This window comes from Sander vitreus, chromosome 2 (genome assembly GCF_031162955.1).
Source record: "Sander vitreus isolate 19-12246 chromosome 2, sanVit1, whole genome shotgun sequence".
NCBI lineage: Eukaryota > Metazoa > Chordata > Actinopteri > Perciformes > Percidae > Sander > Sander vitreus.
Window position 1 is genome coordinate 9,898,644 of NC_135856.1, and position 60,948 is coordinate 9,959,591.

General features: G+C 40.4%; 1 protein-coding gene and 2 long non-coding RNA genes across 4 annotated transcripts; 2 read left to right on the plus strand and 1 right to left on the minus strand.

Annotated features, from left to right (window-relative positions):
- Positions 1-21,907: 21,907 nt before the first annotated feature.
- On the minus strand, positions 21,908-28,805 carry LOC144534543 (uncharacterized). The gene is made up of 2 exons (XR_013503569.1): positions 28,725-28,805; positions 21,908-24,060 (listed from the first exon to the last, which is right to left on the minus strand). It is a non-coding gene; the product is annotated as an uncharacterized LOC144534543 (long non-coding RNA).
- gna12a (guanine nucleotide binding protein (G protein) alpha 12a) lies at positions 26,375-50,339 on the plus strand. Of its 2 annotated transcripts, XM_078276514.1 has the most exons (6): positions 26,376-27,140; positions 32,371-32,589; positions 43,090-43,140; positions 43,233-43,433; positions 43,698-43,904; positions 44,967-50,339. In XM_078276514.1, the coding sequence occupies exons 1-6, from the start codon at positions 26,823-26,825 to the stop codon at positions 45,126-45,128; spliced, it is 1,158 nt and encodes a 385-aa protein (XP_078132640.1). In that variant the 5' UTR covers positions 26,376-26,822; the 3' UTR covers positions 45,129-50,339. The 2 variants fall into 2 exon arrangements, with proteins under 2 accessions (XP_078132646.1, XP_078132640.1); XM_078276520.1 differs by lacking the exon at positions 32,371-32,589 and having other exon boundaries at positions 26,375-27,140.
- Positions 50,340-56,054: 5,715 nt separating this feature from the next.
- Positions 56,055-57,681, plus strand: LOC144529338 (uncharacterized). Its single transcript, XR_013502979.1, has 2 exons — positions 56,055-56,601; positions 57,056-57,681. It is a non-coding gene; the product is annotated as an uncharacterized LOC144529338 (long non-coding RNA).
- The last annotated feature ends 3,267 nt before the right edge of the window (positions 57,682-60,948 follow it).

Genomic DNA, 60,948 nt, shown 5'->3' on the forward strand with positions numbered 1-60,948 from the left:
AACGGCTTCAATAATTAAGCTGCTGATCACAGAAAATTGAAAGAATAATCTCTCTGCTATTTACTGTTGACATCATTGTGAACATAAAAGCCAGGGCTCTCTCTCACACACACACACACACACACACACACACACACACACACACACACACACACACACACACACACACACACACACACACACACACACACACACATTTTCTTGTTTTTCTCTGTTTTATTCTGACTCATGAAGAATTCTGTCAGAAGTTGTCTTTGAAGAGTTTGGCTCAGTACCATGCTCTCTTGTCCTGTTTTTGTTGGTATTTTTCTTTCTAAATGTTAATTTCACGCTAGTGTGTGAGTGTACATTTGAATGTGTGTGTGTGTGTGTGTGTGTGTGTGTGTGTGTGTGTGTGTGTGTATGTGTGTGGAGTCCTCAGGGTGGTGTTTACAAATAAAGCCTGAAGCTGCCTGACAACAGTCATCATAATGTTCCAGCACTAATTAACTAATTAAAACATAAATAGAGAAAAACAGAAGTGTGGTGAGTAGACACACTGATAGATAAGACGGACAGTGAGCAAACAATGTATGCAAAGTAAACTCAAGGTGCTGTTTTTGAAGGCACTGACTACAGCCCCCTTTGAATGGCCTCCCCAACATACATAAGGAGGACCGGACATTATCATTCGTTCTCCATTGTTTTATTGTTTTTGTTTTTTTAAGGGAGAGTATACACAATAACATGGAATGTTCAGGAGGCACAGAGATAACTTACTCGATATTCTATGGTAACACAGGTGGTTAACAGAAGCAGATAGTTTGTATATTAAAGTAACTTTTACAGTCTAAGAATGCTAAGAAAAATGTCCAACCCAGTTGTGTCTTTTACAAACAACGTAATGATTTAACAGCTTCCAGTCTTTCACAACTCCCTTCAGCAAACGTATCATACCAGCAGCAGGGGTCCTCCTCTTAATATAATATCCTTTAGTTAGTTTGACTCTCCTGATAAAAAATGTTTGTTTACAATAACTTCTGAGTAGAAAACTCCTGTGTCCCGTACATACAATTTAAGGGTGCTTAACAAACGAGGATGAGGAACAACCAGATATACTCTTATGTCATTCATCTAAAATGCATGTTTGATGCTTTCATATCTCAACACTTTCACTAACATCAGGTTAGAGACCTAATTTACCTGTTCGGCCACAGAAAATCAATACGTTTACACGCACACCAATATTCCACTATTATTCCGGATATGACAATATTCCGAATTTGATACAGGTCATGTAAACAGCATATTCCGGTTGGATGTTCTGAATAAAGCCTTTTTCCGAATATAGCATTTTCCGATTAAGACATGTGGGATATTCCGGTATTATTCAGGTTTTAGAGGCATTCTTTGGACATGTATACAGCGTATTCATATGCGTCTCAATCTGGGTTTGTACCGCAGGCTTATGGTCGGCTCTGTGCGTTGCTATGGTTTCTGTACACAAACCAACCAGCCAACAGTTTGCGAGGCTGGACACCCGATTAGAAGGAGAAACACAGCTACTTTTAAACATTATCAAAGAGTTGGATATCAACAGGTTTTTACCGCTTTTTTTAGCGCACACATCGCTACACCAAATGAAAGATTGCACCCTGGGAGATTAAATTATAATTTCAGTGCCTACATAAAAATACAGGTGTAAACATGTCCAATAATCATGGAGTAATATCATATTTTGCCAACTCAAGAAACACAAAAGTGTGAATGTAGTGTTTATCGTTCATTTACATAAAGTACAAAGAAAAGAAAACAAATTCAGTGGGCAGTGGTCATAATAAAGAGTGATAATAAGAATTCATTCACCAGTAACACAAAAGGAAACATATAATGTGCCGACAAAGGCAAGGAAGGAAAAGACTGCTAGCAAGCAAACATGGATGTTAATATTGCATGATTTATGATAATCCGAAAAATCTGCTTCGTAAATGTTTTATGAGGAAGGAAATGTGCTCAACAAATTTGTTAGATTTCAAGGACACACACAAGGCACCTTTGTGAAAAACACTGTTTTTACGAACGAAAACTCCACAGGGAACCTTTATATTGCTTTCGTAGCATCGTTATCTGCTGCAGCAGGCAGCTTTTAGTGATTAGCTGTTAATGAATTTAGTTAAATGAAGTGAATATTGGACTTAAATTCGCCAGGTGGCCAGAACACACGATTTAAATGAGTGATGTTGCTCCTTAACTGCAAATACAACACGTTTGATCAACACCGTATCAGCTTAAAGTAACACTATGTAACTTTTAGCGCTAGCTGTAGTTCCAACGAGACAACCTGTAGGGGGACCGAAGCGGGAAAAGTTACAGTGTTGCTTTAAAAGGTGATGTGTCAATGCCATTTTCAAACCTGTTTCTGCTGCCCCCAAGAGACCAAAACAGGCCCAACGCCGGGGTAAAATGATTAAGGGGGCAGGTAAAAATTGCGAGGGTGTGATTTGTTTTTCATAAAGTAGGATAAAATTAACTAATTTACCCAGGCTTTACCTGCGCTGACGCAACAGGGTCAGCACTCGCAAATATGGCATTTCTTGAAGCAGTAAAGTCCATTTTTATCTATTTTTTAAATAATAAGTACGACTTGACAAAGTAACTATTCAAAAGTCAGTTCATGAGCTTTAGGCTTTCATTAATGTTACAGATTGAACACACATGCACACACACACACACACACACACACACACACACACACACACACACACACACACACACACACACACACACACACACACACACACACACACACACACACACACACACACACACACACACACACACACACACACACACACACACACACACACACACACACACACACACACACACACACGGCTGTGACTGTGCTCTCCCAGTGTGTGCTTCCGGTTGTAGACATTTCCGTCCAGTAATGGTTGAGCTGACACATAAGAATAAAATATTTATAAAAAGTTTAGCTAATTCAGTAACATTAAGCTAACGTTATAAACTGCTAACGTTACACGAGTTACGTCTAACTACGATGTGTAGGCTATCGCTCGACTGTAACTGAGTGCCCCGTCACATCAGGGTCTGAGGACGGCTGCGCTGCGATGATACGGGTAGGTGGACGCTTCTCGTCATCAGATGACGATTCCTCATCTGATGAAAATGACGGGTCATTGATCTCTCCATGATCCGATTCTCTCTGATAATGCAGCCACCTTGTCAAAAGACATGTAAACAATACGTGTTGCTAGGCTTCCGGAGGTGGTCTGAGCACAGCGGCACAGCACAGCGGTTTTTTCAAGGGGTAAAGTCATAGACTTATTAATGAAGTGAGAGGACGGCTGGAGTGGTCACTCTCTGTGTCAAATATCGACGCAGATGGGATTACATTGTTGTTAGTAGTTGAAAGCCCCCATGCGATATAGACGCCAAGTACAACTTGTAGCCTAATAATAATAATTGTGTTGTTGTGTTTGTACGTTTTATGGATGTATGATGTTGAAACAAGGAGGCAGAAAATATAAGTTTGCCCCCTTGTGGCGCAGGGTGTGGGCCAAAAACAAATAAGTTATTGCAGGTTTAAGTAAATTTGATGGGATATTTAAATAAGTGGAATTTATAGGTCACCCATAAGTGATGAATACTGGGCATACTTTCCTTGTATATATAGTATACATGTAATTAATAAATCATGTGTTATGTTTCATCACTAACTGTACATTTTTTACTTTCAGTAATAAAGATCTCCTGTGGTCAAATGTCACTATCAACATTTAATATACACACGGTCCATTCAGTAACTCTTGGTCACATCACATGATCTTCAACAGGTGGAGGAGTTCCCCAGGTGTCATCTGAACTAAACTGGAAATTTGACCATCTGCAATGGTCGACAGCAGCTGAGGAAGATCATGTGATATGATTGAAATCTCCAGAAAACCTACTGCATGTGGAAACTTTGGGTGACAAGAATGAACTAGGGCTGCAGCTATCGATTATTTTAGTAATCGAGTATTCTACCGATTATTCCATCGATTAATCGAGTAAGCGGATAAGAAATACTTAGTAAGAAATACTTAGTAAACAGCAATAGTAAATATTTATTATTGCTGTGTACTAAAAAAAAAGGAAACCTTGTATATATACAGTGGGGCAAAAAAGTATTTAGTCAGCCACCAATTGTGCAAGTTCTCCCACTTAAAAAGATGAGAGAGGCCTGTAATTTTCATCATAGGTACACTTCAATTATGAGAGACAAAATGAGAAGAAAAAAAATCCCAAAAATCACATTGTAGGATTTTTAATGAATTTATTTGCAAATTCCTCTGGAAAATAAGTATTTGGTCACCTACAAACAAACAAGATTTCTGGCTCTTACAGACCTGTAACTTCTTCTCTAAGAGGCTCCTCTGTCCTCCACTCGTTACCTGTATTAATGGCACCTGTTTGAACTTGTTATCAGTATAAAAGACACCTGTGCACAACCTCAAACAGTCACACTCCAAACTCCACTATGGTCAAGACCAAAGAGCTGTCAAAGGACACCAGAAACAAAATTGTAGACCCGCACCAGGCTGGGAAGACTGAATCTGCAATAGGTAAGCAGCTTGGTGTGAAGAAATCAACTGTGGGAGAAATTATAAGAAAATGGAACCACTAATAATCTCCCTCGATCTGGGGCTCCACGCAAGATCTCAACCCGTGGGGTCAAAATGATCACAAGAACGGTGAGCAAAAATCCCAGAACCACACGGGGGGACCTAGTGAATGACCTGCAGAGAGCTGGGACCAAAGTAACAAAGGCTACCATCAGTAACACACTACGCCGCCAGGGACTCAAATCCTACAGTGCCAGACGTGTCCCCCTGCTTAAGCCAATACATGTCCAGGCCCGTCTGGAGTTTGCTAGAGAGCATTTGGATGATCCAGAAGAGAATTGGCAGAATATCATATGGTCAGATGAAACCAAAATAGAACTTTTTGGTAAAAACTCAACTTGTCGTGTTTGGAGGGGAAAGAATGCTGAGTTGCATCCAAAGAACACCATACCTACTGGGGGTGGAAACATCATGCTTTGGGGGAAGATGAAACATGGTTGGGTCGTTCAGCATGACAATGATCCCAAACACACCGCAACGAAGGAGTGGCTTCGTAAGAAGCATTTCAAGGTCCTGGAGTGGCCTAGCCAGTCTCCAGATCTCAACCCCATAGAAATTCTTTGGAGGGAGTTGAAAGTCCGTGTTGCCCAGCAACAGCCCCAAAACATCACTGTTCTAGAGTAGATCTGCATGGAGGAATGGACCAAAATACCAGCAACAGTGTGTGAAAACCTTGTGAAGACTTACAGAAAACGTTTGACCTCTGTCATTGTCAACAAAGGGTATATAACAAAGTATTGAGATGAACTTTTGTTATTGACCAAATACTTATTTTCCACCATAATTTGCAAATAAATTCATTAAAAATCCTACAATGTGATTTTCTGGATTTTCTTTTCTCATTTTGTCTCTCATAGTTGAAGTGTACCTATGATGAAAATTACAGGCCTCTCTCATCTTTTTAAGTGGGAGAACTTGCACAATTGGTGGCTGACTAAATACTTTTTTGCCCCACTGTACAAAAGACTTTGAAATAGTTTTATTGCCAAATTCCAAGTACATTTTTGGTGGCCCAAACGTTAATATTTTTCACCCCCTTCCCCTTCTTGCATCTGGCTCTTTGCACTGGATATGCAAAAGAGCTGTTCACTAAGCCCAGGTAAATGTGACTGTACAAAGCTTACAGCAGGGCTATTCAACTACACTGCTCTGGGGGACACATTTTAAGAAGGCTAATACTGAATGAGGAGAAAGAATAAAGAATGCAGACATCACCGGCATGATGACATCATTCACGTGCATACTAAATTGCCATGCTGGTGGGAGGAGCCGGTTTGTCTCTGGCAGCAGCTAAGTTTCCAAAGATTAGTAGCAAACTAATAAACAGTTAGACTACAAACCGACAGCTCTCGTTTTAGCTAGTTGTGTAAAACAGCGCGGTGGACGAGAGCAGCAGACGTTAGTTAGCTACCTTGTGTCAGGTTCGCTCCATGGAATGGATGAGTAGACCGGATGTTTTCTACAAAGATGATGTAGTAGCATGTTTGCAGCTTAAAATGATCCCAAACTTTCTGTCGTTTTCTCTCGCCTGTCTCTTCTCTTAGACCCTCGCTATTTTTGTCTTCGTTCATTTGTAACCTGGGCCGTCAGTCTCGTGCATAGACAGTATATATACGGTCTTGTGTCCACAGAAGCGTCAACCTGTTGTGTGCGCTAGTAATTATCCTCCGTGCGGAAACACAGTGAGCCGTACAACCTTAATTACATTGATTTAACGAAGCTTCGAGGCAAAGAATTTTGCTTCGAGGATTTTTTGTAATCTAATTATTCGAGTTATTCGAGGAATCGTTTCAGCCCTAGAATGAACCTTGAAAACCTTAAATAAAACAAGATAACTAATTATTGGCAATGGGACTTGAGTGGTATATTATCATCTTTTTCAGTGTTCATGTTTGTTAACAAGTGACTGAAAAGTCAATTCAATTCAAACGACATTATTTATCCCTAAAGAGAAATTCAATTTTGCATTCAACCAGTCCCATTGATGTGCATGTTCCTTTGGGGAAATCAGTCTTTCACACTTAACATAAGAGGATATATTGCATGCAAGACAGCTGGTGTTCATAGCAATACCAACTCTCATAGCACAAGCTATATTTTACATTTCAACAAGTACAATTTGAATTGGGGGTGGTCATGAGAGGCTTGTCTATAGAATTGAGATTAACCGAGAAGATAATCATTTAAGACCAGCCTGCAATTGGGTCACTTGTGTGAGATTATCAGTAGGCAAATTGGGTTCAAGATCAACCTGATGATCCTGTGTGACAATAATGGTAGGTCAAGACACTTTACTCAAGAACAAACTGATTTCGATTAAGGATAAAAAAATGTATTGTGTAATGTATTTTACTTAGAATTAAATACATTTGATGATCAGTTAAAAAATAAATTCTGTCTAACAGTTCTCAAATTTGAAGTTTTCTATCACTGACATCACGATATTAGGTGCTCATACATATGAGTGTGTGTGTGTGTGTGTGTATGTGTGTGTGTGTGTGTGTGTGTGTGTGTGTGTGTGTAGTCTGTTTGGCAAAAGACACCAATAACAGACATGTGGGTCAGGGATGGGTGTGTTTTGGTTGTCGCGGGTTACTCAAACGCTTGATTGTGTGTGTTCGGTCATGCAGGAAAGCTGAAGCCTTTGCAGGCAGACAGGGTAAAAAAAGAGGTCATACATGTGTCTATATGTGGCACACAGTTCCACACAAACATGCGCAAACAATCACTGAATACTCCAACAATGCACACAATGAATGCTCTTAAAAGTGTTATTAAAGTGGAATACTAGGCTGTCAGAGAGGAAAAGTGAAAACTGATTTGTTCAGCTCTCTCAAAAATGAAAATGTCAGAGCTGTTGAAATGAAAACAAATATCACACTGCATCCATTCCATACAAATATACTGCCACATTACAGTATTTAGAGAGTAAAACAAACACATGCATATGCACATACAGCCTTAGCTGTCTGCCAGCTGCATTAGCTCTTCATTATTCTTTCTGTGCTGTGAGAACAACTTTCATGGCTAACAGTGGGGGCTAAATTAAAACTTGCATAAATTCTGTTATTTATGCAAAATGTCATTTGGAATAACATACACCGCATCTCTTTATGAAAAACTAGTATACACGTTGCCATGCCATTGGTATATTAAATGTCAGGTACTGTTCTCTGTAGAGCATCTTCCGTCTGGAATATGCAACTTAAGAGAGATCAAAAGTAGTATTTGACTGACTTATACAACCTTTACTGTAATAGGTTGCTGCAGCCTGGGGCTTTAATATAAAGATATTTTGTGTCTGATGCAGTGTCAGGGCGCTGGGCAGCGCCTCATCCCAGTGCTTCGAAGCACTGCCAGTGGGTTTTGTTTCAATGATGATGTAAACATTAGCTAGGTAGCTAACTGAACAGAGTATAGTAACTAAACAGCTAACAGCAAGCTTACAAGGCATATGGTTTTAAAAGCGCAACACTCACCAGCAACATTCAGAGTGGCTGATCGGCTCCTACAAATCTTTGCTGTCTTTGTAACCTCAAAAAGAAGTGACAGTGGCGACAGCAGCGCTTTTCTGAAAAGTTCAGAGATTTTAGACTAGAACCGTTCAGGGCAGCCACAGAAAAAGGTGGAGAGCTCAGAAAAATAGATGCTGGGTGGAGTACTTTGTCTCTAGAAAAGAATGCTATGTGGGCACTCAGCCTTACTTCTGACAATTTCTGGGAATTCCAACTTTCTTCTGCATGATTTAACTTTCTTCCTTTAAAGAACAGTCTTTAAAAAAAGGTATAATGTCGCTTTCAATTAGTCACACTATAGAGAAATGTATTTTGATGGGTTCTCTCAGCGTTCTGCACGGAGGCAACCGGGTACACATTGCTGCCACTGGTTTAATGTTATCTCGCTAATTGTCAGTTAGTGGCAGTAATGTGCAAAGAAGTGCAGTAATGCCTTAACAAAGGCAAGAAAGAGGCAGACTGCTAGCAAGTAAATATAAATTAAACAAGGCAGGATTGAAATAATTGAACAACAAACAAATAGTTTGATAAATTCCCCAAAAGGCACCTTTAGGTTTATATCAGTTTTAATTGTATCATTTTTATTTGTCCCTTTACTGGCAAAATCTCTCTGAAAAGTCCTTATCCCCCCCCCCCCAAGTCTAAATAGGTTGTTAATCGGTACCATTACAAAAACTACTCAAAGAAGCATCTGCTAACTCAAGGGTTAGGCATCTAAAACGTATTTGATTTAAAATATCTGAATGTACATTTATTATTTGATGTGGACCCCGCCCCAGGTGAACTAACTACTTCTTGGAAGCTAAATAAAAAATAAAGAATAAAAAGAGAGACTTGTGCACTGCAAAAGTTTTACACGCTCACTCATTCAAATATCAGACAAACACACACTCGCATACAGCATCTGATAGCCGAGTTGTAATCCAGGATTAGTCAGATTATGATCTATACCTCTGCCTATGTGTGTTAAACGATTAAAGCTAGACAGGCCTATTTACCGAGAAGAAAAGATGATCCAATCAACGGGCTCATCCTGGAGTGACAGCTGTAAGAGATAGAGTGTGGGGAGAAGCAATTATTTGTTCACCCGTTATAAGTCTCTTGTTCTTTGATGCAAAACCGGTGTTTGCTCTTCTCGTTGGGGGGGGGGATTGGAGACAGAAATGTAGGAGAAATAAAGAAAAAGATGGCAGAGAAGAGGGAAGAGTTTCCTGTGTGGCGACTGATAGAACCTGGATGAATGACAAAGAGTTGTAATTAATAAACTCAAAGGATAATCAGAAGCCAGCATGCACACGTACTTGGACATGCAGGCTTTGCTTGCTCTGTTTCACACACACACACACACACACACACACACACACACACACACACACACACACACACACACACAGAGTATATCGCTCCACACAGCTGAGGACCAGAGGCTGCCGTGGTGTGATGGAGGAGCTGAGAACAAATATAAAGTGAGGGAACGCCTAATGAAGATTTTAAATGAGGAAATTCCTGTAAAAATATGATAACACACCCTCCTCACAAATTGTGTCCCTCCCCTCTCCCTCCCTGAACTAATGCCAATACTTCTTCCTCCCCTGCTCTCCCTCCTCCTCTCTCTGTGTGTCCTGTGCACCATAAACACTGCGTTATTTTAATTAGGATTTGTACACTCCAACACTTTAATTTTCTCTGCCTTATTTCCTCCAGAAATCTCTGGTTTATTAATTATGATACCATTCCAGGCCAAACTCATGATTACACTCCGTCCCAGGGGGAAATGTGAGCAAGTGTGCAGGTGTTGGGGTTTATCTAAACTTGTGAGGACTTATGAGGAAACGTTACAGCACACAATCTTTTCTAATTCTCAAAAAAAAAAGTAGATTTTAGCGATGAAGACATACAGCTTGGGGTCAGTTTTACAGGGTAAAATGTAAGATTGTGGAATGGGTAATGAATGAATGTGAGGCAAAGTGTACCAAAACCAGTGTGTATGTGTGTGTGTGTGTGTGTGTGTGTGTGTGTGTGTGTGTGTGTGTGTGTGTGTGTGAAACGGTTTTTCCTCTTTATAAATGCATTGTTTGGCTAAATCTTAGAGGGAAGGTTTATGTTATTTACCTGTGGTAATTGGTTTTCCTAAATGGCAGTTTTCCTCATTACACCCACACACACACACACACACACACACACACACACACACACACACACACACACACACACACACACACACACACACACACACACACACACACACACACACACACACTCAGACATACACATTGATGCACATACACAGCAATGAAGGGTAAGACAACGAAGATGCCATTTCAGATAGCGGAGACACAAAGTCAACACACACCCACATCTACAAAGAGTATATATATATATATAATACGTGTGTGTGTGCAGGCACGGATTAATGCCCAGGCTTGCGTAGGCTGCAGCCTAGGGGTCCCATGTGTGCAGGGGCCCCAGATTGGCAGACCATTTTTTATTATTATTTTAAATTTGCTTCAGCGCGATCAAAACAAAAACAACAATAACACACACACACACACACACACACACACACACACACACACACACACACACACACACACACACACACACACACATCACATCTATCCAATCATAGGAGGGAGTCTGAGACAAAGGGGCTGGGTCAGAGACTCCAGCCACCCGAAGTGCCATGCTGCAGACACAGTTCACCTGCTCGTGGGTCAGCCACACCCCCACCTGTTGCTGCGGAGAAGAGGACACAAAAAAAGGCCGAAAAATCCTGCTACCTATAGCTCGGATCCTGCACGTTGGAATAAAATTGATGAATACATGAGGGCATATTGGATTAAAATGGGACCTTAAAGTTGCCAGAACAAAGACGCTAATGTTGCTGCAGCAGAAAGACAACATAAACACCAAAAGAGGTAGGCTACTTTTCTATTTAAAAAACGCAGCCAGTTGAATGGCTGTTTTATTCCCTCTCAAAAGGCATTGTGTAATGTCACACAAATTATTTGGGAACAGTGATGTTCAAGTGACAAGTGAAAAATGCAGCTGTGCGCCTAGCTGAACATGAGGGTTGCCGAGTGCCACAGTTACGGTGCTGATCCACATGGTCGTGCGACGCTTCTGTCTCCACTTTATTCCTATGGGTGACGTTAAGCAACTTTAACACGTCCGCAAAGCAGCGGCGCTGCATTTGAAAAAATGCTTCGCGTCAAAAAAGCTGGCCGATGCCCATCTTTATGCAAATGAATCCGTTGCAACGTGACTATCCAATAGAAGTAGACGAAAATATTTTCAAACTGACCTTTGTCGATCTGAAATGAAGACAGATTCAGCAACTGCATGGCCTATTTCTTATTTATATTATTAAAATGTTTTCAGAAACACGTTTCGGTGAACTATTTTCGTAAAATACGAGATCGTATTCTGAACGAGCCGCCATAATGGTCGTTTTGAAATTCGGGAGTAGCCAGACCCACGTGACGCATTCGTCCAATCAGCTGCCGGTCAAGGGTGTGGAACATCAACCATGGATATATGACGTCGCGACACCACGCTTCAGTCATGTCACAAAAATGGATTTGTACAGATAGGCAATGCTTGCGTCGTGTATGTTACACGCTGTGCTAACGGTGAGCAGGCAAATGAGTTGACAAGTTGACAATGAATACGAATATTGGACCGAGGTTTTAAAAAGGGTGGTTGCGGTGGTGAAAATCAAGAAAGAAAAAATTCTAAAGGTAAGATTATGCAACAATATGTATATGTATTATTTTGCTGCTGTTTCATTATTGCTGTTAATAACAGTGTTATTAAGTGCTGCTGCTGTTTTTTAAATTGTATTCACAGTTGAGTGTATTGCACGGTGGTTTGTGTCTCAGTAATGATCAGTGGTGGAATGTAACTAGTAACTCAAGTACTGTACAAATTTGAGGTACTTGTACTTTACTTAAGTCTTTTTTTTATATGCCACTTTCTACTTCTACTCCGCTACATTTTAGAGAAAAATATTGTACTTTTTACTCCACTACATTCATCTGACAGCTTTAGTTAGGATTTCTGCAGACAAAACACATGTAGGTCTAGTTTAAACAATACAATGTTTTATAATAAATTAAACTACCCAACAATACATTGGCCTACAAGTCCACCTGCGATGTTTAGCCGATTAAACACTTGATTGACAGAACTGTTTGGTTTGTTTAAAAAATGTGAGGATATTTCCACATTCAGTACGTTTAATACTTTTTAATACTTAAGTACATTTTTCTGATGATACTTACATACTTTTACTTAAGTAACATTTTCAATGCAGGACAGTATGGTATTAGTATTTTTACTGAAGTAAAAGATCTGAATACTTCTTCCATCACTGGTAATGATGTTGTGATTTTGCCTCAGTAAAACCGGGTGCACTGATGCAGATGCTGTACCCTACCTGTTGGTTTATAAAGCTAAAAGCGATTACCAGCTTGCTGTTGAACTGTGAATCCAGGAATTCTGCTACTTTGCTGTTTATAGTTACATTTCCATTGTAATTGTTTTGCGGCTGTGGTGGCAGAGGATAATATCTGGTATTCTTTCCACTTACAACTCTGTTGATGTTAGTTTTGGTTGTACTGCCAGTGTTTCTTGATCATAATTAAAGGGCTGCTTCTAAGCACTGGGCCTTATGCTTGTTTTTATTTGTGTTTTATTTGTAATGTTCAATTTCTCATTTTACCTATGTGGTGTGGTGGTAATTGTTGTGTGTGTGTGTGTGTGTGTGTGTGTGTGTGTGTGTGTGTGTCAGTTCACCTTATTTGCGTGTGGACCATGTATGGCACTAAATATATTTTTCCAGTGAAAGCACAATGATTAAGGGGGGGCCTCACACAAAGAGCAGCCTAGGGGCCCCTGACCACCTTAATCCGCCCCTGTGTGTGTGAGTGTGTGTGTGTGTGTGTGCGTGTGCCGAGCAGTGTTAGTGACACAGTGATGATCTCAGGGTAGAAAAGCGTAGCGAGAACTAATCAAACACACAGGCTCACCCACAGTGTCACAAATACATCCATTAAGCAAAAATCCTGATGTCTTTGCTTTGTGCTCAACATGATCTCAATTGAATATAACTGATGGAAAAATGGAAGAAAATGGGTTTTTTTTTATGTTTTTGAGGAACCAGCTGTTCCATCTCTTACTCTCTGAGGTGAAAATAAAACTATCATTTGCCCATCTCACCTTCTGTCTCGTCCTCATGTGTCTTTTCACCTACTTATCACCTCTTTATGTACCCGTATGTGATCCCTGTTCTCCTCTCTTTGTGTCTCTGTCCAGCTCTTCTTTTGAGGGTGTTAGCAGCAGCATCTTTCTTTTAACTATTCCTTTAAAAAAAATACCATAATGCAAGACTGAAATGTGACTGAAATCTCAGTTCAAATATAACGTTACCTTACACTCAAGTAACAGAAATACTCCAACAGCTAAATATCTTAAACTCTGGTAAATATAGCTAGTGAAACCCTGCATTAAATGTGTGCACACATTCACTTAAAAATATGTGGGCTCACACTTTAGTAAACAAAACCAAAAATCCAGCAATTCCATAATACAAGCAGTACTTTGGGCCACAAATATGAAGACCGCTCCTTGTAACCAGCCAACAGAACTAACATTAAGCAACTCACCCACCAACAGTCCTTAACGGCTGACAACAGCTGGATCCTTTACCTCCAGCAGTTGAGGAGGGAAATCTGTACTGGCAATTCAGCAGCTAGCTAAGTGTTAGCACCACTGCTAGCACAGCTCAAGCACTCCAACATCCGACACGGCTAGATTAGCGTTAGCTAATCTAACGCTAATCTAGGCTGTTAGATTAGCTGTTATTTTAGCTGAGAAATCCCGACACAAAACTCTAAACAGTCTGAAAAAACTGCGGTTCAATTTAAAATAGCGGTGCCTGCAACTCACAGTGTCAACAATGCGTATAACTCTTTTCCCAGACTAGCTAACTTGTTAACCCTCCATGCTGTCATCTTCCTCACACGAGGGACGGCGAGCAAGTAGCCCTTAGACTGTAAAAAAAAATTAAAAATAAAGTAGCCCTCACACCCAGAGTGATAGAGAAAGACTATTACTATTACTATCTCTATGGCTCTGCTCACACCGCATTTCTCTCAAGAGTCAATCTCCCGCTCCCAGCCAATCAGTAACTAAAGAACTTGACGTTGTGTCTGCATCTGACCAATCAAAAGTAATTTAAAAAAAGAACGTAAAACAGCAATTTTTGATGCATGACTAAAAACTAAATATGATGTAGGCTACCATTCATACAAAAGCTGCATTCAGAGCCATCAGTAAATTACAATACACTAATTGTAAACAGTTACATAAAGAGAAGTACATGCACATCCATTTAAAAATACTTAATTACAGCTCAAATAACTATATAAATAAGAAAGAATAGTAATTACTAGGGAGCATACTAAAATAACCCAAGGGGGTTACAAGACATTTTGACTGACACAGCAGTAAAAGCATAGGCGAAACACATTTTGATAATGATAGCTAAGCTCCATTAAGGGTCCCAGTAAGCAAAGCCAGTAGGCTAGTACTGTATGCACAATAACAGGCAGGACCCTTGAATATAATGTAGTTTCATCAATTACACCTTAGCTTCTCTTGCTATGACATGGCAAAATGTTTGCTGTGAAAAAAGGTCTATAACAGGAATCTGGAATTTAAACACATGAATGAAATGCAGACACAACATTAATGGTACTGGTTGACCAGTTTTTAAAGCCTGACGTGAAATAGGTCTATATGGGCCTTAGTGCGTCAAACAAAGTGCTTGTGAGATAGTTTTTTTTTTTTAAGATTACTTTTTGGGCATTTTTAGGCCTTTATTTCCAAAGGACAGATGAAGACATGAAAGGGGAGAGAGAGGGGGAATGACATGCAGCAAAGGGCCTCAGGTCCCTTGGCCGCTGCGTCGAGGAGTACCTCCTCGATATATGTGCACCTGCTCTACCAACTGAGCTAACCCGGCCATGCTTGTGAGATAGTTTAGTAGTGTCTGAAACTCCCTCTTTTCAATTGTGGAATCAAGGCTACAAAAAAAGAGGGACTGTCCAAAACGTGTGGGCCAGTATCCCCATCTGTATGATTCATCACATTTAGACTATAACACACATCATTTTTGGGGTAAGATTAAGGTAGTGAGATTCCACTAGGAGGAGTGTGTTCCTATCTTCTTGCATTGAGATTGATGATGGTGGACATTCACGCAACACGTGCAACAAAACTAACAAGAAAATCATGGAGATTTCAAACAACCCCAGTCCGTATATGTCTACAGTCCTAGAAAGGAATAGTCAGTCAAATTAAGTGGAAACACCTGTGTGGGTTTTCCATGGGTGAGTTGGGGCATTAAATCTAGCCCTATTGAAGTCTTTGCTTTCACTTGTTGTCCCCTATCTCCCACTGGTGTGTGCCATCGTAGGGAGTGGAGAAATTAGGCTTTTCTGCTTTCCTAAGCACCTTTTTAAGAGTTCAAGCCTTTAATCAATCCACTCCATCCAGTCTCTTCTTTCACTGACTCCCTAATGGTGGAAGAACTATCCTCCCCTACCAGTCAGATCTGCAAAGTGACTCTCCGGTGCCATTAATAGTAATTTCTTAAGTAACACTTGACATCACCATCTCCCCACCGAATCATGTTTTCTTTGTTCTCCTTTTTCATATACTTTCTTTAACAAATCTTCCATGTTTGTTCTCCTAGCACTTTACCCTTTACATGACTGCTGTAGACCGCAAAGAAAATGAGATGGTAACAGTACAAGGCTCTGACCTTGTTGGATTCCTGATTTTAACTTGCTTTTTATTTCAGTCATACAGGAACCGAAGCTCAGTCTACTGTTCCATCCAGGCTAATTCACTCTGAATAGTGCCAGCTAAATGCCTCAAGTGTAAAATGGAAAACGCTGGCCTGCAGACAGGGAAAAGCTGGTGGGTGGCGGGTGTTAAAATACATCGTTCGTTCACATGTATTAATGTGAGGAGTCAGCCAGAGCCTTGGCTCCACTATAAGCGATCAATGGACACACATCTTGAAAAGTATTCAAAGTGTAGTTTGGATGTTTGGATCATTATTCATAATATCAACAAACATGCATCATCAGTGCAGTGATCAACAACAGGCATGAATGAGCGAGATCTTGTAGTCACTGCCTAAAATTAAACCATATATGAATCAAATTACATCTGCAACTAATTATTATTTTTTATTATCGATTATTCCACTTTGCAAATTCATCAATTAATCATTTAATTTAAAAAAATGCAATGTCACCGCGCCAAAAGTGACATCTTCAAGTTGCTTGATTTATCCAATCAACAGTCCAAAACCCAAAGAGCTCAGTTTACAGTGAAATAAAACAGAGAAATGCAGGACATCCTCACATGAGAAGTTGGAACTAATGAATGTTTGGTATTTTTGCTTGATAAATAACTTTAACATTAAAACGCTTGTCAAAAAAGATACATTTTCTGTCGCCTGACTAACCAATTAATGGAGTAATCATTTCAGCACTGAATCAAACCTCTCTTACTCTCAGTTAGACATCATGACATTAGACATCTAAGGTTTTTTCCTAGTGGGTATGGGGGACAGGATAACTCAGTTTTATTACAATTTCGGTCTTTATTTTGTAGTTTTGCCCACTGTTTTGACTATCCAAACTAATTGCTGAGATTTGGGAACATGGTAACATTGCTACCACAAAGTTGGATGGGACAAGAAACACGCCGAAAGTCTTCCAAATTACACGACAAAATAAGTCATCCCATTTCAAAGTGACCGAAATTAGCATTTTTTTATATGGTGCCCCTAATAGAAAAACAACATTGTTTGTCATTGCCTTCCACAACTGATCTGCTGCAGCTTCATTTAATGTTCTTTTCAGGCACTGAAACTACTTTGTTTAGGTGAGGAAACAATTGTGGTAATGGTTAAAAAAAAAACAGAAAATATGACTCCACTCTGTAACAACATGAGGGTACTTCTGCCTGGTGGACAGAACTGTTTCTCTGTAACACTGATGTGTCGATAAGCAACTCTTTAACAAGAGTAACTATCTAACAAGTAACTAATGAAAAAGGTGATGATATGTCAATAACATTTAGTTATTACAGGTTTACTATAATGTTGATCTTTTCTTTGTTTCTTTCCACCATGAAAGGCAATGTAACTTATTTGACAGATAGTCTATACTTATATTGGTATTGGTGTGGTATCCAATTCTGTTCTCACTGTTTCACAGTTTGCTCCCAGTAAAGACTACAAAGGCCAATCCCTTGTCTTCAACCTTTATTGGAAATGTGTTTAGCTCCCTGCATAGCTCTGCACCTTCATGTGTAGTGAGGGCAGAAGAGTATGTGCACCAGAAATATAGTAATATACATTTCCTCAGTCAGTAAAGCTGCCTGAAAAACCAAAACAATGAGCTGAAAGACGCTAAATTGAGGGGACTACACTATGAGCGACCCATTTCACGTTACACGTAGTAACTATGTACTATGTAATGTAGCTCAGCGCAAATTCTTTCAGGAAGACCTAACAAATAATCAGTCTCTCCTAAAGCGAATCAGCGCTTGAGGCGCTCTCCTTCTGATAATCCAATCAGGAACGGCCAAAGATTCCATAGGCCAATCACAGCGTCACAACACTGTTTTAAAAGCGCTTTCTCTCCCTGTGCTATCAGCTGTCATTTCAGAAAGGCGTCGTGTTGTCAGTCGGACGGCTGTATGGCGCTCGTTCCCTTGCTGTTTTGTACTGTGCTCTGCTGTCTCGCTATGTCGGATTTCGAGTCTGATCCCCCATCGGGCCCAGGTCCGGATCTCTTCTCATTGCCAGCGGCAAATTCAGCTTCTTCGGACGGTGTCCGCAGGAGCTCTCGCCTGGCCTCTCTGCCCGTTCCCGTTTCGGCCGGCACGGCGTCGGAAAGGATCATGCTGCAGCTTCGGGATCGAGGTATCGCGGCGGCTCCGGGATTATCTTCTCCGGAGCTCTGCGAGCTGGCTGCTCAGGTCAGATACATCTCGCCGGTTCCCCCGCCTCCTGCTCCCGCGGCGGCTTGCGGTCTGAAGCAGTCTGCCGAAGAGGCGCGGTGCGGATTCCCATGCCGAGTGGGTCATCTGACACGGCTCTGATTCTCAGTTCTCTTCAATCCCTGGCCGGCTCTCTTCAGTCCATGGATGCAAGGCTGCAGTCCATTGAACGCTCGCCCGCTCTCCTCGGATCCTCAACCGCCGCCACCGCTGTGGCCTCCATGTCTCTGCCGGCGCACGGTTTTTCTCAGCCGGCCCCTACAGCCCCTGGAGAAGCTGACTTTTCCCTGGCCACCTCTGCTCCGGCCCCGTTCATAGGTAGGCCATATATTCCCACTGCTGCCAACATTTATGGGCGCTTGCAGGCGAAAATCCTGCAGGGCAAGGACGTAAACCTGGTGAGCCTAATTCTGCCAGAATGCGATAACCCATCCCCTCCATTAAATCTCCGTAATTTTGCAAATGAGTTGGCTTTTTTAACACACATTTTTTAACAATGTGGCTGATGCGCTGTCTCGTTTTCACTTTCAGACCTTTCGAAGCCTCTGCCCGTCAGCCAGCCCCGTCCCGGTAGAGCTTCCCTTTCTCCAAGAGCTAGCACTGCATTAAATCTAAACCCCTTGCAACATTATCTAGATTATTCTAGGATGTACATGAGGAAAGGTCTAGCGGCTTCCACTCTTAAAACCTATGATTTTGCCTGCCATACATTTTCTTTATTTTGTGTTTGTGTAATCATTTGTGTACCTTTCAGACCAGTTCTTGTTAAAAGCATTTGTGCCTTCATATGTTATTGTACCGATACTCGCAACTTCAAGGTGCAGTATACTCGTGGGTTGATTGCAGGTATCCAGTTTCACATAAAATGTTACGATCCATCGTTTCCAAGCCTCCTTTCTAATCAGTCTATAAAATTGCTGTTGAAAGGCGTCTCTAAAGCTCACCCTTCTTCCCCTGACCTCAGGCAGCCTATCACTCTCGGTATTCTACATAAACTAGTGTTGACACTCAGGATAGGGTTTTTTTCCCCTTACATAGACACACTTCTGGAGTCTGTTTTCCTGTTAGCTTTCTACGCATTTCTCAGATGCGGTTTAATTTGCTACTCCTTCAACCCCGATAGTGATGTCACTTTCTCTGATCTGGCCTTTCACGCTAATCATTACTGCTTACATCTTAAGCATTCTAAACGCGGAGGAGCTTGCTCAGTAGTTTCACCCGCACAGATAAACTATTTTGCCCATTTAAATCCATGTTAAATTATCTTACAGCAAGGCCTTCTACTAACTCCCTCGCGCCTCTGTTCATTATTTCGGGGGATTGTCCCTTGTCTAAAGGGTGGTTTAAGCAACATCTGGAAGCAGTTCTCCTCAAATCTGGCATTTCACCGCAGCATTCATTCAGGATAGGGGCTGCAACCACGGCGGCCAATCAAGGAATGTCTCGGATCTCGGCAAAGGCTGGGTCGGTGGTCTTCTTTGGCTTACTCTGCATACATTCGTCCTGACGTCGACGTCGTCCTCACTAATCAACGATCCCTAAAGCCGTAATCTGGTAAGCTTGGTATAACCTGTGGCGGTGTTTTTATTGGGCCACGGGTGGCATGTCTCACATCCATGAGCAATCCCGTTCATGTCGAACTAGAGATATAAGTGTAATGGTAAAAAGAAGATGGTTTATGTTTACTGCTACATTGCATAAACGGCGGAGATGCCTTGTTTTCCTTCATGTTTACCGGCCGAGTTGCCGTAACAGCATATAACCGGTGGTGGTGTAAAAATGATAACCTAAATCAATAGATTTAATTAAAATTATATGGGAGCTATGTGTCATTCATGTACCGGGCTGAGTTGCGTACCGGCGGAGATGCCGTGTTTGCCGGCCTGAATTGCTGTACCGGTGGAGATGCCGTGTTTTACCGGCCTGAGTCGCCGATGACCGAAATACGGGCAGTATTTCGCATGCTGTTTCGGTATGGATCACTGTTTTGCTTTTCTGTTTCAGATCCATGCCACACGGAGGTAAGCCACATATTTTATAAATAAAATCCTATTTCATTTTCGTGTGTACTATTTCCTTCATGTTCCAATTTCAGTCACGTTTTGGGGGTTACATCATGGTTCCCTACCCCTATATTAAATGTATTAATATATCAGCTGTATTAATACAAATGTATTAATATAATGATGGAGTTCAATCTCCAATACTATGTTCAAATTATGCTCTTGTTCAATAAAACATTTTGCATATCTGCAAACAGTCTCTCCTGATTGAAATGGTAATTTGATCTATTTTTATAATAAAAATGTTGATTATAGCCTCTTTAACTTGATGTATGCCAGTGATATTTTTAATGATGGCGATTATGGCTACTTTGAAAATAAGACCCAGGCTGTAATAAACCAGAATTGTCCTTTAATATTGCAAAAGCAGTCAAATTCAAACACAAACAAAAGTTGCAAATCCTCTAAACCGACTGGCACTCAGCCCACTGGGTCTCATTTTTCTGACATGCAGCAGTGAAAGTAGCACTGCCATTAGAGAGGGAAGAATAGAAGCATGTCACGCTGACTGGAGTGTTGGGCTGTCAATCATCGCCAACAGCTACATTTGGAATGCCAGTCAGGTACAAAAGGTGCATTTGGTGCCAAAATATCTCAAGTCAGACAGGCATCCAGACACTGTGCCTGAATAACAGTATTTCATCAGACTAAAGTGGGAATAACAGGGAAGAGGATGAGGGGGGCAGGTAAACAGGATCAGGATGGATCTGCATCTGTGTTGTTACGACTTTTAAGAAAGGCAGCATACGTAGATCTTCAAGGTTCTCCTCCACCATCTGTTCCCTGGCTGAAGTGACTACTGCCTTCTTCTCACACACACACACACACACACACACACACACACACACACACACACACACACACACACACACACACACACACACACACACACACACACAACAACCCCTTCCAGATTCATTAGCATATAAATAACTCACAAACACAAAACCACACACCAAGGCAATGGTGCCATCACACAGATGCCTCTTCCAGTAGTGTTAAGAGGTGAATGTAGAATATTAGTGGTTATAAGCAGACTCTGGTGGTGACCATTAGTGTGTGTGTGTGTGTGTGTGTGTGTGTGTGTGTGTGTGTGTGTGTGTGTGTGTGTGTGTGTTGTTCCAAGCCTGATGAAAAGGCTTTTAGGCTAATTACATGTTGCCATCTAGATGAATTTTAATCTTGCGCTTACATCTCTCGCCCTCTTTCTCAAACACGTAAATATGCATGCACTGGACTGGTTCAACAGACTGCCACTGCTGTTGGATTTTTAAATTAGGGGGTCATTTTAATAGAATAACTTATTCTTCTGTATGTATGGGTGTATTTGTGTATGGTGTCACGTCTTTCAGAACACTGTGATGGAGTCAATAAAGAACATGATGTTCTGAGCGTGACTTACACAGCCTCCTCTTGGTAAGTTGCTGATACCTTGCTTGCTGACCGTGCTAAGGGGTTAAAAGAAGAGATTTCTTTAGAAGGAGCATCTTGTTTTCTTATTTAACACCGCCCTCTGTTGAGAGAAAGTTAGAACTGCAACACAACACAATTTTTGATTTGACATAAAAAAAAAGTTGAATCCGGACAATTTCATTTATTTAGAACCCTTTTTTTATTTGTCTCAGAGGGCTTCACAATCTCATCCTCGATTTGATGAGGAAAAACTCACAAAACACACAAAAAAAATCTTTAACAAGAGAAAAAAAGAAACCACAAGATAACAAACAAAAGGGATTTCTCTCCAGACAATTATAAATAGTACATAACATAAAAATAAAGCAAAATGCATTTGGAGTGGATCAGAGAAGATGTTGAGCAACAAAACCTCCTACAAAGACCTTGAAAAAGGACTGGCAAAACACTAAACACTTAATTTTGTGTGACTGTCGTATTTGCTACATAAATGTACCTTTTGATGACACAATTTTGCTGTTCTGTGTAGAGTTATTTGAGCCTGGGCTCCCTTAAAATGGGACATCCGTAAATGAATTCCACATTCAATGTAATCATTTTGTGCTTCAGGTTTGATGATTAACGTTTTTTTGGTTGTTTTTTTTAGCATTCCAAGAATACATTAACAAATTCTTCATTTTTCGGCTTCTGTTTCTTTATAGTTTACCAGTTTAAGCACAAATGCATGAATACTTTTTGCTATTCCAATAATTCATTCTGAATGAATCATTTCTGAAATATCTTCCTCCCTGTGCTTTAAGAAAACACTTCATTCAATTCAGATCTCAATAAGACTGACTGAAGTTGTGAATTTAATATAAACTCTCAGAGATACAGTAAGCGTGTGACAGTTTGCTCCACACAGGGGTCAGAGTGCTTTTGTCATGTCACAGTAAAATAATGTGTAAATAATAAAAGGAATGATGCCTGAATTCCATTAAGAAGCTATTGGGGTCAAATTAGGGTTTTTAAAGGATGGAAACTGATATGGGGGGCATCATTTCCCATTTGTTTGACAAAAGTATCCATTTTATGAAGAAAATGTTTTTACATTGAATTTGTATTTGCCAAAAGGAATTTGTAATAAAAATCAGAATCAGGAATCAGAAATCCTCTAATTTAATGCTGTCATCTTTAATTACAGCAGGCTTGATTAGATAGTACCTAAAGCTATAGTGCGTAGTTTCTGTCTCCCCCATTAGGAATTCTAAGTAATGACAACAAATTGTCGGCACGTCCACATGATACAAGCACGAGGTAATTATCTTCACTTGAGTTTCCGCACGGGAAAGTCACCAGACGCCACAATCTTCTGAACATAGCCATAATGAGAAATACAGAGAGAGTTGTGTGGAGCTGATTAGCTTTGTACCAACTCATTTGGCAATGGCTTGAATGCAACGGACGTTCATTAATATCAAAAATGTACGCACTAAAGCTTTAATATGCCTTAGTTTGGGGAATTTTAAAACTTTTTCATACTTTGTCATCAACTTACTGTTGTGGGTGTAATAGTACAAGCTCTAAAGAAAATTATTGTGATAATTTAAGAAAGGAAGGGGAAAAAGGTGGAATATTCAACATAATCAGGGCGATGTTACACCAAAAACCCATCTGTACTCATTTGTAATGGCTAAATAATTTATATTCAGAGATTGTGTAACTTCTTTGATGACATCTGCCTTAGCAATGATTGAGCATCTTTTGGGATGTAATTCTTTCCTTCACATCTCTGCAAAAAGAAAGATTTAATATGAAATTACTAAATTGAGATGTTTTGCAAAAGAAAATGTCTAATGTGCTGATGTTTAAGTAGTGTTTATATGAGACCATGCCAATTATAATTAAAGTGGCAAACATTAAGTAAAATTGCAGCAAAAGCTGAAAACAGATGTACCGATTTCCTTTGATGTTAGTGGAACTGAAATGCAAATGAATTAGCATTGCTCAGCATCAACTCCAAATAGGTTCTATCTGGTGAATCTCACTGCACACAACTTTCCACCTGTGTGTCTGCTGCAGCTGGCCGTCTTGGTAACAGCAGATAGTTGGTGGAAGAAGGAGACTGCTGGAGTACTTGTGGTCTGCGGGCCCAACTGGCGCTTTGTGAGGCAGATTATTCTTGCAGTGAAACTGGCCCTGAAAAAAGCCTGGATCCTGTAGCTGATGAGTTTCTCTGGCAGGGAGGCCGTCAAGCAGAGGCTCTCCTGTTGCCTTGGCTGAGTGAGAAGCTTATGTTACCCAGGGACACGGGCTGGCATGGATACTTTGGCTGTCTGGCTGTTTAACAGGGAAAAAGAGAAAGTGTTGAGTTGGAAGTGTGATGATGAAAAGAGACACTGGTTGAGGAACCATCTTGGAGAGAAACCAACTTTCAGTTTAAGCCAACCGTGTAACTCTTTGACGTTTGTAAGTTTCACTGAGTAGCGCTCTCTCTTTCTGCAATGCCTTGTCCACATTCAGTTACACACATTCACTCCTGAAAAACTGCCAAGTACAGTACAACCCCAGTGTGACCTGCTGTCCTGTAATGAAGGTCCTTTTGATTACTTGTTGTAAATTGCATAGATTCTAGAGATTGGGTTGTCTGATACACATGACAAATAAATATCGTGGTATACTAATTATACATAATACTTAAACTGCTCAGCTTTTACTTTTCCTATATATTTTTGGCCTCTTTCTACAATAGTGTAGAAAGTAAAAGTAAAGGCTGAGACATCATTTCACTGCAAAATTAAATAGTTTTAGCAGTTCAAAAAGTTAACAAATAAAGATTAATGAATATAAAATGGAGAAAAAATTAAGTCCACACAGATTTTTTGAAACTTTTACAAGTTTCACATCTTTTATGAAAACGCAAAAGTGAGATATTCCTCAAATTGAATCCATATCTATGAAGTGCATTTTTCTGTCTGAGACATAACTGTGTGATTTAATTGACAGATAAACAAACAAAAAAACAAATTACAGCTAGCCTCCAACAAACTGCAGACCATGGCTGTACAGGGAATATATGATGAAACAGTTGAGCCTATCTTTCAGTTTTGGAACAATAGGTACGAGACACGAGGGAATTTCTTTAAAACTTTATCCTAGAACATGCCTGTCTGAAAAGAGAAAGAACTTTTTCACACTCCGTGCGGTAAAAATCATGGAATGACCTTCCAGAAAAAGTTGTGCGTTCCCCTTCTATTAATTCCTTTAAGAATAGGCTGGATGCATTTTGCTTGTCAAAAGGTGTAATGTATAAATATAAAAGCTTGTCAGTAATTTATGTAATTAATTTATGTAATTTATTTATGAACTTTTAGAAAACTTCAATTATGAAATTAATGTGTTTTTATAGATGTGCATGTATGTGTATATGTGTGTATGTATATGTATATGCATGTGTGTATGTATATGTATATATATATATATATATTTGTTTTGTGTCTTTTAGAGTCTGGGATAGAGGATTGTATATCCTGTACCAGAAATCTTTTCAATAAATTTCAATACATTTCAATAAATGGCTGAGGTAAAAGCTAATAAAACATTTAATCACACTAATTCAACCAAAACATCCAGTCTAAGGATTTCAAGATGAATCTGAGCGAGCTTTAGAGGTTCAGAGCTCGGAAATATATTGAGGTGCTATTTATAACAAAATTCCTTTAAGGTGATAAATACAACACTGCACATCTTCTTTCATCCAGGGTGTTTCCAGTTATGGTCAAATATGACTACTACAAGAACAACATTCATTCTGTCATCTAGACTTGCCAATTTTTTTTCTAGTGGATGTTGGAGTGAACAGTTTGTCTTCAGCAACCTACAGGCTGCAGCAGTTTTACACCACTGACAGATACGTCAGACCAGATACTCATTTAATATTTCTTTGCATAAAGGAACTTAATATAAGAAAAATGTTGCTGTTGCATATGTTTGCACAGAATAACACAACTCTTAAATGTACAATATGAAAATGATGAATGAACCTTTAAAAAGCAAAACTTTCTACATAATATCACTTTTGCTAAGGGGAAAACTAAACCATAGTCTTGAGCTTTGACCTTTTCTGTTACCTAAGTAGAGTCACTATTAAATGATCTTTTGATCGTTTGTTGGTGCACTGTCTGTCTTTATTTTGTTCGTATTATATGGGATGATTTGAGTAATTTATTGATACTATTGATAGTTTTGTGTTATTGATTTGGTTGTGTTGTACTACAATCAAGCAGCTGTGTTTTATTCATGTTTAAATGTGTCATTTGGACCTTGTTTTCATGATTGTATTAATGTGTTATAGCAACTGCTTTGACAGAAGCTAATGGGGATCTAATGAAGGCTAAACACACAAACAAAAAAGTAAAATTTCACCTCCACCCATCTGATCAGAGAGAAAAGGGTCGTATAGGCCTAGATCTCACTTTGCTGCTAACCCTAGTTAAGGTGCTGACCATCTATGGGTGCTTACAGGGCGCCGCAGCGTGTCACTCCTCTCTATTGTGTCCGCGGGCGTCCCCTGGCGGTGATCCCCGGTAGAGCACCGGCGCCCTCATCAGTCTGACCGTCCCACCACCGCCCTGAGCTGCTCTCACTCCGCTGCCCAAGTTCACAAACCGCTGCCTGTGAATAGAGAGTGTGGATAGGCTGTCCCCCCCCCCGTGTATGTGTGTCTTCTTAATGTTGTTTGGCTTCGAATGAACAGGCAGACTTCTGATCAACTTTAGATCTTTTTTTCAGTCCAGGACGTAGGCCTACTCAGAACTTTACACAATTTTCGGAACATTTGCAGGCTTTGTTTCTTCTCTATCCGGATTGATTTTTGTTGATGGCGCGGTCTAACCAAGATGGACACGGGTTGTCTGCCGGCTGGAGACTAGATAACAGCTTCATCTTTTAAATCTAAATGTAGACTATATTTCAGTATCCGCTGTAACCCTATTATTTATCAGGTGGATGTAAGAGGACTGGGTCATTTCCACCCCAGAGGTCACATCCTATAATGAACATTTTCCCACTGAAGTTTCGGTGAACTTTTCCCACGACTCGCCATGTCGGGAGTGGTCCGCACCCTGAGCCGCTGCCTGCTCCCGGCGGAGGCCAGCCGGGACCCGGGGAGCAGCAAGGAGGGGAGCCGGGAGAGGGACGCGGCGCAGGAGCGGGAGGCGCGGCGCAGGAGCAGGGAGATAGACGCGATGCTCGCCCGGGAGAGGAGAGCCGTTCGCCGGTTGGTGAAGATTCTCCTGCTCGGGGCCGGGGAGAGCGGAAAGTCCACATTCCTCAAACAGATGCGCATCATAAACGGACAACAGTTTGATAAAAAAGCACTTCTGGATTTCCGGGACACTATCTATGAGAATATACTGAAGGTAAGAATAGAAAATAAATAGCTCTGGGCCTTCAGCCAAACTTTACAGCCCTGAGTCCGAAGTTTAAACCACCACATGTATAATCGGTGTTGTCATCTACTACTTTTGTCTTTTTGTTTAAAATGTATAGATTATTTTAGTTTGTTGAGAGCTCTCCTTAAGTAGCCTATAAAATATATATATATATATATATATATATATATATATATATATATATATATATATATATATATATATCAAACCATGTTAAATAAGTAGTTAAACTCAAGGATGTGTGAGAAACTGACATTAGGAGACCAGAGCTGAAAGATTCCTCGATTAATCTGTCTTTAGAGATATATTGACTAGAGTTGAAACGAATAATCAATTAATTGATTATTCATCGTCATTTTCTTTTAGGAAACATCACCAAAACAATTACTAGTAGCCTACCATCTTCTCAAATATGAAGATTTGGTGCTTTTCCTAATCTTTTATGATGGGAAACTGAATGTATTTGATATACTTTGGACTCAAGCAGCAGTGGCTCTGGGACATTTTTCACTATTTCTGAAATTGTATAGACCAAACGATTGTTGATTAATCAAGAAAATAATCAGCAGGTTAATCAGTAGTATAAATAATCCTTATTTGCAGCCCTAATATTGACATTTTCATCCCACAATTGAGGCTCACACACACATACACACATACGGTACGCAAACACTCAGAGGTTTGTTGACATAGTACATATTTTTATCCTGAAGTGTGTGTGTGTGTGTGTGTGTTTGTTTGTGTGTGTGTGTGTGTGTGTGTGTGTGTGTGTGTGTGTGTGTGTGTGTGTGTGTGTGTGTGTGTGCTGTCCCTTTGTTAGCTGTCATGGCTGGGCCTCCTTCACCAGCTAACAATACCAGACTATTCCTGAGGGATGAGCACATCCGCCCTGAGTGCCACACACAGCCTATAGACAAGGATGATAAGAGCCAGTTACTTCCACCCAGCTGAGGCGGTATACAATACCCTCCCCTGAATACCAGCATACAGTGACGGCGCTGTCTCGGGCCACAGCATGAACAGGACCCCCCCAACCCACATATACACATTTCACCACCAGTTAACCTCCTGAAAAACACACAATGCATGATGTGTAGCAGGGCACGGGAGAAGCAAAAATTGCATGACTGGCGTCTTCTCCAATGCAGCATGATACTACATGCCTGTAATCCCGTGACCAACCCTGTCGCTATTCGTTGGACCTCTATTTTATGAAACAACAAAAGACTTAAATTAAAAGTACTTGTTGTGTCCCACCGACAGTCCAAAACCCCAAAGTATAAACAAGGAGAGAAAAGCAGCAAACAGCAATCACATGGTTATTTCCATTACTGATTAAGTGGTTGATTAGTGTTTTGACTAATCTGTACTTCTTTGGACTATTAAAATATCTGAACACAGTGAAAAGTGTCCATCACAATTTCCCAGTAAAGGTTTAAAAAATACTACATTTACCATTAGTGCATAATTCCCAGTATTTCATGACACCATAAACTGACATGATTCCCTTAGTAAAGCTGAGAAGCGTTGGTGTATTAAGTGGGATGTTACCTGATCAGTAGTGTGGCTCAGCCTCACTTGTCGGGTGTAGAGGACACCCTCCCTTCATGGGAACCTAATGAGAGAACAAAGCGTGAAGTTAAGGAGGGATAAAGCTGAAAGAGAACACACAGGTGTGTAGCGCAATTAGGCTTATAAAAATAAATAACATAGAGGTGGAGTTCAGGTGTGGTCCCGCTCTTTTAATCTCAGTAATTATACCTCCAGTAACGGATAAATCTCTGGGCTAATCATTGTCAAAGTGGATTACTTATTTCTCACAAATTAAAGTGAAACTCAAAAACAGCTGGTCCTAATGTAACTCTGTCACGCCTCATCAACAAGTGTAGGATTGCTGAACAACTCGAGTATCCACTAATTAGCTGTACCTCTTGGATAGAACACAACATAAACAACAACAATACAGAATTGTTAGTTTTCATCCACTTTCTAAATTGAGCACATGATGGTTTGGAGTTTTTCATGAAGCAGTTTTTATTTTATTTTATCTCAATTTCTCTGATTGTCTTTCATTACTCCTTAACCAAGTGCTTGCCCATACACTAATCAATCAAGGGAGGTACAGCAACGCAAGTTGACAGGTTTTTGAAGTTAAAGTGGCTTTAAGGTTGGAAGAAATTGTCTTATTCCACACTGTCAGTTTCACATGATACATTATTTATTAGCTTAGCCCATTGAATCCCCAAAACTCTGCATATTTGGCATCTTTGTAAACTTTGGGGTCACAACTAGAATATAAAATAAAGTTCTGTGGGTTTCAGCACTGTTTGTACTGATTGAATTGTATGGATTGAATAAATTACTTACAGTAATGCTTGTTTGTTAAAGGGCAGGGGGAAGAGGCACTGGCTCCCTGCCTTTAGCTGTATTTTGACAGTTTTTTATGTCTACTGTACAGCAGGGAGTGGATTGTTGGGGCGCAGCAGATAGCCGGAGAAGGGCAGTGCAGTTGATGGGGTGGAAAACATGAATGCAGGAAGGGAGCTACTTAATTACACAATAGTGATAAATGAAACAGAGCTTCTTTTTTTTTTAAGGCCCAGCCAGATTCCACTGTAGGCGACTGCTAATAATACCATTGACCACAGCATGGCTGTGAGGAAACTAGTTCCATGTGGTGGGATACTATTGAGGGCCACTGACACATAAGACCATTACCAAGAGCTGGTCTTTTGTCTCTTTAACTCTTTTTTCATCCTGGGCACAACTTTTTTTCATGTGAATAAACAACCAAACGCCATACTATAAATGACTCCCTCTTCCAATGACGGCCAACTTTTCACTTTGAATGTGGCCGTTTGGATCATGTATAAACACTTTATTTATACACTTTGTGGTCTGACAACAGGTCATACAAACTGCTTTTTTGTTGTTGTAGTACAACCAGACCTTTAAGCGTGATTTATGCTTCTATGTTAAATCTACGGCGTGGCTACGTAGGCCCTACGCCTTAGCCTGATGTGCACCTATCGAAAAATGTAACTACATGTCACGGTGACGCACGCCGCTCAGCCCTGGCTTGGTGGTGTTGCATTTCCCCCTACTTATTTCCTGGTTCTCCTTCTCCATAAACAACATAAAATCAAGGAGAGGGTTACGTTTTCTTGCTACAGATTTCCCACTGTGGTCAGACAACACAGGGGAGACACTTTGTTTCTCCCATATATCTCTAAAGCAGCATATCCAGAAAGAGAAAAGAAGAACAAGGACAGTTTATGTTCCGTTTTGTAGTTTTTTTTCTTCAGTCTGCAAGTTCAAATGACATAATTATTAGGGATTGATGACAACCTGAATGCAAATATCTACTGAACACAAAGTGGGCATGTGATATTTCCCGACTATACTAGGATCACCTGAAAGCATCAATAATAGAATGACCAGCTCACACAGTATGGGAAGGGTACTTTGGTATTGTCCTCCAAATTTGGGCAAAAGAAAACTGTATTTCTTGCTATCCATTTGGGGCCTTCGAAACAGGCCCGACCTGGTCAATATGTTATGGTTTTTCAAGATTTTTTTGTGTGTGTGTGTGTGTGTGTGTGTGTGTGTGTGTAGCATTTTCACCTTTATTATTATTTTTTTTATATATATTATACAGTGTAGAGGTAGAGACTGGAAATAGAGGAAAGAGAAGGTTATGACATGCAACAAAGGTCCCAAGACTGGAATTAAACCCGGTATGTTCTAACTTGTTGTGGTTGATATATTTGTTGTAGAAATGCAGACATGCTGAATTGAGACAAGGTAGATAAACATGCGGGCATACAGGAAGAGAGACAGACAAGACTGTATGGGATTATGCCACAAGTACACTGATTAGTATATTGATAATGTTCAGGTTGGCTTACAGACAGAAGAAAGTGGATGTGACTCAAAGCTCACTCACAGTGACTCTCCGCCAACATGCTGCTGTTCGATCCGCATGTCGTGTCAAATTACGGTTGCATGTGTGTCTTTGTGTTAAACACTAGTTTTGTCAGTCGTGCATGCATTCCTACTGTAAAAACAAAAAACGCCACACACCAGTTAGTCACAAAGCAGCATACTAGTCAAAATGCACACACACAACACACATAGTAGCTGCATTAGCGATGACTTCTACAAACTGTCACATCCTACTATATTTTTTTTGTTTTTGTACTTGCCTTTTTCACACCCACACCTCCTGTTGCACACCCATGTATCTTAGGAGGGGGTATCTCTCTTTGAACTTCCTTGTCTGAGATTTCTTCCAGATTTTTTCCTTTAGAGGATTTGAGCTGGGTTGGCAGCTGCTCTTGTTGTGGGCCTGTAAAGCCCCATTGAATGCAATATTAAGCTGTGCAAATAAACTTGAGTAGACTTGACTATTGCACAAGAGTTAAGTGGTGATGACTCATTGACACACACATATACTCACATCCCTTAACCCACTGTGACCTTTGAAACGCTTCGTAGTTCACTGATACTGTTTGCTGCCGATTCCTCTGTTGTTTCATTACATAAATCAAACAAACAGGCTTAAATAACACAGCAGATTCTGAACTTTAGGATGCTGGGAAATATGCTTCACATTGGAGTCAATGATTAAGCCATAAATATATAAGCAAAGAAAAAGATCTTATGAAGAAACAAGCAACAAAATGGACTAAATAAATGACGTTAAAAATAATCACAAAATAGACTTAACCACATTTATTGCAAAACACATCATGACATGCTGAATTGGAACAATTAAAAGTAGTTGATTAAAAAAAGTGTAATAAAAATATATGTAGAGAGAAAAGGAGACACAGATACAAAACATTGAGTCTCTGTGTGTTGGTTAGTTTGATCACTCAGCAGGAGACCTCCCACACAGATCAGTCCACATGGTTCTCTTCAGAAAACCACACATGCATATGTTTGAGTGTGTGTGTGTGTGTGTGTGTGTTAGACACATACGTTGCACTGTTAAAGTTACTCCATGTTTACCAGTAACCCTAGACTCTGTGTTGACGTTCTTGCCAGGAAGCAGCACATGCAGTATGAGTCTTTTTTTCTCTCTATGTGGTCAGGAAATATTTGTACAAAAATGCTGACATTAGAAAAATGCAGCTGTTACACTACTTCAACACATTCAGGCTCACGTATTTGCACTGATTGTGTGTTTGTGCAGGGCATGCGCGTACTGGTGGATGCCCGGGACAAGCTAGGCATCAGCTGGCAGAGCTGCGAGAACGAGAAGCAGGGCATGCTGGTGATGTCGTGGGAGGGACGCGTGGGCGGCTCGGGGGTCGAGCCCAGTGAGTTTCAGCTGTACGTGATGGCACTGAGTGCGCTCTGGGCAGACGCCGGCATACAGGAGGCCTACGCACGACGCTCTGAGTTCCAACTGGTGAGTAGATTGGCCATGTAACATGCACTTGGCCCCTTTTATTTCCCCTGAAGTAGCTTCAAGGTTGTAAGTCAGTTTGTTCCAAGTCTTTGTTGAGGCTATATGATGTTTACACTGCTGTGCTATTCCATCAAATGGAAATATTTTAGATGCCTTGCATCAATTTTACACACTTCCCCAAAATTCAGATTGACATATTTGGTATGTATAGACATTCCAGGATCCTACAGTAGTTTTTCTAACAAAATTCAGCAGGTTTGAACAATGTTTGGCTGCTTGTTAAGGATGGATTACTGTGACAGTATAAAGATATACCCTCAAAAATGATCTTTTTTGTATAATTCAGTCTCACATCCAGGAATGATAAATGACAAAACTTGCACTGACACTCCATTCCAAAAGTGAAGCGAAGCCATTTCTGATAACTAACAATACATCAAACAATCCTTAAAAACCTTAAAAAGTCCTTAAATTTCTCATGCAGCAGTCTGAAGTATCCGATCACTCTCCATAGCACATCCCAAACTCATGAAATATTAAGCTCTTACTCTTAATCCTCCCATTACTTTACATTATTACATGTCATTTAGCTAACACTTTTATCCAAAGCGACTTACAGTTGCTATATGTGCTATAGGTCAGAGGCCACACGCCTCTGGAGGAACTATGTGTTAAGTGTCTTGCTCAGGGATACATTGGTTCATGTATCGCTATGTGAATTGAACCCAGATCTCCCACACCAAGTGCATGCGTAATATCCATTACGCCATCACCACCCATTAGTGTCTGCATTCAAAACCAGCCTCGAGTTCATTCACTGACCAGGAGTCATGATCAGTCATAGATTACTCACTGGCTGACCTGATGCTTTACATGTAATTTGTCTCAGTAGTCAAAGATCATCCGATGACTAATCAGGAGTTATTCATCAGTGTGAAAATGTAATACGGCCTTTTCTTTGTCAATGTGGTGGCAACGTAGTAAAAAAGACAACCTTTTTTAGTTAGAGCACACAACGAATCACAACATCTGGGAACTGAATACAGCTCAGGATCTCTTGTTACCTATCATCCCTCGGCATCATTTCTGTCTCACTCTACTGTGAGCTGTCAATTTGAGGAATAATGCCAAAAGAATAGCCTTTAATAAAAAACCTTGCACTGTGTATGTTAACTGGTTTTGTACCCCCCCAGTTCCATAAATATTTCCATATCACTTCAGTGACATCAGCAGTCTAGAGTCGCAGATATCTGCACAGTAACTGATTTACCACAGCCAGGAGTAACAAAGCTAATAATTACTGACATGCTCAAAACTTCAGAGGAAGTAACTGGATAATATCAGAAATGCTTCTTACCTGTCAACTATAGAACAAAGTCACAGTGGAGGGGCACTGCACCGAGCAAAGCCTGTGGAAGTATTTATTGTTTTTCTGCGTAACTTACCTCGCCCATGTTTTTGTGTTTGGAGACTTTCCATTTTATTTTTCTCTTGACTGGAAATGGAGCCAGTGAAGTGGAGCCCTGTGGAGTTTCATCTGCCACGCTACACTGCGCTGAACACAATCTGAAACGGGTTGTAAATTGCAGTGTAATTCTTTTACCTTTTAACCCTAATATATTAAACACACGCTGATCAAAACTAGTGGGTTGCACACATCATTGATCCTCTTTTTACTGTATAACTAGTTACATTGAATAGATGGAAAATAAGGCAGTATTTGTTTTGCGTGAAAAAGCCACAAAGTATTTTTAAAGCAGGATTTGATAAAATGGCACCTATACTTACACAAATATCAGAGTGAGGTACAGTACATTTTCAGTTTTGATGACTTGAAAACCTCAAAATCATCATCAAAAGACATCATAAGGTGACATGATTTTCACTTTAGTTTTGCTGGACAACATTTGGGGCAATTTAATATTACATAGGATGATTATTATTTGATGTCAGTTGGGTGGATGAGAGTAAGTAAGTAAAGTTTATTTATATAGCACTTATCACAGACAGAGTCACAAAGTGCTTCACAGGCCAGATAAATAAATGCATTAAAACATATCGATGATCATAAAAAGCACAATAAATCACTGTAAATCATAATAAAACACAAAAGCATACATAGTGATACAGTCAACAATGTGGCTAAACAAACGGCTGACTTAAAAGATGCGATTTTAGCTGCTTTTTAAAGATATCAACAGAGGCCGCCACTCTTAAAACATTAGGCAAAGCTTTCCATAGAGCTTGCCTATGCTGTAGTGCCAGTTTGTCTATGTCCATGTATATGTACACATAGAGATTACTTAGGCCAATAAGACAAGCATATTTGACATTTAAATCTTCTGGTCTAATTTGGTCTAATCAATATTTTGTGATGGATCAAATGACTATGTGACAAACCCACAGAGAATTATCGGCTCATTGTTATGGTTTTACAGCTCGTAATGTTTACTGTTTTTGGTTCACTTTGACCATTAGGCTCCAAACTCAATGCACACTGTCTGCCGAGCACGAAACAGCAGACAGACAAAGGAAGCAACTATCTGTTGTACATAGTGGAGCATTTAGCAGCTAAAAAGTCAGATATTTCTCTCAGGAGTTGGTGGGAACCAAAAACAGATCTAAAAGAAGACTTAAATATTGGCCAGAAACAGTACTCCAAACGATAATATCAATGTTCAGTATGCAGCTTGTGGCCAAAAAACAAGCGATGCTGGTTTAAAGAAATATAGAAATGCTTAATTATTACATATAAAAAATGTCCATTTACGTCTAGAAAGAGTAACGTAGGCACCTGGCAGTTCTTTTGCTGGCGTCTTTACAACATCTCTTTGTCTGCTGCCTGAAAAGAACCAAACAAACTGAGACTTGTTTAAAGCTGCTACTTACTGTAGTTTAAAGATCAATTTGTTGAAAACAACAGAGCAGCGGGAGAACCACTTGGTTTTACAACTAACACTAGCAGTGTCTGCAAATCTGCGGCGAAGGGCCAGACAGACTGTTAATGACACATAATGTTTCAACAGAATGTCATGAATGATCATTAACCATATTGTCAACATAGCGAACGTCTCAGTGCGTCGGCATCACCAGCTGGTCTTGTTGTCAGTGCAGTTTGTATTGGCCATAGCAGCAAGTTTACTTTGTACTGTTTTGAAGTGACGCAGCAGCTCTATTTTCTGTTCAGAGCTATAACTGTTGACCTTTTACCTTGTTACACATTTATCAGTGACAACACTATCTGGAGTCAGACAGAAGCCACTTCCGTCTCCGTCTCACTTAACATACTGTAAGTGTGTGTGAGATGTCAGTGCACAGCTTTGGGTCGGACTGCCTTGTCTTATCTGGAGTCGCCGTATGATAAAGCCAGTGCTGTACAGCTGCACTGGCTGCTCGCAGACACCGTTCTGGCTTAATTGATAAGGCTGGTGATATTCTGTATTTTTGTTACGGTCAACATTCCATGAAAAGACTAAAACCAACAAGAGACTGAACAAGTATTGTCAAGTATTATAGTCTGTGTATGAAAAGCCTGATATATCTTATTCCTATGTGCTATAGATCTCCATTATTGTCCAAAAACTATTAAAAACATCATCAATGAGCCACACTGTTGCACTGGGTGACATTCGCCACAGACATTTACTTTGGGTCAATCCCAAATACACCATCCTGCTGTATTTAAGGAACATGTTTGTCTTTTTCAACCTGGGTCTTGTTTTCTAAATTATGGCATTATTGACTAGGAAGTCATGCTAATTTTGCTCTCACCACCTCTGTTGTAACAGCAAAACAAGGTATATCCGGATAAGCAGCAGCTCCTAACCAGCTGTTGCACTTAAAGGACAAATCCGGCACAAAATGAACCTAGGGGTTAATAACACATGTGTACCGAGTCAACCGTTCTCTGGGATATGTTTTCATGCTAATCGAATGTGACCAGTTTTATCGCAAACCGCTAATTAGCTTATAACGCTAGTCGTCGGGGCAAGGGTAAAGTAAAAAGAAATCGCTATTTCTATACCACACTAACAAGACTCAAAATAGCACCACACTTCCATGGTAGCATAATGAGGGTCCCTACCTGTAAACCAAAGCATTGAGAACTTTGTAAGTGTACAGACAGTTTATTAAAAAGATAGTTTATAAAGACAGTACCGTTCACGTATACAGGCAGGCGCCATCTTGGGAAACCAGTCATGACCAGCAGAACGACAAACGCCGTTCTTGAGCTATGTTACTGGTTACTGGTTGCACAGCGTTCGTCGTTCGACTGACTGTGTGGTGCTATTTTGAGCCTTGTTAGTGGTATAGAAATATACTTTTTGCTTTACCCTTTCCCTGACAACTAGCTTAGTCTCCATAAACAACATGAAATCAAGGAGAGGGTTAACTTTTCTTGCTACAGATTTCCGACCGTGGTCAGAGTGCACACAGGACCCACTTAGTCTCTCCCACTATGCCTCTGGAGTCGGTACTCGCTCCGAAGCTAATCCCCGTCACGCTTTCACTTGCTCTACACATACTCCCACATCGCGCAGACACATGCCGGCTCTGCTGTTCTCTTAAAGAGATCGACGCAGACACCAACACACAAGTATAAACTTCAGTCTACTCACGTAGGCTACGGCGAAAGCTCTGCGTGGAGCCTCCGCAGATGAACAGCATTCTCTATGCCCTGGTGACAGACTGACAGGCTGGAGGTTGTAGGGCGAGGCAAGGCAACTTTATTTCTACAGCACATTTCAGCAACAAGGCAATTCAAAGTGCTTTACATAAAACATTAAAATATTAATATTAACAAAGGTCATGAAAATAACCTCTATCTATTCTTAAATAGAATAAGATACTAATACATGAATAAAAGTTACAGTGCAGTGTAAGAAATTATTTTATTATTTGATTTAATAGGTTGTAGGAACAGGTTTGGGAGGGGAGAGGGAGATGTTTTATTTTGTGTGGTGTGTAAAATGTTCTAAATAAATAACAAAATGTTCTAAGGAAATAGGATAAATAGGTTTGTAATTATTTTTACAACTGAAATACATTTTTTGTTATTACAGGGGGAAAGTACCGGAAAAAATGTGAACGGTATCCAACCCTACCCGCCACTTTTAAATCATTGTGTGGTAGCATTTTGGATTCCCAATGGAAATGCCAGTTATTAGTTCTCAGGAGGTTAGTCATACAGGAGAGAAGCAATTTGAGTTTCATGTTGTGAGTTTCGATTGAATAAAAGACTAGTTTTCCAGTCATATTTATATATATATATATATATAAGTTTTCTTTAAAATAGTGTTAAAATTCGTTCTCGTGAACCCAATCTCGTGTATCGTCTTGTTTCGTGAGCTGTGTGTCTCGTCACACCCCTAGTATTGAGACATGCTAACGGATTGTTGGCATGGTCTTCTTGTTGGGATTTGTTGACAATAAGAGAAATATAGAATACCAGCAACCTTATCTTTTTCAAAGAAAGACAAATCAGAATGTCTACTGTGGAGTAAATGTGCTGAGTTAAACGCTTTCCACCTCCCCCCCTTCTCTCCACTCTCTGAGAGGTTTTCCCGGGGATACCACAGTCAGCTTTTCCCAGGCATGGCTGGAGCTGAGCCACAGGCTTACGGGGAGAGGGAGGAAAGAAAGAGAGAGAGAGAGAGAGAGAGAGAGAGAGATACTCTAATGAGAGGAAGAAATAGAGGGAGTGGAAAGTCAAGAAGAGCAGTGAAGGAGAAGTGGAGATAGTGAGAGAAAAACGAACACACATGCAAGGGTTTTGTTTACTTGTTCTGTGTTCCCACCACACCCAGATAACACACAGTTTGATATAGGACATAAACACAGAAACCTCTTCTGCTTGACAAAAAAACAAGGCTATATATCACACTGTGACGGTAAACTGTTGCTGTTGTCTCCAGCAGCATAGACATCCTGAATAAAGGAGGCATGAGTTAAGACAGTATCATATACTGTATAGGGAACTTTGAAGCCCCACAAAGATGTAAAGAGGCTATAAATGCTGAAACACATGCATGCACACACACACACACACACACACACACACACACACACACACACACACACACACACACACACACACACACACACACTCACACTCCATATGGTAGACTATATGGGATTTTAACCTGGAAGTCTCTGCTGCTGCTGTACTTCATCATGAGTTAACATTGTCTCTGTATGTACAATATGTAACTTCCTCTACAAGTGTTTACAGAATAGAAAAATATTTTTCTGGGTGTTGTGTTTCCCATTCTACCGTTCTTTTCTAGCATCCTCATGTGTGTGAGTGTGTGATTATGTGTGTAATGGACTGAACATTGTTCCCATAACAACCAAATATGAAATATCATATTATTAATAAACACTGGATTATAGGATATTTCTGGTTGGTCTGATATTACATCTTGAGTCTTATTTTCATAGTTTTCGCCATCATTTCTATCGGTTTTGACAACAATGTTCTCTGGCAACACAACATCAGCAGAACAAAGTGCATCTGGTCAAGAAACACATGCAGTTTTTGCCAGATAATCTAAACCGGTATAAAAACTGTGTGCATGCAGCAAGCACGGTAGGTCAAAGTTGAACCAGGAGGTCTGTCTGTAAACTGATAGATGTTTACAACAGACAGTTTGAGTCATAACTTTAACGTTCTCTTCTCTTAAACAGGAAGTAAAAGATTCTACAAGAGATTTGTTAGACTTTTTTGAGAATTGCAGACATGCAACTGCTATCAGAATCCAAACCACAGAGTACAGTATGCTCAGCACTTTTGATAATTCACCAAACAAAAACACAAAACATTTGCTTCTGATAGATTCAATTTGAATGTTGGACTGTTGGGTGGACAAACCAAGCAATTTGAATACATCACCTTAGACTCTGGGTTATTTTGATGGGCATTTGTCACTATTTTCTAACATTTTATAGTCTAAGTAATTAATCAGATTAATCGATAATGAAAAGAGTTGTTATTTACAGCCCGAGATGTTTACTTTTTTGAGTGAGTTAATATATATATATATATATATATATATATATATATATATATATATATATATATATATATATACAATGTGACAGGGCTTTTGTGACAAACATTGTGTCACACCCAGTCACAAACACAAGTGGCATACATATACTGTACCTGTCACCACACACACACACACACACACACACACACACACACACACACACACACACACACACACACACACTGCAGAATGTGAGCTTATTCAGGTCTTTGCTGTAATAAAGCCCTTAATCTGTCCATACAAGCCATGAATGGAGACATTCCTCCAGCCTTACTCAATCACACACACTCTCTCTCTCTCACACACACACACACACACACACACACACACACACACACACACACACACACACACACACACACACACACACACACACACACCTATATTTGTTATGTAATCTACGTTACACATGACTAAAACTTACCCTTGGTCTAATAAAATAAATTTATTTTAATATTTAGTTTGATGCATCTGCTGCATGAGGCTGGTTCATATCTGCTGATTGAATGAACTCTGCTGAGTTAAAGCGTCTGTTGAAATGATCTTTGTGTGTGTGTGTGTGTGTGTGTGTGTGTGTGTGTGCGTGCGTGTGTGTCTGTGTCTCTGTCTGGGTTTGCATATCCCTTCATCTCTGGGAATTCCCCTCTCCCTGCTTTTCCCTCCAACCAGTCCCTCCTCTTGTTCACGTCCAGCTGAACCAATCAGAATCCCCCGGCTTTGTGTTTCCTATTGCTGTGACACTGTGGGTCAGCGGCGGGGGTCACGGGGTCACATCTCACCCGTACGGGGGTTGCTTTTCCTGGTTGTTACGCGACATGTCAGGGATAGACAGAATTAATTTAACAGCCACATGAAGAGTTTTTACTGATTCTGTTCAATCCCTGTGACAGAAACAAATCTGCAAAGTTTGGTTTTTAAAGAGGAATACTTGTAAATTGTAGTTTGGCCCAAGTGTGTGTGTGTGTGTGTGTGTGTGTGTGTGTGTGTGTGTTTGTGATGTGCTAAAAAGACTTTGTAACTGGGTTCTGTCTGATTCGCTAATCCCTCCCTCCCCCATGTCTCTCCCCACTGTTTTCACACACACAGCTGTTTCCTGTTGAATGTGTGTGTGTCTAAGAGAGAGCGAGAGAGAGGAAGAGAGAGATTCAGTTGTAAAACTAATGTTGCCCATTAGTGTTAGCCCTCAGTGTTAGCCCATTTACTATAAACCACACACACACACTTAACATCACAGAAAAACATTTTGCAAATCATGCGGCTGTGCTTTAGAAAACTGACTGTATCTTTGCTGTTTTGTTTTAGGCGTCCACTGGTTTCCATACATTTTTGAACAGTATGAAAATCAATTAGCTCAACAACAGCAAAGCAGTGATAGAAAAGATTGCGGACTTGATGTGATGCGACTAAATCTGCTAATTGATTTTCAACTGCTGCCTGAAAAATCTAAATTGTACAGCGTCAATTCAAAATGAATGATTTATAGGTATTTGCTGGTACGTTCCACCAAATAAAAAAAGATTATTGTAAACATGTTTGATTTTCATGACTGGAATCAGGATTGTCTTTATCGTGTCCTAGAAGTAAAGTTCTTGTAAAGTCAAAAAAATGAATGTTCTTAAGGGATTTCAATGGCAACTTAAATTATGGTATACCTCATCCAGTGTGTTGTACACTTCTCGTTCAATATGTGCTAGTTTCTGACTTACAAGACTTGAAATGATCTGTATACGTTGGTGGAAATATTTGTTATAGTATAGTATAGTATAGTATTATAGATGTATAGTCTTTGTGGGTTTCACAACTACTTAACAGGGGTACCAGAACAAAACATTGACGTATTTTCACCTTATAAAAGTTGCAAACAGTTGCCTATTTACACATCAAGCAGACACGGAGCAACACTAGCATTCCTTTGGAGTCATGTTTCTGCCCACTTGATTAATTTATGTCAAATATTAACTCTGCTTTTACTTCTGTTTTGGTCTGCACCAACTCCTGAGGGAAATGTCTGGCCCTTTAGCTACTAAATGCTCCACTATGTATACCAGCTAGTCGCTAACTTCGTCTGCCTGCTATTTAGTGCTTGACACGCAGGGTACAGCGGGTTTATCATAGCTGTTTTTCATTAAAACAAACGCAGCTGCTGGAAACAAGCTTGATGAAAGTTTGTGGGCCAGAAAAACAAAATAATGTACTAAAAGACAGAAAATGCTCTGTAGATCTGAGGGGAGTTACAGAGTTGCGTCTGAGTTAGTAACTACAAGAGACCCCTTTCAAATTACTTATCGCCAATTGATCCATTATTAATATAGAAATATTGATTAGTGCAGCTTTAATGTCAGTTTAAAGGACTTCGTAGTTCTTTGTGGCAATGCGAACAAGCACACTAAATGTGATTATAAGACAACACACTGATAAAACCATGGGTCAAATAATACAATGATCCAGTTATAATCCAGATATGTCACTTGAGTCAATTTAGATCACAATTCTTTGCTGTGGGTCAAGCCTGTGCATAACAGTAGCTTCACAAATAGAATGTTACAAAAAATGATAATGAGACTGATATGATTATGGTTGGTCACATTGTCCTTTGTAGCTGATTGGGGAGAAGGCATCGATTGATGTATTATTAAATGTAATGTAATAACCACAGTATGACAGCTTCCATGGAAAGTGAATTAAATAAAGAAGAAATACAAGAAATGCAAGTGTTCTAATTATCTCATGTGCACAGACTAAAACCGGTACAGTTAACATTTTGAGTTCCACATGTATCTACAGCGATTCATTGTTCTTCAAATAGGCTACTTATCCTCAAATAGCGGCCAGGTTAGCTCAGTTGGTAGAGCAGGTGCACATATATGGAGGTTTACTCCTCAACGCAGCGGCTGCAAGTTCAACTCTGACCTGTGGCCCTTTGCTGCATGTCATTCCCCCTCTCTCTCCCCTTTCATGTCTTATCTGTCCTGTGGAATTGAAGGCCTAATCTTTAAAAAAAAGACGCATATTGCATATTATGCATATGCGACTTGTGATATTTAGCTGACCTAAACCTCACAAGTGGGACTAACAACTCTCCAAAATTACACAAAATAAACAGTGCTAAACAGGTACGAAGACCATAAACTACAACGGGAATGTTACTCTATCAGCTACACACAGCTACGAGATGGATAAAAGCTGCCACTAAATACAAATTTGCTGGTAAATTGTTACACAAACAGCTGGTAAACATAGACATTACTGAATAAATTGCCAACAGTAACCAATATCTTTACAATACAAATATAGTCCTTGCATGTGGTCATAGATGCACACAAACACCAACTGAAACAGCGGGTTAAACCTCACTGTCCATACTTCCTCACATTACTTATGCCTTTGGATCAGACTCGGTTGCATTTTGTGTCTGTAAAGGATTTTTTTCTTTTCTTCCCTCCTGCAGAGTGAGTCGGTCAAATACTTCCTGGATAACTTGGATCGTATTGGTCAACTGGTGAGTCACAGTGACTCATTAAATCCCAAGTGGACTTCGTATTTCTTCACCTCTTTCAACTTGTGAGAAAATGTTTTATCTCTCTTTTTCAGAACTTTATCCCAAGCAAGCAGGACATTTTGTTTGCGAGGAAGGCAACGAAAGGCATAGTCGAGCACGACTTTGTCATCAAAAAGATTCCTTTCAAAATGGTGGACGTCGGAGGGCAGAGGTCCCAGAGGCAGAAGTGGTTTCAGTGTTTTGACGGGATCACATCGATACTCTTCATGGTTTCATCGTCAGAGTACGATCAGGTAACACATTTCTGACCATGTAACGCTGATGTTGGCTTTGCTTGACTTTTAGAAATACAAAATTGAAAAGAAACATCAGAGAGACACAACATTTGAGATTTACACAAAGGTCTCTTTGTGTTACGCTGAGGAAACTTGATTGTTCCCTCAGACGTGGCTCCGGTTCAAATCAACAGTCATATGATGATGACTGAATCCCTAATTGGTGCTCAGATAAAACCTGAAAAAAAAACCCAAAGGATAATTGTGTGTGTGTGATTCCAGGTTTTGATGGAGGATCGGAGGACAAACCGTTTGGTGGAGAGCATGAATATATTTGAGACGATCGTCAACAACAAGCTTTTCCTCAATGTGTCAATCATCCTCTTCCTCAACAAAACAGACCTGCTGGTGGAAAAGATTCGCACGGTGGACATCCGTAAGAACTTTCCAGAGTTCAGAGGAGACCAACGCAGGCTAGAGGACGTACAGGTACACACACGCACACGCACACGCACACACACACACACACACACACAATGGGAATGAGTATGTACACTTTACACACACACACACACACACACACACACACACACACACACACACACACACACACACACACACACACACACACACAAGCTCTCATTGAGTGTGTTCACATTGGGTGCTCAACCTGAAAAATACAAATCAGCTAAAAAGTAGTGCACCATTGAAGCAATCAATCTCTGTAATCAATCCCTTCTTTGGGAAAGATATTTTTCAAGGCCAATGAAAAGAAAGGAAGACGGTGGACCAAGATGTTTTTGATTGACAGGCTCAACACTCAACGCTCTCCTTAGTTAAGCCTTTCTCATAATGATTTGAATCTTGATGCACAATACTGTACAGCTGTCGTATTCTTGTATTCATGTTCTCTATACTAGATTATACATTGCTATAGTTACTAAGCCTGACTCTCTGTTTTCTGTCCCTTTACGTGCCCCTTGTGGCTGTCTGAGAGTTTACACACCTGGTCCGTTGTACACACCTGTGTTGAATTAGTCATTGCCTTGATTGTCTTGTATATAAGTGACTTGCAGTTAATGCTACTTTAAAAAAAACTTTACATGCACCATGCTTTAGTAACCTGTCACTGTAAATATGCGTATACACTTAGCAGGTCATTACATTGCTTGGGATCCACTTCTTACTGATTCTAAATGTAGTAGTGATACGATACAAGGCTTCCTGACTTTTATAGGGAGTGTGTTTAAGAAGGGTTGACAGTGCAGTGAGAGGAGAAATGACAGACTCTGAATTGAGGGAGTGCACGGCTTTTCCTGTCAACGCAAATGGTCTGAATTTTACAAATATGCTGTGATATTCTCTGTCTAAAGTGTTTGTCATGCTCATGCGCACATGTAGAAAATGTCATGCTCATGCGCACATGTAGAAAACCAGGTTATCAGGCCAAGAAATGGACTCTCTTATATACATGATGTTTAAGAAATCAGCTTACAGTAGAAAGCTGACTGTAACCTTGTTACTTAAGTGTCCATGCTCTGCTTCTTCCAGGCATTCCTGGTGCAGTCGTTCAGCCGTAAGAGGAGAAACCGTGGCAAGCCACTCTTCCACCACTTCACCACTGCAGTAGACACAGAGAATATCCGCTTTGTCTTTCACGCCGTCAAGGACACCATCCTGCAGGAAAACCTCAAAGATATCATGCTGCAGTGACCTTCACGCTGCAGACGACGACGTCTCTGACTGTAAACTGTGAAACCAGCCATGAATCCACGCCTGGAGGACACTACTGCCCACGAGTGCATATTAACACTGACCTGCGGAGCAGTAAGTGGATTTTACTGAACTCTGAACCTGTGGAGCCCTGATGTTACTCTGGACCCGTTTGCCTACATCGGCCCCTGTGGAACCTGTGAGGGTCGCAGAGGACTAGACCCTGCATTTAACCTGTATAAATGTGTGTGCGCTGGAAAGACAGTCGCCTTCTTGTAGCTCTTAAGTGTTCTTGCCTTCATAAACAGGTGAGAAATTGTTTTTAAAAAAGAAAAAGAAGAAAAATAGAGAAAAGCACCAACTACATGACATGAGCACTGAAAGTGTTTTTTTCTCAGATGTGTGTGTGTGTATATATATATATATATATATATATGACAACCCTGACACTAAACATAAAAGTCAGCCGGCTGCCAGCTGAAATGAAAGGGGGAGTGAGAGAGGAAAGACAGAAAGATTTTAGAGAGAATGTTTAGAGCTGAAGAATGCCTCGTCCCAATGTCCATGTGACAGAGGGAGAGGGTGAGGGTTTGGGCTCATACTGGTCATATGCCGTGTTACGTGATAAGGTTGCACAAGTGTTCCTGTCAATGAACTTTAACAGAGGAAAGAGACGAGTCTCTCTTGTGCGCCCTCTTTTCTCCTGTGCTTCCTTTTCTCTCTATCTTTACCTCTCCTCCCCTGCTTGTTTATTCTCCTGCTCTCACCATCATACAAGAGAACAGCTGCAGATAGCAAGTCTTATCCCGTAACTCTCCTCTCCGGCACAATAGATAGATTGTTCGTCTCCTCCCTCTCCAGCAGAAACGGTAGACGGTCAAATTCTCTTAGTTTAAAACACACAGCTCCTGGTCTTGCATGAATTATGGTTCATCTCTATCCCTATGCTTTTCTACTATTTCCCACCAACTTCCCAGGAGAAGTACCACAATAGCCTAGACTCAACTATAATAAGCATCCCCTTTACAAGAAGAAGTCTTTCATATGCGGTTACACTACTCACTCCTTTTTCCTGTGAACGTGAAGGGAACATCAGAGGATGACAGGGTTGAACTGTAAATGACCTTATTCCCATGTTGCCGGTGGCCATTTTGGACTTCTGTAGCAGTCAGGGTGGGAAGTCCTAGAAGATTGGCACAAAACAAGTGAAACAAATCAGATTGAACAAAAACACTCATACTTAAACTCTTATATATGATACACAATGAGTTTCTTTCCTCCACCGAGTCTGGTATATTTTTTTTTTATCAAGACAGGACTCTATTATCACACTAATACCAAGTTACAGTTTTTCTTGATTGCTTTGACACAGCAGTCAACTCAAACTCCACCTTTTTCAAAACAGTTAACACACAGGCCGAAACAGTGGCACTCATGGTCAAAATGACACATTTTGTTTGCAAAAGGCTCTAACCGTGCCAAAACATTTAAAATATGCAACAAAAGAAAATTTTGCATTCAAAACAACACAACTTGCAAACAAGTGTATGAGCTCTTCCAATCAACCATTACACAGTGGACAACAAAATACTAAATACAGCTCTCAGTGTGAATCAGTGCACCATTGCTTGTCACTGTAGCCTATTACTGTGCGTAGCTTTCATGCCAGTGACATTTGTTGACAAATTTGCCTTCTTGCAAAGAATTGGATCCAGAATCAGAAATGCTTTGATGCAAATTGTATTGATTCCATTGATTCTTATTTCAAACTGTGGCTGAAAACTGAAATACTGTAAATATTACACAAAATACATGTAAACCAAAATAAAATCTATTACAGTAAAGTATAAACATCTATTACTGTAGAGTATAAGAAATAGCCACTATTGAAACTCAGTCTCTTCTGTCTTTGACCTCTTCCATCCATGTTGGCAAAGAACAACACAGACGCTGCACCTTTAAGGCCTGCAGACTGATTGCTAATTGAAGATTTGTGTGAAGGAGCGTCAAACAGGTGCTTCAGTGAGTTCATACTGATGTAGGTAGTTTCTAATAGTTAGGAACAGATGGTTTCTGTTTGGTTACCATAGCTAAAACGATGGAGTTTGGACTGCTTGAATGACATCCGTGTTAACTGTTCTGCAAAAGGGTGGGGAAAATGTGTCAATCCAATGAGAAAGGGTTAACACATTTGCAAGAGGTGTCTTCTGCTCTGCGGAGACAGTGATGATGAAAACCGAGTGGATCCCAGTTTCTTTAATCAGGTCAAAGCAATCAAGAAAAACTGTAATACCATAGAAACACATCGTCATCCATTTTTATGAAGTTTTATAGTCAGTTAAACCATTGGTTAGGTCTAGGGCTGCAACAGTTAGTTCATTAATCGATTGACAAATGTCAAAAGTCAAATGTCGATCAATTGCTTTTATTGCTGGTTCCAGCTTCTCAAATGTGACGGTTTGCTGTTTTTTTTCCTGTGTTATATCATTGTGAATTGAATGTGTTTGAATTTCGGACTATTTGTTGGGCAAAGCAACTCATTTAAAGACTTAGAGACTAAGAAATTGTGTTCACTATTTTCTGACATTTTGAAGCTGCACTAGTAAATATGTTTTGGATGGAGAAATGTGAAAGTGGTCGTTCGTAGTGATGAACCCACAGGGAATTATTACTACTTACCCCCTCAGCTGTACAGCGCATTTCAGCTCATTGTTTTGGTGTTATGGCCAGCAACTTGGTTCACTCAAACCGCTGGCAGCTGCTTTCAGCAAAAACGCTCTAATAAACCCACTTCACACTACCTGCTCAGCAACAAACAGCAGACAGACACAGTTATCAGTCATCTGGTGACCATAGTGGAGCATTTAGCAGCTAAAGAGTTCAAATCAATTTTGCGACGGTGGTTCACAACTAGTTCAATCAACCCAGGGTTTCCCAATCCAGTGCCGCGCGCGTTCACATAAAAGAGCCGGTGTTTTGCACATCGTGAGCAATCGCAAACATCTACCAGAGCTGCTTATTTTACATAAGAAGAGCAAACTATAATACTACATAAATATGAAGAACACAGACATGATTTTACAGGCAAAACGCAATACAGTCGCTGCTTCCTAAAACAGGAAGGAAAGCTGGCAAAAAAAGCCAACGCTGTTATGCGTGAAATACAACGCTTATCAATATCACTTCCATCAGTCAGGCACAAGATCTGACCATAATTACACTTGTGCTTTCCATAAATGGACGTTGCTTTAGCCTATTATTTCAGTTGCAACCCTGGCAGTGGTAAGCGATCTTGAGAGCAAATAAAAAATATAAAAACATAATTCATACCGATGTGCGCATTGGCAACGCACGGCTCAAGAAGCTGACAAATAGCCTATACGTAATTCCCTCCGCTTAAAATTTATATCTTTCATAAAAATACCCATCAGAGAATGTTAACAGGGTTGTTGGTCTCTAAATGTTTTAACTAGTGCTGTCAGTTAAACGCGTTATTAACGGCGTTAACACAAACCCATTGTTTATTTGTTTATCTCGAGATTAACGTTCTTTTTGGCCTAGCAAACTTTGTAGTTTTTTTCACATGCTGTTGCAACAACTAGTTACGTTAGAAACACTACAACACCACACCGGATCTAGCTAGACCGGAAACAAAACAACAGGCCGTACACACTTGTTTGGGCTTGCGAGCCGGCCAAAGAGTAGTAGGCTAAAGTTACGTTTTGAGTGGATGGCGAGCACGAGACGCCGAAATGGATGCCAATAAGATTCTGAATGGAAAGTTTACTTTTAAAAAGTTGCCAAATGGTTCCATTGACAAGACCAAAGTGATCTGTGTGTTTTGTCATTGTGAACTGAGCTATCATCGCAGCACGTCCAGTCTGAAATACCACTTGATGGCCAAGCACACAGCTGATGCAAATTAGACATTTAGAATAGATAAAAATGTGCGATTAATTGCGAGTTGACTAAGACATTAATGCGATTAATCGCGATTAAATATTTTAATCGTTTGACAGCACTAGTTTTAACTTTTATGAGCGCACGTCTCACCGGATCTTCTAAGAATGGTGACCGCGTTATCAATCGAGTGTTGATTGGTCAGTAGGTTGATCTCTAATCTCCAACATAACCTGCTCCCGAGTAGTTTAGGTTCAGCATAAGTTACCACAACGATTTAACCCGGTAACAAGTGATCCACCGTCGTGATGCACAAAATCCTGGGTTGAACCGGAAGTTACCTCGTTAACGCCAAATCTTGCTTCGTGGTACAGGCCTCAAAGTGGCCAAAAAACAATAACCAAGAGGTAAATCAGTAATGAAAATAATCACTAGTTGCAGCCCTATTTCACCACTGAGAGTTAGCTGGTAATGTAGCATAAAAAGAAAAAGTACTCTTGCTATGGTTTATTATATCTTGCGCACTGATTTATATATAATGTTGGTTAAAGTGTTGACCAGAACTCTGTCTGAGATGTCCTGTTATGTGATTAATGGATACCTGACAGCGAACCAGAAACATGTATCTTCGAAATCCTTTCAACCCATATCCTTGTTTGGATTGTTTCAAATCATTGTCTTTCTAACATGTTTTCAAGTGGAGAATCTATTAAATGAAAATGTTGATTTGATTCCCAACATTTGCATGATTTGGTACGCAGCAGTAGGAAACAGCTGGGCTGCTCCCACCCTGAATATAATGTCCAAATGGCCTCGAGGGAAATGAGGCGAGTCATGAGCACTTCCACACGCCTTATTATAATACTGTATTAAACTGTGTAATTTGTATGTATTTGTGTGTGTTTGCATAGTGACTTATGGCCCTGTTTTGTGCATGTTCATATGTCTTGTACATAGAATACTGTAAGTATTTGACTGACACTGTGTGTAATGTGGTAACCTTACAATACAAACACCACTCTGTCTAACAGTATCACTGTAACTGTAATGTTGCTGTAACATTTGTCGTTAACTAACCTACCTTTTCCACTCACGCAAGTTTTTTTGTAAGTGTCGTCATTGCACTGGATGCGTCCGAGAGAAAACAACCAGAAAGGAAAACGTCTGGGAAAATGAAACAAATACAAAAAACTTTTTAAGGCGAGCAGGATGGAGGCAGAGAATGAGAAGAGGGAGGTCTTCTGCTTTTGTTTTTTGTTTCCCAGTGCCTTGGCTCTGTGCTCTGTGGTGAAATACACTGCCGTTTGCTGACATGCTGTTTCTTTATTTTCTCAGTGTGGGCGCCTGTGTGTGTTTGTATATGGCAAAGCAAGAGGTCAAGGCATTCTGCGTTGGAAAGTGAAAAGTGGTAGAAAGATTACCAGAGCTGGGTAACAGAGGGAGAAGGCAGAGGATTTTCATAAATGTTTTGAGTTCATGAAGGAGAGAAAACATGTTTTTTTAAAAAAGTCTTGGGGCAGTGTAGTTGAGGTCATACTGATGTATAGCCCGGAGGCTAACTGTAGGCTTTCACCACATAATGTAATATGAAGCTCATCAGCTAGAGCTATCAGACCGCTGGGTATAAGAGTGAAGCTGAAGTCGGGCGATATCTTCGTTACCCAGCAGAGTCTGACCTTTGCTTTGGCTTTTAATCAGAGGAGCTCTGATACATAACAGACTGCAAGTCTCAAGAGAGAGGGAGGGAGCCCAGAAACAACTAGACCAAAGTTTTAGCGTTGTTTCAGAAATCACATAGTTAACATAGATTTTATTTACACAGGAAGTGAGTAGAATGTAATTCAAGGTCCACACACACACACACACACACACACACACACACACACACACCAGCGTATACCGGATCTCTGCAACCAAAAAAAGCCAGAAATGACCCTGTGAATGGGAAGGCACAGACTGGGGGAGGGACAGACAAAGGGAGGAAGAGAGAATACAAGAAAAAGTAAGAGGATAGAGGGAGGGAGGGAAGGAGGGAGGAGGGAGAGAGGTCATGTTTCCTCTGTTGAGCCCACTTCCTGTCCTGATCCCAAAATGGAGAGACTGTATGAACGACATCCCTCTGCCTGTTTCAGTCTCCACACACACACACACACACACACACACACACACACACACAGAAACCCAAACCAGCCTCCTGCGGTATCCTACAAAGGAGATGAGAGGAAAAAGCAGGGAGCAGAAAAATATATCCCCAGTGGTCTCTGAAACATAAGAAAGCCTTCGTTTATAGAGGCAGAGAGACGCTGAACATTTTGTCCTCAAGTTGCACCACACCATGTGTGTTACGTGTGGCCTGTGTGTGTGTGTGTGTGTGTGTGTGTGTGTGTGTGCAGTAAATTGAGTTTATCTACAGTATATGCCATATGGTCATTAACAATAGGATAACTCAGTGTTCTTTCCTGACACACAATGATTTTGATCTAACAATTTTTTGAAGTGAATATTTTTTTTAGGTTATGGCAAAATGTACAGTAAATGTAACCACAATTGACTGAAATCAACTATTTGAATACTTCAATTTAATAACGTCATGTGGATGGATGAAAAGTTATATCTGCGTAATGTAGTTATATATTCTTTTGCTAACATTAGATATATACAAAACCACAAGTTTGCTGCTGAGACAGAAGCAGGTCTAAAACAAAGTAAATTTTCTCCTGATTTTTCCATCTGAAAAACACCATATAAGTGTCAGAATGATCGGGAGGTATGTGGCTTGTGAAAAATGGCTCCAACATTCACTTTGGTAACTATGGGGCGAAAGAATCGGTCATAATCTGTTTTCACATTCCCTTCTCCCATTGGAATCAATACACTCATGACCTATTGCTGTTGTCCTAATGAGACGTGGCTGTGGCGAAACCCACGTGACACAGATACAGGAAATTACTCTGAGTTGGGGTCTCTCGGTTCTAAATCGTCTCTGGTTGAACCCAGGCCACTGCGGTAAGGACTGAGCCTTAGTATGTGGGGCGCACGCTCAACCAAATGAGCTACCAGGGCACTCCAGTTAACATTTTTACTTGTCCACAAATCAAGTATCAAAATAATAACTCTTCATAATAACAATTTGGCCGATAGCCGATACCGGTTTTGTTGTTTCCCCTTTTGTGACAGGGAAATGATCAATCTTCATTATAAAAAATAACTGAACTGTTTGAAAGTCATTCATCCCTTCATTACACTATCTTCGAATGAAGCAACCTTCTTTCACATGAAAAATAACTGCTTTTTAAAAGCCCTTTAAGCCTGTTATACAACTAACGTAACCTCCATAATGACAGTAATCTTTCAGTACAGCTACATAGCCCAACAAAAACATTTTGTTTGACATTTAAATTAAATGTAAAAGCCATTAAAAAAGCAATACAATATTAATATGTTATCCTTGGAGTGTAACACTGCTTTTATCAAGTTAAAACCTTTGTCAACCCACTGTGCTGTGAGGCTAAGCATAGTCATACAAGCCATTAGCTCATTAATGTGTGGCTACGACGTTGTAGATTTTAGGGAGACAGACGCCAGCGAAATGACAACAACTGGGCTGTGTGTGTGTGTGTGTGTGTGTGTGTGTGTGTGTGTGTGTGTGTAGGCTTCGAAACGGCGAGTCATCTAATGCGATCACCTTGTTAAGTAATCCCTTTATCATTGGCGCTGCACTGGGGGAATGTTTTCTCAAATGCTGTGGTTTATCAATAACGGAGTCTTGCTGGTGGCGGTTTATGTTGATCGCTCTCTGAAACGGTGTAATACTCCCACACGGCCAACCTTACTGTAAACAAACCACACGTGGGCATGGCACCCTTTGACCTCCTCCTTTATGCCAGCGTTGGGTCCAGTCAGTGGCTTCTTCTCTATAAAAACAAAAAAAAATTAAATAAAAAAGGCTTCTTGGGTGACTAGCAGCCATGTGGCAACCACCTAGCAATGATCTACCAACTATTAAGCAAGACCTCACTTTAATAATAGCCGAAACAGGTTGCTCAGTTAGCAAGCTCACACATTTAGAATATGTAGCCTTTCTGTATTTGTAATCTACAGTTTAATACTGTAGGTAATTTATTGCAAATATTATATTGGAGGAATCGGAAATAGATGTATTAGAGAAATAAGAAACGTATGTTGATTAGTCTAGTATACACAGACCTGAGTGCCACCACACTACACCTTATCTGTATTACTGTGTGTGTGTGTGTGTGTTAGGGTTTGAGTGTGTACACGGCCTCATGTGTGCGGATGAATTTGGTCTCATGACTTTGGTTAGGCTGATGTTTCCCTAAGGCTGTTTTGATTGGACCTACAGCTGAACTCTGATATTTAATAGTGGGCCAAGTACTCCCTCAGTTTCTGCCACACACACACACACACACACACACACACACACACACACACACACACACACACACACACACACACACACACACACACACACCCCTTTGGTTCATTAGCTGATGATTTGGCCATGATACATCACTGGACCCCAGGCCATCATCGTGTCATTAAACCACTTCTGTTTTAGTTAACGCTGATAGTGATGCCTGACATCTTATCTGCTCTGCAGGATGTTTTTTTCTCTTTAGCTGCAGAGCCTTGAGGGCAGACTGTTTGTTAATCAGGGCGATGAGCACACCAGAAAGATGAGGATAAATAAAACTACACATGCATACTTACATAATCCTAAAACTTTTACTCTATGCCTCTTACAACAACTAAGTTAAACTTATGTAAACAATTTATTAAATAGTTATAGCCTGTTTGTCCATCTCCCCCTCCATACTTTAATACTTTACAAGAAAGGTAGATGTCTCCCTCTGCTGGTATAAAAGGAGTAATGCAACATTTCAATTTACTGTGGTGCTACACAGCCAGTCTGTAAGTTAAAGGAACACGCTGACTTATTGGGACTTTAGCTTATTCACCGTAACCCCCAGAGTTAGATAAGTCCTTACATACCCTTCTCATCTCCGTGCGTGTTGTAACTCTTTCCGACGGCTCCACCGGTAGCTTAGCCTAGCACGGATCCTGAAGGTAACCGGTTCCAACTAGCCTACTGCTCCAAATAAGTGACAAAATAACGCCAACATGTTCCTGTTTACATGTTGTGATATGAGACACAGCCTTTCTGAGAATATAGTTCCCAGTTTATATACGGTTAGAAGACGGCTGTGTCTCATGTGACCTTGTTATTTGTACACACTGTGACTATATAAATCACAACATGTAAATAGGAACATGTTGGCGTTATTTTGTCACTTATTTGGAGCAGTAGGCTAGTTGGAACCGATTACCTTTAGGATCCGTGCTAGGCTAAGCTACCGGTGGAGCCGTCGGAAAGAGTTACAACACGCACGGAGATGAGAAGGGTATGTATGGACTTATCTAACTCTGGGGGTTATGGTGAATAAGCTAAAGTCCCTTTAAGACTTTCATCTTTGATCTTGTAACTTAAACTCTTGTGACATGCGAGCTTTTAATAATTATCGCATATTTTATTCACATATGCACACAAATAGCACATTCACACTCAACAAATACTAATATTTTGTACTTTGGTTGAAATTTGAATCATGAATGCAAGGTGTACTAGACGTGTGGGCGTCTCCATGCACACCTTCTATTTTGGTACATGTATGTGCAGCAGTGCAACATGCAAAAGGGTTGGGTAAAGGTGACTATAGATGAGCGGGTGTGACGATTAATAAATACTCTCTCAGCCAGTCACATCCCTGGTCTCATACTGTAGCTCTGAAGCAGCTGTGCCAATCACAGTTAAACGTGATAACAAAAACAATTACAAACAAGCCAGAGCATTTTCCCCCCTAAGCGGTGAAGCCAGATCAGCCAGTGCTGCAGAGAAAGGCCGGGCAATGCGAGACTATTTGGAGCCTAACAGTGTGCAGACCTGCTTTGTGCCCTGCAGTGATTGCAGCATTTTTGCCTGCATGTGTGCACACTTGGTCCCGTTTCTACAATGTGTTAGTAACATAATAATCCACTACAGACTTTACCAGTGTGTTAACAGATGCATGTTCTACCTGACATAGATTTCGGCACATTTTGGAGAGGATCAGATTCACATCGCGTTGCCAGACAAGAGAGGAAAAATCTGTTTCACAACACAATTCTATGCTATGTTTTCTTCCCTGGTTTTGCCCACCATGTTAAGCTACTAAGCTAATCATGTTTTGCATTTTAATGAATATCACAATGCAAGCTATAAAATAACAACATGCCCTTAGTTTATTAAGTGGCAGAGCCTGAAAAACTTCACAGCTATTTCTGAACTATTTCATGTTGTTTATTTAGCATGAGGCCATGCACTGCACTGTGTTAGGAAGGATTTTCTTAAATTCATCAGTTCGTCAGTTGATCTTTCAAAATATGAATATGAATCATCAGTTAACTTCTTCAGTTCCTTTTTGAATGCAAGTTTTGCCGATCTGATGTGCTGTGACATTTCCTCTGTGTCTGTGCATGATGCTCTCTCCTCCTCGGTCTCCATCCACCATCCTCTCTCCTCCTCGGTCTCCATCCACCATCCTCTATCCTCCTTGGTCTCCATCCACGGTCCTCTTCTCCTTCCATCATGCACCTTTCCTCTCCAGGTTTTCCTGGTCAAGAGCAGAGTAATGGCCTGCCACTAATACCATGTGGATATGATTATGAATGGTAGTGTTAGATGGGAAGTAGGCCTGGTCTTCTTCATGGGGTTTGCACAGGCCATGCACGCACAGGTATGTGAACAGATATTGCATTAAAGGGGTGATAAACCGATAAAACCGATTTTACCTTGTCATAGTTGAAAAATGACAGTTTGGTGGGTAAATAGGACATACATAGAACCTCAAAATCCCATTGACACTGCTTTCCTCTGCAAATCTCACAATTTGAAACTGCCTCTGAAAACGGGCAAATACCTCATCATTTGGCTCTAGTCTCTAGTCTTTGTCACGCCCCAACATTTACATAAGTTACACCACTGATCTGAGATCAGGTAGTCTTTTGAATCTAGGTCGCGCAGATCTCTGATATTCCATTACTAAATTCACTTCTGAGACTTTTTTATGCGAGAAGTCAACTATGTGAAGCTCAAATATGGGCCATTTTACGAAAATTGATGGCTAATTGCAAATTTGGTAAGACAGTGTCGGACTTCACAAGCTCCACAATCTGGCGGGACAGGTGGCGGCTGTTGGCCGGGTTTGCTGCCTTCCCTGTCGGCCTCTCCCCCTTCACAGACCCGCTAAGCTGAAGGATCTCACACACGAGCTGCGCTGTGTACCTTACAAAGAAGAAAGTGTATTTATATTTAGGATATTGAAAATGAACCACGGTCGTAAATGCAGTGTTTCATACGGTACAACGGAATAGCCTACTGGCCCAGAGAAAACTGTTTAGAACGAGTATATCGTACGAGAGGGAGTTGTGGATCTAACGCAGCGCCGCAGAGGCACTGGCAGAGGACATGTTTGCAGGGGTTCAGTCTCCGCTCCCCGCGCTTACTAGTTACAAGGTGAGTTGTGATTCTTTGGTGGACGTTTTTTAATGTCCCAAGGGTAGCGTTACAACAACACTAGTTGTTATTTTGGCCGCGTCTTGCGGCCGGGCATGTCTGGGCATGTAACAGACAGTATGTCTGTGTGTGCGCAGCTCTATATGTATGTGTGTGTGTGTGTGTGTGTGTGTGTGTGTGTGTGTGTGTGTGTGTGTCTGAAATATGACACCTGCTGTATCGTCTCCAATGTATGTGTGAGTGGTTCCTCAACCAGACAGCGCACAGCTCATCTAAATATTCATGAGCATACCATATTTGGAAGAAAAGCTGTCCTTCCAAATAGAGCCATTACACAGGGGTAACAAAATAGCACCTGGGACATTTTCAGCCCAACCAATGTTACATACCCTATTGGGAGACCTTAAGGAACAGTGTGAAATACCCTATATAATCATTCTATCACCCCTTTAAGGTTTTTTTTTTCCAGAAATGCGACAGACTTCCATCCATCCATCCATCTTCGTCTGCTTATCCGGGGTCGGGTCGTGGGGACAGCAGCTCCAGCAGGGGACCCCAAACTTCCCTTTCCCGGTGAAACCACATTAACTAGCTCCGACTGGGGGATCCTGAGGTGGATGGAGATATAATCCCTCCAACTAGTCCTGGGTCTTCCCCGAGGCTTCCTCCCAGCTGGATGACCCTGGAACACCTCCCTAGGGAGGTGCCCAGGGGGTATCCTTACCAGATTCCCAAACCACCTCAACTGGCTCCTTTCGACGCAAAGGAGCAGCGGCTCTACTCCAAGTTCTTCACGGATGACTGAGCTTCTCACCCTATCTCTAAGGGAGACGCCAGCCACCCTCCTGAGGAAACCCATTTTGTCCGCTTGTACCCTGACAGAGTTATTATTCCTTTTTCCTACTATCTCCTAGATTTTGTCTCTTACATTAGGATGGATATGTCTTGAACTCAACATCCTGAGCCAATGGTGTGGTTATGGTGAACTTCTGCTAGTGGAATTTTGACATGTATAAATGTATTAAAATCCAAATCAAACTCACTGCTTCACACGCCAAATAAACAGTTCTGCTTGACGGACCAATTTCTTGCATTTCTGGACATAGAATCTCTTTTTGGTAGGCCTATACATGTTCCAGAGAATGTTCCTGCTAGGCAAGATGATGAATGATTGGTGCAGCCGCACAAACTAACTGTAAATTTGCAAAATATGTAAAAACCTACCCATAAACCTGTAGATTCAAGTCTCTGATTTGACATCAAAGTATTTAAATTCAAAAGGTCATTATTTAATAGCCTTATTATATCTATTATATTGTTAGCCAATATAGCCTACCTTAACTGTAGCCTAGGTTTTCCACAAGGTGCTTTGCCATGTTGACAGGTCAGAATGACTCTCTAACACAAGTTTGCTTAAGTCTTTCAAGTGGTCAGACCACGGCTACGTTCAGCCCCGACAAAACGTAGCAACACATTCAGAACTGAACCGGTGGTGCATTGAACCTCCTGTTGTGTGCGCAAGCCTGCCTTTTTCTTTTTACATGTGAGTTTACATACCTGTCTCTGCTGATTGGGTATTACCTGTGACACGGCCACTATCTAGTTTTAAATGAATTGAATTGAATGCCTTTATTGTCATTGCATTTAAGTACAATGAAATTGTAGAGCCACTCTAGTAAGGTGAATCATCATTGTAACACATAAAACTTATCTCACCCCACAGTCATTGCAAACACACACACACACACACACACACACACACACACGTACCGAATACATCTCACCCATCATTCATAGCAAACAGTCTCTCATCTTTCCTGCCAGCACATCCTAACCTAACCATAACATAAAAACACAACTTGCCCACTCTCACACTAAGTGGATAATAAATATTCTAATGTGGATAAAGTGCTGAGTAACAGAATAAACTGCATCATTAAAAAAGTTTAGCTTAATTTAAGACTGTTATTGCTTTGGGAAAGAAGTTATTCCTAAATCTACTAGTCCTTGTTTTTAGACATCTGTAACGTCTCCCTGAGGGCAAGAGTTCAAACAGTGGGTGACCAGGGTGAGAACATGTGTCTATGTCATAGACTGTTAATGGTCTATGCACTAAACGAAAGACACACCAACCAAACGAGAGAAAACATACCTTGTTGCACACCGTTTGAACGTGCCCCCTATTTCTTTGATGATGTCTGGAGCTGTGTCCGAAATCACTTATTCACTCAGTGGACCACGCTATGTATTGAGCGATATCGGACACAGGTCTTTTATTTTGATATACTTTTGGGTCACGTGTCTGTCTTCCAAAGATGACTTCACTCCAGATTGTTCAGGTCAAAATAAAGAAATAGTGACATGAATTAATTTGCAAAAACTAAAATTGGCCCGTTATTAAACTTTTGTTTTCTCTTTTCAAATGAAAAAACATGGTATTTCACCAAAAAAAGTGTTGTTCACAGAATCGAAAAAACGAGAAATCAAAAAAACGGTCCAAATTTGTTTTGAACTGAAGAACACCTAGCTCTGGGGAGTTTACTCCCCGGAGTCCTTATGCTTTTTTTTTTTTCGCCCCGCATAGTTCCTTGGATTAGGATAGCACCAAGATCTTGGTTGCAGCTGTCGCCGTGGTCCTGCTGCACTCCCTGCTACACCCTGCTACGCTCTACGGTGCCCTGCAGTGTCCTGCTGCATCCTGCTGAGCCCTGCAGTGCCCTGCTATGACATGAACTACTACGACTACCATTGTAGTCATTGTTCCATTATCTTTATTGTGACTATTTCTGCCACTGTTCATCACATCCCCAACCGGCACCGTCAGACACCGCCTACTAAGAGCCTGGGTCTGCCGAGGTTTCCTCCTAAAAGGGAGTTTTTCCTTGCCACTGTCGCACTAAATGCTTGCTCTTGGGGTAATTACTAGAATTGTTGGGGCTTTGTAAACTATAGAGTGTGGTCTAGACCTACTCTATCTGTAAAGTGTCTCGAGATAACTCCTGTTATGATTTGATACTATAAATAAAATTGAATTGAATTGAATTAGAATGAAGAAAGACAGAAGGTGACCCAGATGTTTTTCAAAATAAAATAATAATATAGGCCTGTAACAATAGGACATAAATAAATGAATCTGGACAGATGAAAGTATTTAAGCAACAGTAGTTGATTAGGCCATGCAGTTTAATATTGTGCATTTATTCATGCACACAGCAGCCAAGTTTTCAATTAATGACTAAATTGTTTGGTGCAATATTTCGTTATATTGTTCATGTTTAGTTTTTTTATTTTTATTTATTTCAAAAAAGTGACAATGTATATTAATGAACATTTCGAAGAATGTAAATATACAGGATTATAGCCAAAGGCTAATTTCCATCCTTAGTCCCTGACAGGTCGATGGTCCCTATAAGTTAAATAAATAAAACAAGTCAGAGTAAAACATCACAATAAAAAAACAAAAATTACATAAATTACAGAGGACAGATTACAGATTATCCCAGCCAATGACAACAGGTGTGATTTTGAAGTAGCCTTTTTTAAAACTGTTTGGAAAATGAGGTGAGAGTTGATAATCCAGGTATTGCGCTTGGTATAGACTTCCAGATATCGGTTGCTCTAAAGGAAAAAAATAGCCTGGCAAAATGCACTTCTCCTAAAGGGAACAGTACAGTTACCTCTGGAGCCTGCTCTGGTTGAGCTGTTTGAGTTCTTTTTTTATATATTCCTGTAAAGGAGGTAGAGTTAGACTGAGATTTAGATTAGGATGTATAATAAGAGGTTTAGAACATGGATGTATTACCTAAGAGAGGTAGAAGCATCTTTTATGCAGAGCTGAGATGGCAGATGTTAACCCTCTCACCAGTAGGTGGCAGTATGAGTGCATGTAAGACAGAAAACAAGATGTTGCAGCTGTACAACGGAAATAAATGCAGATAATTGTAGAAAGTAACAGAAATAAAGAATAAGAGGGAGCCTAAAGTAAAAAGTAAAATAGAATAGAATAAAACAGAAACTACACAGAGTATTTATAGACAAATGACATTGAGTGCTGCTGATGAAGTGACAGTGGTGTAATCAATAGCAGCAGAGTAAACGGGCCTAAGTAAATATTGTACACCTGTCTAATATATGATATAATTAAGTTATAATACTCAGTTTGTCTGTATCATTATAATATAAATAGTGCAAGAGTCAATGTAATAATTCACATGTAATAATACATAACACATAATATAGTATGATATTATGTACATTATGATACAGTTGGGGAAATGATACATAGTATAAGATGCAGTAGTGTAATAATACAAAAGAAAAACATAACATAATAGATAGTATAGTACA

Bases quoted from the DNA above. Each gene is read 5' to 3' on its own strand.
- gna12a (XM_078276514.1), top strand. From the start codon at position 26,823: ATGTCGGGAGTGGTCCGCACCCTGAGCCGCTGCCTGCTCCCGGCGGAG. The intron at 43,434-43,697 runs GTAACACATTTC...GTGTGATTCCAG, and splicing joins CATCGTCAGAGTACGATCAG to GTTTTGATGGAGGATCGGAG. The intron at 43,905-44,966 runs GTACACACACGC...TGCTTCTTCCAG, and splicing joins GCAGGCTAGAGGACGTACAG to GCATTCCTGGTGCAGTCGTT.